The sequence below is a fragment of the Protopterus annectens genome, chromosome 11.part0 (genome assembly GCF_019279795.1).
Source record: "Protopterus annectens isolate FY-2018-M chromosome 11.part0, PAN1.0, whole genome shotgun sequence".
NCBI lineage: Eukaryota > Metazoa > Chordata > Ceratodontiformes > Protopteridae > Protopterus > Protopterus annectens.
In genome coordinates, this window is record NC_056745.1 from 727830679 (window position 1) to 727902767 (window position 72089).

Genomic DNA, 72089 nt, shown 5'->3' on the forward strand with positions numbered 1-72089 from the left:
TTTGGTGGCTTTTGCAGTTGCCCGTCCCACTGTCGATTTGATCTGGGACACTCCCCCAGTCCCATCTCTTTACCACATTCTACCTAATAAACTCTTTCTGCACTTGCTTTTAGTCCTTTTTAATTTAATTGCATTTTTTAAACTGTGTTTGGTCTAATATGGCTACATACTCAAGTGTCCTAGCTTGCACTACATGTGAATTGTTTTTACTACTGTTTTCGCTACTTTTCTGTAAAAAAAAAAAAGAAACTGTAAGCCTGTTTCCTACCTTTCCTGTAACTAGTGTTCCAGATACAGATTTGCTGTATCCAGGACTGTATGTAAGCTTCTGAGCCCCCCAAGCCTTTCTGTGTTGGAGGGAAGCCTTCTAGCTTATCAGTGGGAGTGGTGAGCACTAGGTAACTGGTCTGCCACACAAGGAGTGGTTCTGGCCCAGAAATTGTAGTTATTGGCCATTTATGCAATCTTCCATCTCTCTCTCAACTTTCTGATTTGAAAGCCTGCGTTTGCACTTGTTTCTGTCCTGTAACTCATCTAGTGCAGATACAGATTCTTAGTTTTAGCATTTAAATTTGCTTATTCATGCTCAGCACTTGTTCAGAACTTGTAAGCACTAAATAGGCTACTAATTACTATAGCACTCAGTCTTCCTCATTATCTAGAGGAAAACAGTTTTTGTACTTACTTTCCTCACTGACTTATAGAAAAACAGCTCTTGTACTCACTTTCCTCACTTATCTACAGGGAAATAGTTTTTTATTCAGGCATGTCCAAGGGTCAGCTCCCAGTCTTCTCTCCTGTCTATCTAATGAAGCTGGGCATCTTGAGGCAGTGTAGAAATTGCCTCATGTACACAGACAACCCTCTCCTCTTACCACCCAACACTACAAACTGTGAGAGATGCACTTATCTAGCCAAATTGGAGGTAAAGCTCTCTCCAACCAAGACTGAACTTGACAGTCATGAGGAGAAGGTAAACATTTGCACCACACCACACTCATCACATAGTCTCACTAAATCTACACCACCAAAATCCACAAATAGTAACACAAAAACATTTGCGGAAGTTCTCAATAATAATCTGTCTAAGCAACAGAGACGTCCAAAGCAGAAATGCAAGGAACTTCCATCCCCCAACACAACCTAATTGACACATAGCCCACAGACTCAGTGTGCCACTCAACCACAGCCAATAAGGCAAAACAATGTACCCAACACACTAGTCATAAGTGACTCTATAGTCAGGCACACTGATGTCCCACTCACCAGGCTAAACAAGAAGAAGGTTACTGTCTGCTGCCTGTCGGGTGTCAGGATCCACCACATAACCCACTCACTCAGGTCACTCCACAACAAGTACAAATATGACTCTGTCATTGTCCATGTTGGTGTGAATGACCTGAGATGTACCTCCCTGGACTACATGAAAAGAGACATGGAAGAGCTCTCCGATCTTGTAGCCCAGGCAGGTATGACCCTAGCCCTGAGTAGCATTCTGCCATCGCCCAGAATGATATCACAATACAAGGACAAAATGATTGACTTCAACAATTGGCTAAGCTTCTGGTGTCATTCTAATGGGATCCAGTATCTGTCTGCCTGGGATGACATGGTCGACAGGCCACGATGTTTTGCCAGAGATGACCTGCACCTGTTGCCCCTGGGATTCTGGATACTGGCTAAGATCTTGCTGCCCCTATAGTGCCTTTTTTAGGCAGGGTTGAAATAACAAATTCACCACCATAACAGGAACAGGCAAGCAAAAACTGAGGGTAATGCTACTCAATGCTAGAAGTCTAAATCTCAAAATGCGCTCATTCAAGGCACTCCTTAAAATGGAGAACATCGATATCTGTGCAGTGACTGAGACCTGGTTGAAGGCTCCAGAGAGCACCTCTGCACTACCTGGCTATAACTCATACCACACTTTTCGGCCATGTAACCTGGACTGAAACACCAAAGGCGGAGGTGTGTCCATATTCATTAAGGATATCCCCACCTCCAGGCTAGTTACTCAGCATAATGCATCCGAGGTTATCCAAGTGCAACTAACTCTGGGCAAAACTGCAATCAAAATTGTAGCTTGCTACAGATCCCCCACCATGCCCCAGGATTCCCACTCCTCTTTTCTTGATGTACTGGAAAATATTAGGGTTCAGCCAAACACCCTTACAATGGGCGACTTCAACTACCCCACCATTAACTGGGAAAACTACTTGTGTACCAACTCCTTAGCTCAACGCTTTCTGGAATTCATAAACTCCAATGCCCTAGATCAACTTATCCACACCCCCATCAGAGGCAACAATATCCTAGATCTAGTCATTACCAGCATGAGTGACTGGTGTTCCACACCTGAAGTCAACTCCTCGTTGGTCCGATCCGACCATAAGCTAATCACCCTTGATATCCACATCCCGCTCCCTCCTCCCATTAAGGAAACCACAGTAAAAAATGTCTCCAAAGCCAACTTCATGCTTCTTAAGACAGAAGTGGTGAACTTCATGACACCCATGCAGATGGACAATACAGTTACAACTGCTGAATCCTACACAAATGCACTCTATAAGCACTTACACAAGTGCATGGATCATGCTATCCCAAATAGAACCAAGACACTATCCTCCAAAAAAAGGAAGCCAATCTGTTGGTCCCCTGCCATAAACAAACTGTACAACAGAAGGACGAAACTGTTGCAAAAGAGAGTAAAATCCTATGAGTGGAGGAGCTCCCTGGACAGCCTCAGTAAGAAGCTGAGGTCCCTTATAAGATACTCCAAAGCTAGCTACGGAAACAAAATTGCAACTAATTCGAAGGACAACAACAAAGCATTCTATAGCTATGTCATGAATCTCAATGGCAACACCCAGATCTGCTCTGAGTTACAGCACAAAGGCACAAAAATTACAGAACCAACTGATATTGCCAACATCGTGGCAGATAGGTTCACTGCTAACTTTACTCCCCTCTCACCCCATAAAGGGCCCATATCTATATGGGAAGAATGCAGGGTCGCTGTAATCACAACTACGCAGGTAAAAGCTGCACTCTCTATAGCCAAAAACACAGCATCAATGGGACCGGACAATATCCCAGGCTGCGTTTTACATGAACTTCAGAACGAACTGGCTCCCCACTTAAGCACCATGTTCAGCAATAGCCTCGCATCAGGCTTTGTGCCCACTGAATGGTGCACAACAACAGTTATCCCACTCCACAAAGGGGGAGCCGCCACTGATCCCGGGAACTATAGACCTATTAGCCTGACGAGCCTGGTCTGCAAGGCCATGGAACGTATCATCATGGAACTCATAAACAAAGACATTGGTAACCTCCAAACTCTGGATCCCACCCAGTTCGGGTTTGTGAAAGACAGATCATGCCTCCTGAACCTGATCAACTTCTTTGACGCAGTCACCAAAGCCATAGATGAGGGTAAGGTCGTTCACACAGCCAATCTTGACCTCTCCAAGGCTTTTGACACCATCCCCCATTCTGGAATTATAGCTAAACTCACTAAACTAGGTATAAATCCCTATGTCACAAGATGGGTTGCCATCTGACTCACTGACAGAACCCACCATGTAAAAGTTGCAGACTATAAATCTGACCTCAAAGCAGTAAAAAGTGGAGTACCTCAGGGTTCCGTCCTGGGACCTCTCCTGTTTGGTATCTACAGGCTAACACAGAAGGCCTCTGGCTAACGAAGTTTGCAGATGACTACAAACTAGGAGCCATAGTCAAGTCCCCAAATGATGTGGACATCCTACAGAAGGGCATTGCTGAGACAGATGCCTGCTGTCAGAGCCATGGCCTCAAGCTCAATGCCAAAAAGTGCAGTGTCATCCCCTTTGGTAAAAACTCTGTACCCATGAACTACCACATAGGCAGCAATCTACTTAACACCAAATGCATGATAAGAAACCTTGGGACCCAGGTGGACAGTAGTCTCTCCTTTGATAGTCACATCGCCACAGTAGTCAGGAAGTCCTTCTATGTGGCACACCTCATCATAAAAGGGTTCTTATCCAGGAAAAAAGAGGTCATTGTTCCCCTCTACTCGACACTCATTAGACCCATTATAGAGTACAATGCCCCTTTTGGAATGTACCTCACAAGACATCTGCAGCAGCTGGAAAGGCCACAGAAGTACCTCACAAAGAGGATTACTGGCCTCAAACAAATGCCCTACACCAACCACCTCAAAAAACTCCAGCTTTACTCCGTAGCATATCTGAGGTGATCTTTGCCTAACATATAAAGCTATGTCAAACCCAGAGCTGTTGGACACGTTATACCTAAAGAAATCCCAATCCCTCCGTTCTTCACACTCTAGGGACCTAAACCTTGTCACCACAATAAACAGGACATGCTGGAGGGATAGATTCCTGTCCCAGTGACTTCCCATACTCTGGAACAGGCTACCCATCTATGTCAAGCAAAATTCTTCATTAGCACTCTTCAAGAAAAATCTTGATGAGTGGATGGGAAATAAGAAATACACCCCGGGGATCACTTCTGTGTCTCTGCTCGACAGTGGCACAAGAAAATAACTTTCTTGGGTGGTGTAAGCCAGGGAACCTTGTTGGCTAGTCTTACGTAGGCCCTTGGGCTGATAGCCTAGTACCTACCTATGAACCTATGAACCTATAGCCATGTGGCAGCTGTCAGAATGGAGTGAAACCGGTCACTTTAGAGGTTTTATTATCTAGCGAGTGTTCAAACCATGTAATAATAAAGGAACAGTTACATGCTCACAGACACATGGAATACTGTTTCAGAATGCAGTTGTAACTGAAAGCAGGGTATTGGAGTTGGCGAGCGTTCAGCCCACACATGGATGAATGCTCAATAATATGCTCATAGAGCATTCCATTTCCAAACTGAAAAACAGGGTCAGAAACCCATTGTAACTTGATTCTGGGGATTAAATCCACGAGCGTTCAGACCACACACAAATAAATACTCAGTAGCATGCACACAGGGCACCATCTAGCCACATAGGGATACAGTTACAAAAAGCAGTTATAACTGAAAGCAAGCACAACTACACTGCATTTGGTCAGCTATACACCATGAGACCTGGATTACTACAAATACAAACACAGCTGAGCCAGCAAGAAAACAGCTATAAAAATGGCAACAATCTATACAGGAGAGAGATAATTCACTTTAACATGAACTGGGAAATGCGAGCATTCTGAACAGAACATTAAACCACACAGAAACATGCTCACAAAGCATCCTTAACCAAACAGATGAAAATACCAAGACACAATATAAAACATGTACTATTCTGGTATTATTGAGTTGTGCCATTTTGCTTAGCATCTTAGTTCTATTGGCTAATCTATGTAGATTTTTGAAGTCATCCCATAACTGTGCAGTTTTATTTTTTCTAAAGCTATCTCCACTTTTTGAGTTAAAATTGTTTGATATTTTGACATTAATTTTAATGGCTTCAGTATTATCTAATTTATTTTTTGTTTTATGTACATCATCTGTATTTCTAACAACTCTTTATCTCATTCTTTTATTTTATTACTAGCCCATCTTCTTATTCTGACTTTAATATATGTTTTTAAGGACTCCCATAATATGACTTTACTAACCTGACCATCAGTGGCAGCTGGTGACTTCAAATCAAAGGGGGGTTGCAAGAGACAACTGAATGGGTGGGGCTGATGGGAAGGGGTGTGGACAATTAGAAAGGGGAGGAGCTATGCTAAAAACCACAAAAACTAAAACTTTAATTAAATACGCTGCCCTGGGTGCCAAACCATCATTATGAGAGCCCAATCAAGACAAAATAAAGTGTAGAAGAAGAAAAATATTTCAATGCATTGGCTGCATGACAGCTTACTTAATATCTAGATGGAAACAAAAAGGTTGTGAGGCATGAAAACATAAATTACTTTTAAATACATTACTGGAATGCCAGTCAAAGTCAAGTATAAGAAAAACAAGCAGCACTCAACTCAAACCACTTCTCCTTGCACTGCAGTTCTAATTTATATTCAGCTTTATAAAAATATCAAGTAACATGCTGAAAGTAGCAATCTCTGTGATACCTCCACTTGTAAAAATGTTTCTTTTCCAAGAAAGACCTACTGCCTGGCAACTATCTGCTTGTTTTATGGGGAAAACATGATCAAAGTAAAAAATGAACAGCAAACAAGAAACAGCTCAAGATAAATTGCTTAAAGGATTACTGCACAGGTTATGGACCACACAATAGTTTGGCATTCTTGTTTATTTTACAGGTAAAGTCTGCAAAGATGACTGCAAGTCTCCAGCAAATGTAATGAGCTTCTTAAAATAATGTAATCCTGTCCTTTATTACACATACTGTCATATGCATTTAAATACCCAAGGCCTATACGTTATCTAGTTATGTAAGTATTCTCTGCATGGCAACAACAGAAAGGGTTTCAGCATTGGTAATTCTTTAACAGTATGCTTATTAAAGCTTACTTGCATCTTCTCAGAGAAGCTTACCTGATGGTCATTAAAGCACTGCTACTTAAACACAGAGCAACAGGCACTTTCTGAATAATAAATATAAATCAACAGTGTAACAGTATGACAGAAAACCAGAACATTCTGCAAAATCAAGGACAGATGAAAAGCCATTGTAGTACATGTGCTTGCCTTGGATGGGGGATACTCTGCACACTTACACTGCATAACTGCTCCTTGCCTTGCTTGGACACATCCAGAGTCACTTCAGTGGGGTTCAACAAGTATATCACAATTTGAAATGTCTCTGGCTGACTGTGATGGCCCTGACACATTTGTCATACCTCTCAACCTCAGAGCAACAAATCTGGACAAATCCATGCATAGACATGGGACAAAGGCCCAAACATTGCAACTTTTTAAACATTGCTCTTAGAAAGATAATGGAATAGTAGTAGGTCTTGCATTAGTATGCATTTTCTGAAGGGTATTAAATCTGAAACTCAAATGCCTGCCATTATTTTCTAACTTTAATCTTTAATGATTTGCCACTAATTTGCCAGAAAAACACAATTTTATGAAAAATGGACCAAAAATGTGATGCAAAAATATATAATAGCCACACAGTACAGCTGGGAACCTGTCAAATAAGAGACACTTTTTTAATATTAGTACCGTTAACTTGAGCAGCTGACAAAATAAAAAATCTGCATTTACATACTGTTGTAGTACAACCCACAGCCTTCTGCAGCAAAAGCAAGTGAACTACCTGTTGTGCTATTAACAATGCAAGCAGACTCAGTATAAGCAGCACTAAACTTCTCTTCCCCTGCAGCTCTCAGCTCCTCGTAAAACCTAATCGACACTCAGCTGTATCTCTCAACTTTGCAACACAAGAAATATGGAAAAAGCCAAAATGTATTAGGGGGGGACAAAAGCCCAAAAACCAGGGACACATTTTAAACACTGCTTGTATAATCTTGGAAAGTTGCTAGAATAAAATGCTGTGTTACCACCATACATTTCACTGCCAAGTCTTGAACCCAGGACCCTGTGCAGAACAGTCAGAGCAACATACCACTATGCCAAATCAGCCATTTTCTGAAAGAGAGGAAGACTGAACCTTAAATGGCTACCATTTAGTGAATTCAGTTCTCACCATAGCTGTCAACCTCTTAGCACAAAACACCTGGACAAAGCCAATAATGGGGGAATGAATACAACCCTCAAACATATTCAGTGAATTCAGCTCTCACCATAGCTCTCAACCTTAGCACAAAAAACCTGGACGAAACCAATAATGGGGGAATACAGTCCCAAAAATAGGGGCACATTTCAAATATTCATCTTATAAACTTAGAAAACTGCTAGAATAAAAGGTTTTGCATTACCATGTACTTTCTAAAGAATATGAAGTCTAAAATTCAAATGCCTGTCAGTTTTATTTATTTAACATTTGTTAACCAGGAAAGACTGACTTGGAACAAAAACAAATTTTCAGCAGAGGCCCAGGGAGAAATACTGTGGGAACATGCCTTTGTAACATGGGAGGACAATGCAGCAAACCCACACAAACACAGGAAGGACACGCAGACTCCACACAGAAGGCACCCCAGCCAAGAATCAAACCAGTGAACTTCTAGCTGTGAGGCAGCAATGCTACCATCAACTATTTAAGGAATTAAAATTTCAGAAACCACAGATTTTATGCAGAATAGAACAGAACAAAAATATACCCACAGTGGTGGTGCTGCGGTAGCGTGGTCGCCTCACAGTAAGAAGCTGTCCGGTTTGATTCTCAGCTAAAGCATCTTCTGCATGGAGTCATGCATGAATGGGTGCACCTTCGTTGAAGGTTGTGCATCAGGGCTGGTAACTCGGCATGTAAAAATCAACTACCAATCATTAGCAGACCGGAGTTCCGCTGTGGCGACCCCTAACCGGGAAAAGCCGAATGACACAAACAAAGAACAGAACAAAAATATGAAGCAAAAATCTGCAAAACTTCCACAAATGGTGGTGCAGAGGGAATTCAGGCTCTTACTATCTGCACCCAAGCCACAGGATTCAAACCTGAGGTATTCTCTAACCACCACCACTCTCTAGCCACCAGTATAAATCAACTGGGGCATTACACACACACACACACACACACACACACACACACACACACACACACACACACACACACACACAAGCAATCACTTAACTGCTCATACGTAAAGATGAGTTACCTACCATTTCTCATAACATACTTCAGAAGTCTGTCTTGGAAACATTATTTCTGTCACTATTTTTCTGACCTCTGAACTCAGCACATTACAGTGATCTTGAACATAATAATGTTAATTCAAGTCATATTTACAAAAAAAATGACAACAAATGCACAAAATGTTTTTATTAATAAAATATTCTCCATTAATGGATTTACAAATTGATTAATACACTTTATTGATGCTGGCTATCCAGAAACAAAATGACACAAAGAAAAAAATGTGTCTGTTTGCCATTTCAAGGTGAAACAGGCCACCAGCTTTGTTTCATTGATAAAATGAGAACCCTTCCCTCAGCTAAAAATACAGAAAAGCATCATCCCATAATCAAATTATACATTGTGCTATAGTTTGCTCCATATCACAATGAGCAAATCCTAGAATGGCGTAGTTGAGAATTATTTGCATGTTAATATTTGCTTTACTTGCTGACATTACCCAGGAGTCCTTTGTGTGTTAAACTCTCTTCACATTTGATATAATGTCCTCTTATCCAGAGGAGTCAGTAATTTTGTAACTGGCAAGTTGCTTAACAACTGCACGTGTAATGTAAGGCATCAATTCTTAATAACTTAGTAATATTTTGTCACTAAAAGTATCAACATTAGCACAATAATATATAAAAATAATTTAACCATCACATACAATTCTCAACTTAGCTTAGTAATCTCCTACCAATATCATATATTTAGGGAGGATGTAAAATGAGCAACTTCCTTGGCTTTAGATCTTCTCATATTCATATATTTATGTGGCATAGGCACCGATTTCAGTTTAAATGAAAGCATGTACATAACTGCAAAATTGTGGTCATAACAATACTATGCAGTGCACCAAAAAAAATTTCTGTTTTTTATATAACTAATGATAAATGTCCATTGTTATATAAAACTTGAACTAAAATGATTAGCTTAAATCAGCAGTTTCAAGTCTCAGTTATAAACTCTTGCATTGTGTTCTGAAAACTGATCTTTATCGCTCCTTCTGCATGTGACAGGAAGTGTACTGCATGTAATCCACTGTAATTACTGATAAGTTTTTAGTACTCAATTGCAAATGTTTATTTGTATTTTAAACAATCTTTTTCTCTCATATGACATTTGACACATACATATTGCAGCAAAGACCTCTGTTCAGCAGTACAAATCAGAAAGCATCTGCATCTGTTTAAAAGCCATTAATTAGCTAGTGACACATATCTATGGCATTTAAAAATATTGCCTGTATTGCATGTGCCTCCCATGTGATCTATTTAGTGTTTTTGGAATAGAGAGAACAATAACATCAAGCAGAAATGCAATCTTTAATATTAGATGTACGATATTATATTAAGTAAGGTCCATCTAATGTATACCACATAGACGTATTTGCAGTCAAAATTATATTGCTACAGCTTTCATCCTGTTTACTGAGCCCTTACACCTTCAGCTCTAAAGTGTTTATCTATAGCACCATTACAGATCTTGGAAAAGTAATGCACAGTAAAGAATTTAGACATCCTTTTACACAGCCACTTCCGGACATGAAAATAATGTTTCCTAATATGCCCAAGATAAATTCTGCTCGAATTATCATCAGAATAAAAGTTTACTTTATGGTGCTACTTACACACGCAAAGGTCGGGAAAGTAGTGAGTCCTTTAAGCCAAACTGTTTAACGCTTTTTTGCTTTGGTCTAATCGGAAATTGAAAACAACTTGTCAAACAGGTCTCAGGAGATACAATACATACAATAACTTAACTACACCGTCTGAGTCCTCTGCCTAACAAATGCAGTGGCTCATTCAACAGAGATAGAATTTGCTTGGGTAAATGCAAAGAAGCAAAAACCAAGCTTGCAAGACTTTTGTCAGCGTTTGGATCAGGTGCGTTTTCTTCAATCAACGCTGTACAAAATTATAATTACCTGAGTAAAATTCCTTATCACATGAATCCTCCCCATTTCTTCTAAATAATCCTACTACTCTAGCACACTGGACAAGCAGAGTATCCTCAGCGCTTCTAACAGCATGTGCCAGAATGCACAGTTCAAGTTTCCTGGCTTTGTTTCTTCTTGTTCCCAGTCTCATTCTGAGACTGACTGCAGACCTTGCAGTCTGATCCCTTTCCAGTCTATGCGGTTAGCACCGCATAGATGTCTGGGGCATCTGCACACTGCTGCTTTCTTCCTGAATCTGGACTGGCAAGACAGCAGTCCGCATTCAAATTTCTAAGCACGTTTGTGTGCAGTTCAGGAGTTTACCATTGTGTTTCACAGCTGGGGGGGGGGGGGGGGGGCGCTGCAGTCCTGCAGTCCGATATCACAAGCCGCCACTGCTGACCATTATCATTCAAAGTTAAAAATTTTTCAATATGTTCCTTAAGGGAACTATTACATACTTTTAATCTCATTATATATACTGGGATTCTATAAATAATCTGACATTTCCTTGTATCCATTAATATATTAATAGTGCATTATCTTAAGACAAAGAACAAGGAATAATTTTAAAATAATTCACTTTATTAAGTAAATCTGTAGACACATAAATCCTATCAAATATTGTTTGTGTCCCATGCGCATAAGAATAATGAGTGAAGAACAATGACTTTTACCAATAAATCAACTAAATTATTACTACTAATCCATATGTTCAGTGCTTTAGCTGATGCTAGAATTTTAGCTTTCTTCTGTTCAGTTGTATCTTCTATACTAGATATGAATTTAAAATCACCTGCTAAAAATAAACTACCCTTCCAATGACTTTGTAATAAGTTCAAGTGCTCTTTAGCCACTCTTGTACCTATTGAATGGCTAGAGTAAACATAGGGTACATAGTTTGCCATTACATTTAATATAAATTAATTAAAATCAAGTCCTACCTTAACAATAGGCAACAGGCAGTTTTCTGGGAAAATAAGCTATCTTCCCACCTGCCCATCTCCCTTGGAGTCCATCAGGACTCCATTCTAGGACCTCTTCTTTTCTCATTGCTCATCAATGACTTACACGTAGCAATCCCTCAAGCCACCTGTATACAATATGCGGACAACTCAACACTCATTTGCTCTGCCAACTCTATAACTGAACTTCATTCTCTAACCCAAAAAGTAATCAGCACAGTTGAGGTTTGGTTCTTGAAACGCTGTCTCCTTCTGAATGCCAAAAAGACCAAGCTCTTACTCTTTACACAGCAAGTCCCCCCCTATAGATTTCTCACTCTTATCCAATAACGCCTCCCTTATATCCCCAGATTCTACCACCAAACTGCTAGGAATCACAATTGACAATAACCTCACCTTTGATAACCATATAAATAACTCCATTAAAACAGTAAATAGAAAAATGGGCTCCTTGTATAGAATAAAATCCTTCTTAACTCCTACATCCAGAACTACAATTGCCCACTCCCATTTAATCTCGACTCTTCTTTATGCTTCACCCTTATATACTAATCTAAAAAAAAGTAATCTCATCAAACTAGCTAACTCCTATAATAATATAGCCAGATTTGCTACTGGGAACCCATTTAGAACTCACCATTGTCAGAATCTTCAGCAACTAGACTGGCTCGAACTAAAAAAATATTTTGCTACTCCCCCAACTTACCATTGTTCATAAGATATTTTACCAATCAAACAACACCCCAATACTTTCCAGCCTTATTACCCCCTATAGTAATCTCAACTCCTTACACTCCTCTAGCAAACTTCTTGCTAGCATAAGCAAGTCTAATAACTTGGCTGGTGACTCCTTGTTCTCCAGTACTGCCTGAAAACACTGGAACCTTCTGCCACCTGATCTAACTTTACAACCCTCCCTGTCACTCTTTAAGCAAAGGCTCAAGAAACATTTCAGGACACACTGGTTATACCCCTGTTGCAACCCTGACTAATTCTCTGCTTTCTCTACAGCTACTTCTATACTATCTCCTCTCACCAATCAATACTGTTATACCCTTCTCAAAGTAGTACCTATCACTAGATAATTAATTAACTTATGTCCTGAATGTTAATTTGAATGTTCTGTATATTACCTCAGATTTTATACTGTAAAGTGACTTACCCTATCCTGTTAGATTAGAGATAACAAATGTTATTGTCCTCTCATTAATACTCTGTATTTAATATTTAACGTCCTTTTTTTGTATAATACTGCATGACATATTTGTGTGTCACTATTTTGCTGTGTTACTATTGGAGCTTTTCTCCCCAGGCCTGTACTGAAAATGGAAATATATCCAGCTGTACTAGCCCGGTTAACAAATGTTAAATAAAATAAATAAATAAATAAATAAATAAATAAATAATTTAATTAGTACAAATGTATACATTCCTTTTGGATCATTTATGGAGTCCATGAGTTTAGGCATTACAGTAGATTTTCTCCAAAGTATAGCCATTTCTGTACTCGTTTTGTTAAAAGAAGCAGATGATTGCATTTTGTAACCTAAGTTATTTAAATATTGTATATCTTTAGCTACCAAATGAGCTTCCTGCAAGAATATAACATCTCCTCTAATTAAGTTTTAGATATTTCATTAATGGTTTCCTTTTGTTGCCATTATTTAATTCATTCATTTATATTAATACATAACACATTAAAACTATCCATACTGTGTATTTAAAAGTTTTTTTAAGAGATAATATAATACTTTTATCCACCATATTAACGTCATTGTATAGAAGACTGTAATACATTCCGCCAACACCATCTTAACATTTCACACTTTTTTGAATTCTTCCTTTCACTAAAGTAAACTACTAAAGCTTGCAAAAAAGCAGAAGCAAATCTTTAACTGTATGTATTACTAACAAAACGCAACTTATCATGGATACCAAAGCTAGTTTGTCTATCAAATAGACAAACAGCCACACTAAAAAAGAATCATCAAAAACTAGCAAAAAGTGACCATGACTTACAAATAATTAATATAATATTACATAGCAATTGAAAATAAGAGACTTTTACTTTATATATTTTGGTAATTAAAACTATTCTCCCATTATTACATAAAAGTTTAATAATCCTCTTCTATTAGTCACACATATTAAATAATTGGACAAATAGTATATTATATACATATTTGTGTAATAGTAGTAGAAATTATCTATTAAACATCCTTAAATTATTCACTCATTCAATATTATTATAACTAACTCTCTAAATAAATAAGTAGATCTGTATGAGACCTGATGAAATAAAGATATCTATAAACTTACAGGTGACGTGACAGGTAATCTTATCTTACTAAACTATTACCCAAAAGGAAAATCAATGCATATGTAAATTTATCATGCTACAAGCTATATACACATTTTTATAGATCTAACAAAAGCTCTGAATTAATTTTAAAGGTACATATGTCTATATCTTAAAATTGTATAACACTGTATGTATGAGAATTATCAAAATATTTAAAAATCCTTTAGCTTAGTAAATTAATTCATAAAAAATATGCAAATTGCTAAGGTCAAAGAGAATGTGTTGCTATTTCTACAGAGTAAAAAAATCTCATTTTCCCTTCCAGGGTTCAAATATCTTGAAAAATCTACTTTACTTTCTATCAAACTGGATGTAGGGATTTATCAATACAATACTCAGATTTCAGCTCTGACTTGTGAAATGACTTATTTCAGGTAGTCTTATGGATCTAATAACATGCAGTATGCAAAAACCTTCAAAGTTCAAATGACTAAGATTCAAATTTCAATTTTCAGGATATTTTCAAAAATGTTTATATGAATTTCTATATAAATTATATGAGATATGCATTCACATTTCTGCTATAATGTAGGTATATGTAATATATACCCTTTTTATAAGTAGTTTGCTATTCAAATATATATTTTTCTGTCTTATTTGTTCACTGATATTCTGCCCTATTTTATATAATATCCATTTCTAAAATCTCCCATCAAAGAGCTATTTAATAATAATCTCTCTATTAGAGATTATAGAATATGTATATATTTCCTAACTTACTGATACTGCTTTTTTATTAATCTTACATAGTAGGTGATTCATTCCTTGTGCATGTGCATATTCTTCGTAACATGTTTACTCTTCTTATTAATTCTAGTATTATCAGCAATCTTGAATAGATATAAAATAATTCCTGCTTAATTTTAATGTGTGTTTATTCAGCCATTGTGATCTGCTGTTCTCATCTAAGCTTCATATCCTGACATTAGAATTTGATTACAGCACATGAAAATTACAACTCACAACACTTAGCGACTGCTAATTCCCTCTGCAAATTTTTCTTTCTTCTTAATCCTTTTAAACTGCTCTAATTAATAACAAACATCTAACTTTATTTCTTCCTATTAATATGGAAAGTTAGAGTTAATAACACTACAGCATTAGCTATTAACATTCAGTGAAATGTAATAAAATTATATGTCAGCAATAGCTCAATATAAACATTACTATGTTCTTCACTTCTAAATACATATATACATATATATATATATATATATATATATATATATATATATATATATATTTTAAATATGCTATTTTGTGTAGCTTTCTCACATATATACTTGAAAAGAAACTCACATCTTTTCTCCTCATTGTCACAGCCATAATTAAGGTACTTCCTGTTTTCACAAACATCAGTGATGAACTTTAAATTCTTCTATGGCCTGAACTTTCTTCAAAACAGCTCGAGGAGCAGGCAAGCAAGAATAAAGCATTTTTACACAATTGGAACATTTTTTTGTTGAGCATTTTTTAATTGTTAATTGCTTCATAAACCACCTGCAAAAGGAAGGTGTCATACAGAAACAATGAAAACCTTATCACCAGCACTTTAAGACTTCTAATTAGCATGTTACTTATTTATAATATTCAGTTAATCCAGCAATGCATATAGCAAATAGAATTAAAACAAATAAAATAAAACTCTTAACTTAAATAGTCTTAAAGTTTCCAATTCTATTGGTTATAATGTAATGCTATTCTTGTACAGGAAGTATTTGTTTAACATTTAGAAATATATTTATAAGTTGATTTAAATTAAATATATATGTCTCTCATTGTAAATGTAGTAAAACAGTAAAACTAGCCATTTGTGTTCCTCATCATGAAAAATGCTTTAGCTTAAAATATAAATACATGCTTTCATGTGTTTTGAAGCTTAAAGTCCAGTACAAACTTTTTACTTAAAGGGTAAATCTATTGCTTCAGAAAATAAAAGTCCTACAATAAGAGAATAAAAGTCACTTGTTTTTAAGCATTTTAATTTTAAAAGCAGTTTTCTATTAATTCAGCTCACTCTCTCTATTGTCTCTCTGTCTTCCTGTCCTAACATACAGTTTTGGAGTGATTGACTGGTCCCAAAATGTTTTGGATAGATTAGATAGGAAAACAAGAAGTATGCTTCATGCTCAACAAATGATTTATAAAAATCAGTACATACTAAGATTATATATTCCCCATCCAAAGGAGGGATGGGCCTCCTTGAAACTGATTACATGTATAGATCTGCAATCATGGGACTCCACACATATCTGCTTACCTCACAAGACCCAAATGTAGTAAAGGTTGTGAAACATGAGGAGAATAAATCTAAAATGACTTCTCTGGTTAATCTAGCAGAAGCATATCGGCATCAAGCAGGACTGGGAATCAAAACAGAAGTAAATACAAATCAGGCAGCAACTGAGTGTGCCAAAAAACAAAGAAAGAATATAAAGTGAAGGACAAGATGAGAAGGCAAAAAATGTGGAAAATGCATAAATATAGTTGCAAGTATAGAAAACTTCTGGAAGAACCTCATGTTGATCAGTATCTAATGCAGGAATAGTTAAGGAGAGGTGAATTTAAACCAAGAGATAAAAGCTTAATATTGGAGGCCCAAGATAGTGGGCTGCATACACGTTGGTTTACAAAGTCCAGTGAACATGTGGGGAGAAACAGACAAATGTAGGTTTTGTAAAACTGAATTGGAAACAGTTGTGTGCCTGGTTGCTGGTTGTGGCATGCTAATGAAAGAAGGACTGTATATTGAAAGGCATAATAGTGTGGCAAGATTGTTGCACTGGGGTTTATTCAAACATTATGTTATTGAAGTGACTGAAAAATGCTGGAAACATAAGCCACAAAGCATTATAGAAAATGATGAAGTTTACATCACATGGGATCATCCATTATCAACTGTTCAAAAGATAGATGCTAGAAAACTGGATATATTGGTCCATGATAAGAAGACAAAAGTAGTATTCATAATTGAAATCACCACATCCAGTGACTACAGTATCTTTCATACAGAGAGACACAAAGTCATAAAATATATGGATCTGCAAGCAGAAAAGAGAGCAATGTGGAAGAAAGATACCCAGACGGTTCCAATAGTAGTAGGAGCAACAGGTCTTACAAAAAAGAATCTACAATCATATTTACATATGTTACCAATATATGTAACCCCATATGAATTTGCAGAAGGAGTCATTACTGGGCACATCGCGGGTGCTGCGAGGAGCACTTTTGGCTGACATCAAAGATTAAAACAATACTAATTTCATGAACTTTAATCATACTTTGACTTAGGAATGGGGTCCATTCCCATCATAATATTAGAAACCCAAAAGACTTGGAGAAATTAAAAGATTGAAGGATATAATGTCCCAATCCATTTCTTCAGTATTATTAAGGATTTTATTTTTGTTGACAAAAGTGGACGTTTCCTCTAGCGTGCTTTAGTTCCTTCAGAAATAAATAATTTGATCTTTGCAGGAAACACCAAAGTAGCTTTAAAGTTCTTTAATCAGTGGTAAGCAGGATTTTTCTTTACTCATTACTGTACTGGAATAATCATTCTGAAATCTGAATACGTTTATCTATTTTAATAGGTGGGCTGGAGCATGCTGTTTTTAACCAGAATAAAACATGGTGTTGAGTTTTCCTTCTTTAAAGGTGCTCTCAGGGATCTATGTGACCTTTCAATTCTAAAAGATAAAGTTTCAGGTAGATTTAATGCTTTATTCAGATTGTTAAAAAGTTTATTTTATTGTCTCCCTCATACTTTCCAGGTATGCCATAAATTCTGATGTTATTTCATCTCAGTCTGTTTTCTAAATCATCTTTATCTATGAGCCAGTTACTTTATTTTAAAGTAAATTCAGTTTGAGACTCACCTTCAGTTATTCTTCTTTCATGATAATTTAAAGCATCTTCCATACTGCTGATTTGTGCACTTTGTTATTTCATAAGAATTTCTAAATGTTCCATATTCATTTTGGACTCTTATTTGAAACATTCTATTTTGGTATCCAGCTTGTCCATTTTAAGTAATATATCCTGCATACTAGATATTAGTGACCGGATGTCTTTTTAAACAGAAAAATCCTGAGTACCATTTTTTGAGTAGCTCATGTTGAATTCTCTTCTCTTTTATCAAAGCAGTTGAAATTCTAACAAGAAAATTAAAACTTTTTGAACTTGAAGTTATAAGTATTTCCTATGTTAGTGAATAAAATTAGCTATAAAGTATTTCCAAATTTTAATTTTCAAATTATATTTTCTGTCGGAGACGACTTTTCAGTCACAGAGCTTGCACCAGTTGCTGCTCTCAGCTAGCCATCTTGGTCATGCCTCCACCCATTTAGCAGTTTTAATAGTGATTTTAATATCTGTGGGGAAAATGAAGTATAATAAAAAATGGGTAGTGCCTAGGAATCATATTTGTCCAGGCATTTCTCTCTTTACTTGGCACCAGTTAATGTAATCTTCCTCCCCATCTCCTACCACAGAAATATGTTTGCCCTTAGATTGACTGTAATCAAACTTAAAGAAGCAATGACAGCAGTAGTACATTCCAAATTGATTATCTAATTCACGTGAAAGTCCCTGTCTTATAAAGCATGCTGAGTGTCATTTACCAGATGAACACATAATATCCTTCTGTTTTACAAAGTCTGCCTCCTACAACCCACCGATTTACAGAATTCTGACTGTCTGAATCTTGAATTTTTGCCTGGGATCAGTCAGAGGGAAGGAAATAGTGATCATAGCAGTGCAATAAGGCATGTCAAGTCACTGTTCTCATACACATGCACTGCTTTCCCTTGCAAGTCATGTCAATGATTCAGTATCAGTGATCATGCAGATGCCATTTTTGTTGGCATGCAGTCTGCCCCCATATTTTTTTATACTTGCTTCCCTATAAGATGATTGACTTTGACCAAAGAGAAAGAGTTTTGGGTCTTTTTTTTTTCTTCATTTGAAACATTGACTTTCAGGAAGTTGGCATTTCACAGCAGAACCATTTACCTACAACTGCCTATATTTACTAACTTAATCCTCATCTTTGTATGCAAACCTTTGAAACCTTGGTTGCATCCCTCATCAGAATGAATTAATAAGAGATAATACAATTTATTAAAATTTATATTTCATATTTTTTGGTAAGGAATGGATTCATGTTTAATATAGTACAGTAACAACACATGCATCCATTTACCCATGTTCTGTCATAATTTATTGCACAGTTTTGTTTTTACATGTAGGAGTAGTGTAGATAGTAAAGGATTTAGAAGGGCTTAGTGCAATGTGGATGACTTCTCTCAGAAGGTTTCCAAATCTAGCTATGCCTTTCCATTTCATATACTACTTTACCACTGAGCTTTTCCTCTCATGTGGCCCTCAGAGTGGACAGTGATTTTTGGTGCTAAGCCATGTGCCAAATGCAGCAGTCTGGAAGAGTGGCTAATGTTAAAACGCCATGTGTTGTCTAAATGTTAATGTCCACCAATTTGTACAGCCTAGCGAGTAAGATCTTACATTAGGAGGACAAAGTGAAAGCTGTTAGAAGACTTGCATGTTGCACAATATCATTTGATCGGGATAGTGTTATCCATCTTTATATAGGAATAGCAGCGTGGATAGTTGGAGGCACACATGTAGCTCATTTGTTTATATAAGACTTGACTTACTGATAAATCTGTTTTCCTTCACTTTATTTTATTATGTTTGGCACACACGAATTAGCAATCAGTTTCTATAAATGGAACACTGACACAGAAAACAGCTTTCCAGAGCACAGTAACTGCTGTCTGATTGCCTGGCTTTGCTTTGATGCGTGTCAGTATGCGTTGCTGTTTAAAACATTAACAGTGTTCTAACAAATAGTGAAATCTAATTCTTTATGAGTGCCTCATGACAAATCAAGTGACTCTTGAGTTACTACGGAATGGAATTTATTTTTGGTCCTAGTCATCCAAGTATTTTGCATAATTGTTTTAGCATGTACACTATCATGTTATAAATTGAATTATATGGCATTGGGTCAAATGCAGAACTTCAAGAGTTCCACAAAACTTGGTGGACTTCTCTCAAAGGAAAGATGGTACTGCTGAAGCGTGTGATTGCACTTGTGTGTATCACACACTCATTTCTGGCCCGCTCTTGTCTCTTCAGTTACTGACTGTTGTCAAAGCAACATGGCCAATAGATGGCAGTAGAACATAAATTATGGCATTTTAAATGTGCACTTCTACAGCATACTGATTTCTTTTTTTTTTTTTATTTCTTGCCTCCAGTCAAATTTAAGTTTCATAATCTATCTAAATATATGCATTTTCTTCTCCAATGAGGAAAAAAAACTTCATGTAGCATGTCTGTATGTGGGAGTGTGTGTGTGTGTGTGTGTGTGTGTGTGTGTGTGTGTGTGTGTGTGTGTGTGTGTGTTTTGGAAGACAGAAAAACTCAAAAATAGACTACTTTTCAGTCATCTGTAATACAAATGCAGAATTCTGAGAATGGAAAATGTGTGAGAATGCATTGCTGGTTTAAATGATTACCTGTAATAATCAAAAACAGTAATCATCATCATCATAAATCTGGTCTGGCTGCATATCCTGGAAATGTCTTGAACTTCTTGGACTAAACTCATGTACAGACTGCTAGAGATTGTGTATAAATGAATTTAAATCTGGCACTTATTTTCCCCGTTATAACATTGCCAACAATATCATATTGTCTTAACCATCCTAGCACTAATATTTCTTACATGTAGAGTCAATATGTATTACCAAACTACAAAATTATAAACAAAAAAAAAATCATATACATTGTGTTTTGCATATTTTGATGAGACATAGCTTCACTTGACAAGTGGAAATTCGAGTTGTAAGAAGGTATTGCTTGGGATTATATTTTCTTTTGTTTGACTGCAGGAGTGACTGCATTTATTCAGTCTTTCCTCAGATATAAAGATACAAAGAAATGAGTAGCCCTTATTCACAGTTCAGAACTGCAGTACACATCTGTTTTTTTGTAGCTTGAACGGATGGATGTTCATTGGTTTACAGCCATTCCTGTTTTATAAAGCACACCAACAGATACTATGGCCTTTCTACTGGAATTACAGTGTTACGTTAACTGAATGGCTTATGTTTTATTTATTTATTGTTTGGTGACCTGGGTCATTTCAATCACAGTCACAGGGAATACGACGTTCACAAAAATGTTAAAGTATAAAGGCCTGTTTACAAAATATAGTTTGAATATTATTTATAATTTTAGAAAAGTTAGTACACATCTGCAGAAAATATTTGGCTAGGTAACAGGCCATGCTAACTGATTATTATTAAATAATGACCTATATACAGTATTTACAGAGCTTACAGTTGCAGTTATACTACACAGGGCCTAGTAATATGCAGAACAAATGGTAACAGCAGACAGATTTTATGAACTCTGTATTCATATATTTAGTAGACAGTGAATATTAGAGAAGGATCAGAATTCTTAAGGTGGCACCTTCATTGTGAATCCACCAAGAAGGCAGGGATATACTGTCAGTCGGTGCTGAACCAGTAAACTCCTCTTTTGTAAGAACGTGTTAAATGAGTGAAGTAAAAATAAAGTAAGAGGAATTTCTGGCATTATTTTTATTTTAATTTTTTAACTTTGTTTTGCATTTGCTTTACTACTTAATGTCTACACAGAAATACTACTGTTAGTTAATTGCAAAGAATATTTCTGCTGTACTAGCTGCTAATGCTACCTAGCTAAGATTTTTATTTTTTCACCCTAAATGACATTGTATGAAATGCTTCAGTTGTTCTCCTGATGATCATTCATTTATTTTCCTCTGTTTGATTTAACTTATTTATGTTCATGAAGAGAACAGCAGCTTGCCCTGGAAAGCAATGGGTGCTAAGTCAAATAATTAGTTCATTTTAGGATTGAGTCGGACAGGCAGACATGCAGACAGGCAGAAAGACACACACACACACACACACACACACACACACACACACACACACACACACACACACACACACACACACACACACTGTCTCTCACACTTGTGCACTTGAGTGCTCAGAAACAACACGTGCGTATGAAAACACTGCAGACATGCAGACAGGCAGAAAGACACACACACACACACACACACACACACACACACACACACACACACACACACACACACACACACACACACACACACACATTCAGTCCAGCTGTGGCATATTTAAAGGATTACTAATTTACAGAATGTGCCTTAAGGCGTATACACGTGAGAGGGAAGAACAGATCCCAGAAAAAAAATGGAGGAAGTGAAGAAATATAGACCCTACAGGGAATGTATCTTGGCCAGGAACTAGTCTGAAGAAAAAAGTTCTGTGAAATAAGATGCTTACTAACTATGGCATTTCTGTGCTGCCCTTTATCTTACCAGTTGAGACAGTATATCACATTCTCTACTGTTTTTATGTTCTTATTTGCATAAATGGTTGTGTATACTGTATTGTTAGAATTCAAGACTATACCAGCATTCTTTTGTTTCTTCATCCTCTACCCACCATTGTGTCAAAGCCACACAGCCAACGTTAGGCCAATAAGCATCAGAAATCTAACACAGACGTGTGACAGGCATTGCAGATGGCTTCTTCACATCTGGCTTAGCACTAAAAGTATTTGTACTGTTGTTTAGGACATACCAGTGAGTCTGTCTGATTGTCATTTGTAAGACACATAAAGTTAACATTTTCTTCCTGCTGTCTCATAACATGCTGCAGCTTTTATGTTTTAAAAACTTACCAACAGATCAGCTTTTATTTGCTTAGTTTAAGACTATGGCTGTGAAATTGAGAGGTTTAATGTCATTACTGTTCATTATAGATCACTTACTGAGCATTATTATTGAAGTTGGCAAATGAATTTGCATTGCTGAAATACTATTCTCAAGTGCTATATAGGTTAAATAAAGGAAAATATTGCACATTCAAAACAATGTAAAAGCACAATGCAACTGCAGACTTTTCCAGCAGATAATAAAATGCATCAATGCACATTGACATTTAAGATGTGGTGCCTATCATTTATAAATATGGGATCTGGAATACAACATGCAGTTGAAAAGAGGCATCATCTGTACTAATCAAAGATAGCGAATAAAAGCTTGTATGAGATCTGCAAGTGTCACACCCGTATAGATTTATATGTGCCACAAAGCGTGATCGAGAGGACAAACTATTGGACCATATTATTCAAGCTTAATACTTCAGCTATTAAAGTATTATGCAACCTAGTGGACATATATTGGACATGAGCTAGTAAAGATGTGCAGCAGGTAAGGGTGATAAAGGATAATGAGGGAAACATACTTACAAGCGAGGAGAGTGTATTGAGGAGATGGAAAGAGTACTTTGAGGGGCTGATGAATGAAGAGAATGAGAAAGAGAGAAGGTTGGATGATGTGCAGATAGTGAATCATGAAGTGCAATGGATTAGCAAGGAGGAAGTAAGGATAGCTATGAAGAGGATGAAGAACCGAAAGGCTGTTAGTCCGGATGACATACCTGTGGAAGCATGGAGGTGTTTAGGTGAAATAGCAGTGGAGTTTTTAACTAGATTGTTTAATGAAATCTTGGAAAGTGAGAGGATGCCTGAGGAATGGAGAAAAAGTGTTTTGGTACCGATTTTTAAGAATAAGAGTGGTGTGCAGAGCTGTAGTAACTACAGAGGAATTAAATTGATCAGTCACAGCATGAAGTTATGGGAAAGAGTAGTGGAAGCTAGGTTAAGAAGGGAGGTGATGATTAGTGACCAGCAGTATGGTTTCATGCCAGGAAAGAGCGCTACAGATGCGATGTTTGCTCTGAGAGTGCTGATAGAGAAGTACAGAGAAGGTCAGAAGGAGTTGCATTATGTCTTTGTGGACTTAGAGAAAGCATATGACAGGGTGCCTAGAGAGGAGTTGTGGTATTGTATGAGGAAGTCAGGAGTGTCAGAGAAGTATGTAAGAGTGGTACAGGATATGACTGAGGGTAGTGTGACAGCGGTGAGGTCTGCGGTGGGAGTGATGGATGCGTTTAAGGTGGAGGTGGGATTACATCAAGGATCAGCTCTGAGCCCTTTCTTATTTGTAATGGTGATGGACAGGTTGACAGATGAGATCAGACAGGAGTCCCCATGGACTATGATGTTTGCAGATGACATTGTGATCTGTAGTGAGAGTAGGGAATAGGTGGAGAAGACCCTGGAGAGGTGGAGATATGCTCTACTGAGCAGAGGAATGAAGGTCAGGAGGACTAAGACAGAATATATATGTGTGAATGAGAGGGAGGATAGAGGAATGGTGAGGATGCAGGGAGTAGAGGTGGTGAAGGTGGATGAGTTTAAATACTTGGGTTCAACAGTTCAGAGTAATGGTGAGTGTGGAAGAGAGGTGAAGAAGAGAGTACAGGCAGGATGGAGTGGGTGGAGAAGAGTGCAGGAGTGATTTGTGACAGACGAGTATCAGTAAGAGTGAAAGGGAAGGTCTACAAGAGGGTAGTGAGACCAGCTATGTTATATGGGTTGGAGACAGTGGCATTGACAAAAAGGCAGGAGTCAGAGCTTGACATGGCAGAGTTGAAGATGTTAAGATTTGCACTAGGTGTGACGAGGATGGACAGGATTAGGAATAAGTATATTAGAGGGTCAGCCCAGGTTTGAAGATTTGGAGACAAAGCCAGAAAGGCAAGATTACGTTGGTTTGGACATGTGCTGAGGAGGGATGCAGAGTATATTGGGAAAAAGATGCTAAGGATGAAGCTGCCAGGTAACAGGAAAAGAGGAAGGCCTAAGATAAGGTTTATGGATGTGGTAAGAGAGGACATGCAGGAGGTTGGTGTGACAGAGCAAGATGCAGAGGACAGGAAGAAATGGAAACAGATGATCCGCTGTGGTGACCCCTGACGGGAGCAGCCGAAAGAAGAAGAAGCAACCTACTGGACATGCTGTTGGAAGGCAGGATGAGGACTTTACTAAATGAAGATCCTGGAAAAATGAGGGACGTCACTGTAAGATGTTATGGCCTGTATAACAATTAATAGGGTAACTGAAAATATTTTATACTTGTAACATTTGTGGAACATAAGTGTACATTAATTTCTTGTTATGTATAGCATCTAACACGTGTACTTGCAACATATTGTGTATTTCTATTAAAGTCACCATGAGAAAGAGGTTCACATGGAGAGGTACAGTACCAATTTAGCTGAAAGAGAGCTTTATATATACATATATTCATTTGTGCTGAATAAAACGATCATCTCAGAAAGGAGTTTGTAACAAAAAATACTAAGGACTTGTGAGCAGTGATAAGAAGGATGCATAAAAGATTTGATTTCACTGTCAGATATGTTTCCATTTTATTGATTGCTGGCTCTTCCTTGTGCCAGTATACTTAATGTATCAACCTGCTTGTGGGTTTCTCTTTGTCTGTTGATGTAGTAGTGAGATTTCAGTGGGAAGTTTTAGGCATTGACTTATATTATAAATCAAACAGCTGACAGATACTCCTAGCAAAGACCAATAAATCCCTTCCTCACTAGTGCCAAATAGATGCCTCGGCTCACCTGCCATGTATGAGATGGGAAGACAACTGTTTGATACCTATACTTGCTAGCGTGAATATTGATAAATGAGTGATCTAAATAGCTTAAGTTTGAGTACTATTGTCTCAAAGCACTGTACAAACCATTCTGTACAGGAACTTCTGAATCTTAAAATAGCACCAATTGCTAAGGGGATCTATATACTTTATGTTTTCACAGCCAGAGACATATACAGCTGCTATACCTCAGAGCAACAAAACAAATACATCACTGATGATGAGTCTAGTCCACTTCTGTTTTTTTTTTTGTCTGGGATTACATGTATGATATAATTTTTGTGTATCAAGAATTGCAGACTTGAACTTTTACTGTACCTAGATCCTCAAATTAGTATGTGCACAACTTCAGACATGCAGCTACTCAAATAAAGTATAGTGGCTGTCTATAAATGTCACAGCATTTTTAAGGCAGTCATCAGGACTCAAAAGGGAACTCTTCACACAGACAGATTAATGAACTAACTCACCAGGCATGGCAAAGACTTATATACCAGTTAGAACACGTGTCAGTCAAGTATGACCCATAGACTCACTCACACAGTAAATAATTTCTCCTGTTTTTCTGCATTTCTTTGCATCCTAACTCAGTTTCCATTTCTTTCTTTCTCTCTCTCCTCCCTGTAATTTTGTACAATAGCTTGCGTTCACTAACTGAAATAACTGAAGCTGACAGTAGTAACGTCATGCCATTTTATAATGTTTTTCTCTTGTGATCCATTGCTTTGCTTTCATTCCCTCTCCTCCCGTCTTCCATTGCTCATTCATTCCTGATCATTAATCAAAGATAGCAAATAAAAGCTTGCAGCAGATCTATAACTGTCATGCAGCTATAGATTTAAATGTGGCACAAAGCATACTTGAGAGGACAAACTACTGGACAATAATAATCAACGAGTTTAATACTTCAGTAAGTAACTTGTTATGTAACCTATTGGACATGCTGTTGGAAGGCAGGATGAGTACTATACTTATAGGTTCATAGGTAGGTATTAGGCTATCGGCCCAAGGGTCTATGTAAGTCTAGCCAACAAGGTTCCCTGGCTTACGCCACCCAAGAAAGTTATTTTCCTGTGCCACTGTCGAGTAAAGACACAGAAGTGATCCGCAGGGTGTATTTCCTATTTCCCATCCACTCATCAAGATTTTTCTTGACGAGTGCTAATGAAGAACTTTGGTTGACATAGATGGGTTGCCTGTTCCAGAGTATGGGAAGTCTCTGGGACAGGAATCTATCCCTCCAGCATGTCCTGTTTATTGTGGTGACAAGGCTTAGGTCCCTAGAGCGTGTAGCTTGGAGGGATTGGGATTTCTTTAGGTGTAGCATGTCCAACAGCTCTGGGTTTGACATAGCTTTATATGTTAGGCAGAGATCACCTCGGAGTGGGGGATATGCTACGGAGTACAGCTGGAGTTTTTTGAGATAGTCCGTGTAGGGCATTTGTTTGAGGCCAGTAATCCTCTTTGTGAAGTACTTCTGTGGCCTTTCCAGCTGCTGCAGATGTCTTGTGAGGTACATTCCAAAAGGGACGTTGTACTCTATAATGGGTCTAATGAGTGTCGAGTAGAGAGGAACAATGACTTCTTTTTTCCTGGATGAGAATCCTTTTATGATGAGGTGTGCCACGTAGAAGGACTTCCTGACTACTGTGGCGATGTGACTATCAAGGGAGAGACTACTGTCCCCCTGGGTCCCAAGGTCTCTTATCACACATTCGATGTTAAGTAGATTGCTGCCTATGTGGTAGTTCATGGGTACAGAGTTTTTACCAAAGGGGATGACACTGCACTTTTTGGCATTGAGCTTGAGGCCATGGCTCTGACACCAGGGATCTGTCTCAGTGAGGCCCTTCTGTGGAATGTCCACATCATTTGGGGACTTGACTATGGCTCCTAGTTTGCAGTCATCTGCAGACTTCCTTAGCCAGAGGCCTTCTGTGTTAGCCTGTACTTCAGAGAAGTAGATACCAAACAGGAGAGGTCCCAGAACTGAACCCTGTGGTACTCCACTTGTCACTGGTTTGAGGTCAGATTTGGAGTCTGCAACTTTTACAGTGTGGGTTCTGTCAGTGAGTAAATTGGCAACCCATCTTGTGATGTAGGGATTTATACCTAGTTTAGTGAGTTTATCTATAATTCCAGAATGGGGGATAGTGTCAAAAGCCTTGGCGAGGTCAAGATAGGCTGTTTGAACCACCTTACCCTGATCTATGGTTTTGGTGACTGCCTCAAAGAAGTCAATCAGGTTCAGGAGGCATGATCTGCCTTTCATAAACCCAAACTGGGTGGGATCCAGAGTTTGGAGGTTACCAATGTCTTTGTTTATGAGTTCCATGATGATACGTTCCATGGCCTTGCTGACAAGGCTTGTCAGGCTAATAGGGCGATAGTTCCCGGGATCAGTAGTGGCTCCCCCTTTGTGGAGTGGGATAACTGTTGCTGTGTGCCATTCAGTGTGCACAAAGCCTGATGCCAGGCTATTATTGAACATGGTGCTTGAGTGGGGAGCCAGTTCGTTCTGAAGTTTGTGTAAAACGCAGCCTGGGATGTTGTCCGGTCCCATGGATGCTGTGTTTTTGGCTTTAGAGAGTGCAGCTTTTATCTGCTTAGTTGTGATTACAGGGACTCTGCATTCTTACTGTATAGATATGGGCCCTTTAGGGGGTGAGGGGTGGGTAAAGTTAGCAGTGAACCTGTCTGTCAGGATGTTGGCAATATCAGTTGGTTCTGTAATTTTTATGCCATTGTGCTGTAACTCAGAGCAGATCTGGGTGTTGTCATTGAGATTCTTGACATAGCTATAGAATGCTTTGTGGTTGTCCTTAGAATTAGTGGCAGTTTTGCTTTCATAGCTAGTTTTGGAGGATCTTATAAGAGATCTCAGCTTCTTACTGAGGCTGACAAGGGAACTCTTCCACTCATGGGATTTTACTCTCTTTTGCAACAGTTTCTTCATTCTGTTGTACAGTTTGTTTATGGCAGGGGACCACCAGATTTGCTTCCTTTTTTTGGAGGATAGCATCTTGGTTCTGTTTGGGATAGCATGATCCATGCACTCATGTAATTGCTTATAGAGTGCATTTGTGTAAGATTCAACAGTTGTTACTGTATTGTCTGTCTTAAGAAGCATTAAGTTGACTTTGGAGACATTTTTTACCGTGGTTTCCTTAATGGGGGGTGGGGGCTGGATGTGGATATCAAGGGTGATTAGCTTATGGTTGGATCAGACCAATGAGGAGTTGACTTCAGGTGTGGAACACTGGTCACTCATGTTGGTAATGACTAGGTCTAGGATATTGTTGCCCCTGGTGGGGGTGTGGATAAGTTGATCCAGGGCACTGGAGTTTATGAATTTCAGAAAGCTTTGAGCTAAGGAGTTGGTACACGAGCAGTTTTCCCAGTTAATGGTGGGGTAGTTGAAGTCACCCATTATTAGGGTGTTTGGTTGAACCCTAATATTTTCCAGTACATCAAGAAAAGAGGAGTGGGAATCCTGGGGCATGGTGGGGAGAACTGTAGCAAGCTACAATTTGGATTGCAGTTTTGCCCATAGTTAGTTGCACATGGATAACTTGGATGCATTATGCTAAACAGCTAGCCTGGAGGTGTGGATATCCTTAATGAATATGGACACACCTTTTCTTTGGTGTTTCGGTCCAGGTTACATGGTCGAAAAGTGTGGTATGACTTAACTGCCGATCCTGAAATAATGAAGGAGGTTACTGTAGAAGAATGATTACTCACACCTACATAATAAGATCAGTCACAACCAGCTGTTAGTACCCCACAATCAGAGCAAAAATGATGCTGTAACAGGGACATGGACTTCTCTTACAGAGATTACTAGTAAGTACATACTGAGTCTGTTCTGATTTCTGCATTATGGGTGACTCAGTTTACACATTTGGGTTATCAAAAGATAGAGAAGGAAGAAAAGTACTTTGTAGACAGTTTTCCATTATTGGAGGGGCAGGTATTGTGCAAACTGCAGAGATTTCATTTTAGACATTGGTTCGCATAATGGTTATGAAATGGCCTGCAAGGGCAGCTAGCAAAGTATGTGGCTACAAACTCCAAGAGGAATGCCATATAAGTGCTCACATGCCTAGAGAGAGTAATGTAACAATAAGTGATGAGAATATTTGTAATGTAGAACTCCATACCTCTAGTCCATTCAAGAGTAGTAGCATCACATTTCAGATTAGTAGTACCAGTTTATCCGATTCTCAGTTAATGGTAAGATCTTGCAGCACTGGTTACTACTGCAATAAAGAAAGAATTAACTCCCTTCTAACTTTACTCTGTAACTTGCAAATTGGTATTGAGAAGGATTACCTAGGTGGGTAGGAGTTAAGGTTCGAGTTTGGACGTACATTATTAGACAGGAAGCAAGTGAATGGTGAGCCACAGATATCACTTGTTGCTATTCAGCTATTACATTTAGAATGGAAATAAGAACAGGTAATGTGGACTTCAAGCAACAAAAATAGTATGCATCCATTTCCAATAGTCAGTTATCTGAGCTTTCAATCTACCACTATGTAATAAACTAACTTCTGGCCTCAGTAATGAGCTAGGAAATGTTATAGCTAAAACCAGTCACCTAAGTGTCTGTATAGGTTTGATAAAATCATTAATATAAATAATATTCCCATTACTGCATCCAAAATCTCACTAATAAATGCTCATGCTAGAATCAAAGGTAAACCACAGTTAGTCTCTACAATGCCAACAAATGACTTTCTGCATAAAAAGAATTGCTACTCAAAAAGAGTAGTAATCCTTTTAATACATAGAATCATTTGCTAGCATCTCTTGTGACTTGATCTGTAACAAGTAATATCTGTTTTACCTATCTGTTAATTATCTTAATTTAGCAATACTTTTCAATCTTTGGATGGGAGTTTTACAGCCATCCCTTGGGAAATCTTAGCAAAGCATGAAAGGCAAGGTAGCAATGTATCAGTGGAGAGGGTAAATGGAAAACCATATCGGATGAGTCCCAGAGAAAATCAACAAGCAAAAAAGTAAAAAGTAAAATGTTTCAATTATGTGTTTTTGATGAATACCAGAATGAATAGAACAGTCCAATAGTGTAAGTCTCTAAGTTGGATGATTCCAAAAGTTTTTTTTATCTTTTTTAAAATCTGAATGCCATATCCATATTTGACACATATCAAGCGCACAAAGTGCATGATCTCCTACAGAAGTTAGGCAAAGCATGGTTTCTGACCATTCTAGATCTAATTATCTGGTCAGTTCTCCTTATCCCCCAAAGCCAAAGAAATTATACCTATGGTCTTTTTCATTATACTGTCTTAGCCTTTTGACTTCATGAGACTTGTGCCACTTTTCAAAGGGTTATAGATAGATTTCTGAAACCTCATGCCAGGTACCCAACAGTGTATCTTGGTAATGTATTACTTTATTCAGAAGATTGGGAGTCACATTTATCCAAAATGCAACCCATGTTGGATATGCTTTAAGACAGGCAAGACTTACAGCTAATGCTGCCAAAAGTAATCTTTGTATGACAAAATGTGTATACTTAGGGAATGTGATTAGGCATGAGATAATTAGACCCCAAACAGAAGAAGGAGAATTGCCCCTGTACTCCTTTACTTATACATGCTAACTGTAACCCTACTGCATGCAATTCTGCACATTACATTATGAGAGTTTCTTTCTCTAACAATATCACTACATAAGACTGTCTTACACACAAAGATCATGAATAAGGAAATACATTTATTTTTCTATATAATTTGCTCCTACCCTTTTCTAAAGATCCCAGTTCCAGTTGTTTTATCTCTGTTACTATATTCACTACTTCTAGTAAAGCTGGTTTAGATTTTGATTTCCATTTTCTAGTAATTGATTTTTTGGCAGCCACAATAATTAGACTTAACAAGCCCTTACTATGTCTAAACAATTACAATTCTGTATCATAGCTCAAAAAATCATTTTCTTAGTTACATTTGCTCACCCAAAAGTTGTGTCATAATAATAATAATAATAATAATTTTTATTATTAGTAGTAGTAGTAGTGTTATTAGTATTATTATTAATATTATTGTTATTAAACACTTATTTCAAGCAAGCAAAACTCAAACACTGCAGGGGAAAGCTGATGTTCCCAGCACTGGCATTTCTGTCATATGAACAAAACCATTTTTGTTGAAAAATAAACATCGGTCCACTTTGTCAATAAAAGTGAATTTGACAAAATGAATTGTAACCCTAAAATCTCTATATGCTTTAGAAAGGAAGCTAAATTTTTCAGAAATATTTTGTGATGCATTAATTTCAATATTTATACCATCTTTTTTACTGCTATATTACCCATAATCTGTCAGGACTTAGTTGTATAGATATTTATGTTTTTTTCTTAGGTATATTATAGCTTTTGCAAGCAAGCTACTACTTACATCGTACTTGAATATGAATATAACATATTAATATTTTACTTTATCTCTGACAACAGCTGTTTTTGTAGTATTATAGTCATGGTATTAAGCGGAATTTATAAAACTGACGATCAGATAATCATTTATTTTAATGGTATTTGTTTATAAATGTAGGCTTCCTTTAGTTCACATATTAAAATAATCTATTTTGTCATCTTTCTGCTGACTTGTACTACATTAAATAACTCACCCCACCTTCAGTCAAGAATTCAACACCGTATTTGTGCATCGATCACTGAAGTAATGCACAGTTAACCACAAACAAAAATAAAGAATGTACCCGACAATAACCACTGTATTGGTTATTAGGAAGGACTAGTGTTTTAAGCTCCCTAACCTAAGGTTTACATTTTCAGATAAATCTCTACAATGAAGCACATCACTTTATTCTTATTAACCTGAATTGCCCACATCATTAGAGCAATACCTCTTTGTACAAGCCCTTTGTATGAGTATGATCCATGCAGGCAAACAGCCTGTGATTGTACAGAAAACCTACCCCTATCACTCTGGTAAAAATATATAATGTTCATTGTTACTTTGTTAACCTTCACATTCTTTGCTTTATTAAAGGACTGATTACATTATTTGTTGTAATCCAAAGTGGCACTCAGCACACTATCTACCAAAGATACACTGTGGCATGTTTCTAGGCCTGTTATTCTATGCAAAGCCTTATTACAGGTTGTTACTACTGAGTGCTTGATGAAGGTGAGTGCACAATAAACAAATACATATACAACCTTGTGCTCTCTGCAACAGCAATAAGCACATTCCAGCTACTTTAAAGCCACAAGTTCTCTTGTTAAAATCAAAAATCAATCTATGAGTAAGTCATGCATAAAACGGTGACACTTCTGAATGCTGTAGACTTTAAAGTGGCTAGTTATTTAATTGTTATTGCATTAGATTGTTTCAAGCATGTATCCAACAGATCGTCTATGTTGCAAATATCCCAATCTTGCAAATGCAGTAAAGCACCCTTGTGATGCAGTCATTTATCTTCTAAACAGAATATACATTAATTGCATTTAACATTGTTATAAAAAGTTCTACTATTGTAATCATAACCTTCTCATTAAAACTAATATAGCAAACAGTGATGAAATGTACAATTACTCAATCACAGTTAAATGACTATGAGTTTAATTAACAGTGCTAGATTGCATCTTGTAAAGAATCTTCAGTTTATAGACAGAATCCCTTAATTAGTTTTAAAAAAACTTTTGAAAGACTTAACCAGTTAGTATTTATGACAAAAAATGCAACAAGCAAAGCATGCTGACGTGTAAATATGACCAGCCCTTGATGATCATGTGTTTGATGTTAACATTCATGATGAAATTACAGCAAGGAAACTATGGAAAACTACAAATGTGAAAAGTCTTTGATGCAGCTGCTGCTCTGTATATTTATCAAAATCCTGTTGCAGTAAGCATATAGTTTTTAGCTGTGAATTACCTACTCAAAATAATAAAGCAGTTAATTGCTTTAAACAGTGGTCCCCAAACATTTTCGATTCTCGGCTCCCTTGCTAAATCCAGATGTTTCCAAGCCCCCCCCTACCCTGTGGCACGCATAAAGTGCTTATTTCATTTATTTTTTTATTTGACATTTGTTTAACGAGGCTGTCCGACTGGACTAGGAGACCTGGGGAGAAAAGCTCAAAAGTACAATAAAAAGACAATTACGAAAAAAAAGTGTACATTCTGCTTAACAGCATAACACTGACCTACTATGGTTGAGAGGTAAGCAAACCTAATGGCAACCTTATTATCTTTAAGTTTATAAGAGCAATATTTAAAATCTGTCCCTATTATTTGGCTCATTCCAGCATAACTCTCAACTGTATAGATTTTTGCAGAATGTCCAGATTTTTGCCTCATATTTTTGATCTTTTTCTCAAAATTGTTGTTTTCTGGCAAATCACTGGCAGATCATTGAGGTTGAAGTCAGAACATAATAACAGACAGTTGAGTTTCATACTTCATACCCTTCAGAAAATTCATGCTAATGTAAAACCTGCACTTCTATCAACTTTCTAAGTTTGTGAGAGCAGTACTTAAAAGTGTCCCTATTTTGTGCCTTTGTACCCGCACTATTTTTGGCTTTGTCCAGATTTCTTGATCTAAGAGGGTGAGAGGTATGTATCCAGTGGTATAGTCCAGGCACAGACCTCATTGTTGCTGCTACCAGGAATCACTTTCACTCTTAACTCTATCCCACCATGACACACACACACACACACACACACACACACACACACACACACACACACACACACACACACACACACAAAATACCTGGGCAATAGGAAATACAAGTAAACAAACTTGCTCTTAGCACATTGTTTGTTTGTGTCTTTTGGCTTTTCCTGGTTAGGGGTCACCACAGCGGACCTCCGGTCTGCTAATGATTGGTAGTTGATTTTTACGTGCCGAGTTACCAGCCCTGATGCACAACCTTCAACGAAGGTATGCCCATTCGTGCATGTCTTTACGCAGAAGACGCTTTAGCTGAGAATCAAACCGGACAGCGTCTTACTGTGAGGCGACAATGCTACCGCAGCACCAGCACATATGGAATGAAATAATGCCACCACCCAAAAAAATGTAAATTTATACATCAGACACAGTTGCCTTTGGTGCAGAAGGCTGTGGGTTCTATTCTCACAATAGGTGGACAGATTACTAACCCTGCAGTGTAGCACAAGGGGGTGCTGCTCTCTTCAGTGTGTTAGCATTCGGATGAGAAGTTAGACCATGTTCCCATCTGCTTGAGTTGGTGGTAGCTCATGTGGATGTAAAACATCAAATGGCACCTATCGAAAAGAGTAGGGGAAGTTCCCCACTGCCTGGACAAATTTCCATTAGTAGTATAAATACCACCTCGGGTCTCCCCAAAAAGCAGATACTAGCCTAGTGGGCTAACTCAGACAACAAAAGATAAATAAAATATACATAAATTACACCACAACAGCAATTCAGAGATGAGCAAATAGTTCTACAAACACAAAGAATTCTTCTTTGTAAAGCAAGTTCCTTATAAGTAAAAGTCACAGGCCTACAAAAGAGTGTATATTCTGCGAGAGATATCACCTGTGCACACATACAATACACAACACATTTGCGTGTAGTTAATGAATTGGTTCCATGCAAACCCAAATTCTGCAAACCTCGACATACGTACTTGACAGACATGCAGCACACGGTTGCAACAGACCTCTCCATTCCAAATAATTAAAAATCATAGAACTGTACTTCAGAAATCATAGTAGTTAAGTCAGAGAGAGGGGCACCTTGTTTAGTTTTCAGAAGAAAAGCTCTTCAGAAGCTACCTGCATACTGTTACTATGAAAGGGAATACATAGGCTTTCAGTTACTTATCAATATGTCATGTTTAACTAGAAATAGCTTTCTAAACAAAATCATTAAATATAGAAAGAGCAAAACTAAATGTGAACTCAAAAATCCTAACATTATTCCTATACAACCGCATTTGAGACTGGATGTTAGCAAACACGTGGTAAAACACAATATCTGTCAACAGATGCACAACTCCAGACCCTCCACCACACACACACACACACACACACACACACACACACACACACACACACACACACACACACACACACACACACACACACAAATACATTTGTGGAATCCCTCTCTGCTGAAATTGCACTACCGGAATCCCTGCTGAAACAGCACTACCACACACACACACACCTACCTTTATGGAATCCCTGCTGAAATGGCACTACTGGAATCCTTGCTCTCTGCTGAAATGGCACTACTGGAATCCCTGCTGAAACGCCACTACCACACACACACCTACCTTTGTGGAATCCCTGCTGTCTGCTGAAATGGCAGTACTGGAATCTTTGCTGCTTAAATGGATGGCACTACTGGAATCCTGCTTGGACACAACATGGCATCTCTGCTGATGATGTCAGCAGAAAGTTTAAATGAAAAGCGCCAGGAAATTTGGAATGTACCATTCCCTCAAAAGTGTGTGGGAGGTGCCCCCTCTCCCTCGCTGTATGGTTCCAGTGCCCATGATCGCAGCACCCCTGTGAGTAAGCCTCGGCTCCCCAGGGCGCTGCGGAACACACTTTAGGAACCCCTGGCTTCAAACACAGATTGCCTGCATTGTAAAATTGCAGAAAATAGTTGCTAAAGTAAACGCTGGTTAGATAATATTTGGTACACTCCTACATTTGCAAGAAAATCACCTTATGGTAGAATCCCTAGTATATCTGTAAAAGCACTGATAAGATTAACAAAGCATTTTAGTTGCTTTGACATAACTAGCATTCATAAAGTGTAAACACCAAAGTATGTAAGCTCTATGCATACTCAAATATAGTGCTGCACTTGCAGTCAAGCCAGTATATGAAACAAAATGCCACATTTATTTTAGTAATTAACCCCGCATTAAACTACTTCAAATAATTTTAACACTGTAAAACAGGTAGCTTTAGGAATGATCTTCACCAGGTGCCAGCAACAAATGTCATTGGGCCCAATCTTCCTTTCAGTCCACACTGCAAGGCATACATTTAGGCCTCTTCAATGTGTTAAAAGTCATACAATACCATTCAGAGTATATCTCGCATAATAAAGATGTTTCCTCGTGAGAAACTGTTTCCATGCCATAAGACCCTTTCATACCACTGTACCTCTTGTAGCTTCCTTTCTGATGTTGATGATCAAAGAATTGGTAAATCTAAGTTTGGGGGTGTGGGGTAGGTTGCCCCCACATTAGAGGTGCAGGAAGCTTACCCCACAAAAAATACTTAAAATGTGTTTTTTAGCCATTTTTACAGGGGAGAAGGAATGGAAGTCAGGGACTCTAATCCTTCTTCTACTCAAATTGGAAGCAGTCTATTATGCTGCTACCAGTGCGTTGAAGAATCGTGATTCCTTAAACCGGACATTGTTTCAAAAATGGCACGTTACTCTCATGCTTCAACTTTAGTGTGCATAAAATGGCCCCATCTGCCTACTCATGCTTCTTTGTTTGCTATATAGGCTAGTTAGAGATCCCATCCTAATTGCCATCTTTTGTGGAAACTGGAGTATTTATTTATTCATTTCAGTTTGATGACTGGGGAAGTCCAATGGGCCTAAAAAGAGCCCGTTTTCAGTGGAGGCCCAGGGAGAAAAGCTCCAGTGACATTGACAAACATATTAGCATATACACTTTATGCAGCATTATACAGTAAAAAAATCTACATTCTACAATGATAATAAAATCTAGCAAATGTACAGTCTAAGGGTCATTAACAATGAGTTACAATTGAAATTTTAAATTCCACAATAATAGTAGTAAAAATCTAGCAGCAGAACAGTCTAAGGGTCATTAACAGTGAATTCCAACTGAGGACGAGAAGTTGTTGGAAATAAACCATTAAAAAAATTAGGAGATTAAGGAGGACTAGGAGGGCAAATGATGTGAGTGCAGAGATGATGCACAGAGCTAGAAGGTGGGTTTTGATATAAGAGGGTCCTATGTGGGGAAGGAGCAAGGGCATTCCCACTTTGAGGATAGGTAGGAATGGAGGAGGGATTTAAAGTTTATGAGTATTTCTAAGGGAGGGAGGAAGAGAGTTCCATCGTTTAACTAAGGACCAGGACAGCAGAGAGTGTCCAGGTGGCCATAAAGGTTTGTAGCTTTTGAGCAGGTTCTGAATTTCTGACCTAAGTGAGCAATTAGGAATATAGGGGTTTAAGGAGATGGAGAGAGAGAGGGACAGGAGGATGGGTTAAATATGAGCTTATGGCAAGTGGTGAGTTTAAGGAGGTTCAGATAGTAGGGAAGCTCGAGTCATTGCAGTGAGTGGAGGGAGATGCAGTGATGGGATGAGCCGCTACAGTTCCTAGAGTTGGTGGTGAATTTCCAGATTTTATTGTAGCAGGCTTCTAATTTAGTTTGAGCTGAAGATTCAAGAACAGAGTTGTGCCATACATTAGGGAGGGGAGAAGGTACGTGGAGGTGCAGGTCTTTCTGGTGGAGGGGGTGAGATAATGGTTATGCCTATATTGGAGTCCTAATGTTTGGTGTTTTTTTTATGTTAGTTTGGATGTGGATATCAAATTTTAGATGTTCGTCAATAATGATGATGAGCATTTTGGTGTGAGGGATAATTTCAATGGGGGTGTTATTCTGACTTATGATCTTGAAGGAGATTTTATCAATGAGGGAGTGTTTAGATGGGGAAAAATAATTAATTTGGTTTTATTGGCATTAAAGGCTAGGTGGTTGTTTTGCATCCAGGTTTCAGTATTTGAGAAAGCTGACTGGGTTATCTGCAGAAGGTCAGCTGAGCAGATGATTGTTGAATCATCTGCATCCTGGATTAGTGTAGAATTAGAGATGGAGTGGTGAAAGTTGTTGATACATATATTGAAAAGTAAGGGGCCAAGGACAGAGTCTTGGGGTACCCCAGTAGGGGTGTATAGAAAGGAAGATGTGGACTGTTTCCATTTAACAGCTTGTTGTCTTTTGGAGAAGTGGTTGGTGAACCAAGCTATGGTGGAAGGGGAGAGATTGCGGGAGGACAGTTGTGATAAGAGTATAGGGTGGGAGACAGTGTCAATGGCTTTGGAAAGGTCTAGGAACAGAGTTGATATGATTTTGCCAGAGTCACAAGCATGGTTAATGGACTCAAGGAAGGGGAGGAGTGCAGTGATGGTACTGTGGCCAGGATGGAATCCATGTTGTGTGGGTGTTAGGAGGTTGTTTTGTGTTAGATAAGGCATCAGTTGCGAGTGAATACATTTTTTCCAGGACTTTTGAGAGTGGGAAAAAGTATGGCAATAGGACAGAAATTAGTGGTGTCAGTGTTTTTACCACTTTTATGATGTAGGATGATGAAAGCTTGTCTCCAAAGTGGGGGAACATAAGATTCTTGGATGGGCCTATTTATTATGATGGAGATACGGAAGGCTATGCTGTTGGCAGATAGTTTGAGGTAGGCTGCAGATAAATTATCTGGTGCGTTGGAGCATGGTTTCAGTCAGAGGAGGAGGAGTCTTTTTATTATGTGTGTGGGCAGAGGATTGAGGCTGAAGGAAGGAGTATGTGATATGGGATCACAGAGGAAGGTATAAGGAAGGGGGAGGATGGGTAGGGTGGAGGATACTAGAGGGGAGCTGGGGATGCTGGGAATACGTTTGGCTATACATTCCACAAAGAAGCTGTTAAATAGAGAGGCTGTTTCTTGATCAGAGCAGTTAGGGTTTGGGCAGGGGTTGTCTTTATTGCCAGGGTGAATGAAGGAGGAAATAGTATTCCAGAATTTTCTAGGGCTGTTAGTATGTTCAGATTGAAGCTTAGAATAATATATTTTGCGGTCTCTGGTTATTAGTTTTTTTATGGAGTTGTGGAGTTGTTTAAATTCTAGTAGGGTATTAGGTTGCTTATTTCTTTGATATTGTTTCCACTTGTCTCTTAAGAGCATAATCTATTTAGTTTCCTTAGATAGCCAGGGAGAAGTTATGGCTTTAACTCTTTTGGTCCTGAGAGGAGCAAGGTTATTGCGTAGGCACAGAAGTTTCATTAAAGTAGTTGATGATGTTGTCAAGGGGCAGAGTTCTTAAAGGTGTCCAGGAATACATGGAAGAAACCCATACAGATATGTCAAGCACATTCAAACAAGAAACAAAAGCCCTGACTTAAGTCAGTGTGATTAGATGTAAAGCAGAAACTTTAACCATTAAACTGATGTGCTGATTCAGTGGTCAGTATCCATGGTTAGCAAGCATGGAATTAATGGCACACAGTGCATTCTCAGCCTCCAACAAAGCTAATGTCTTATGCATCTGGATGCATTCTGAGATGATGCTAGAATTAATGATGTACAATTAATGTAGAATTTAAGAAATTTTATTAAGTTTATAGCATTTATTTATCTTGGTTGCATACATTATTCATGTGCTTTACTTTACCTGAAAATTAAACCGAGGTTTGCTATTTGGCTATAATGTTTAATGAATTGATCTTCAGAGATACCCAATGCAGATGTGATTGATTTTATTAAGTTGGCTATTTGTATTCTCACTGGATAATGTATTCTTCTGTAAGGATATCTGCTGCAAACCAGACTGAATGTATTAAGTAGGTCAACTGGTAAACTTATTTGATTGGCAAGGCTGTGGTTAGGTTATCATATCAGCACGAGAAATTTCAAGATGCTTGCTCATTTTATAATTTTTGTTACATTTAGCAGTAAAGCCACTAATTTTATATCGTGCAAATAGCATAGGAGATTTTATTTTTACTGTTTTGCTTGTATTGTGACATAGTATGCATTTTAATGTATTGGCAACTTTATCTTCATAATATAATTTCAGGTTATTACCAGTGACTAAATTACTTCTCTGTCTTTGTATGACTTATATTTTAGTACGAGGACCTGTATACCTCAAAATAGGGATGTATCAAGCATTTAGATTCCTTAATTAACAATTTAATCAAAAAATAAAATAGGTAGATAGTCTCTGGACATGTTCACCCACATATGGTGCAGTTGTTGTTGAAGTAAAACATTATATCTTGTTCTTTATTCTGTAGTTTGATAAATGATTAAAAGAGATAATTATCTGTTAGAAAGACACTCTTCTGTTTGTTCTGAATGTGCATGAATCCCTTATTGCATTCATGTTCATATTTTTTTAGAGCTTAAGCCCTTAAACACTTTAAAAATAGCAAACCTCAAACATGATAATTGTTGGCTGCTTGACCAAAAATCAAACATAGAAGAGCAAATATGAAATGCTATTAATTTGTACTACTGGCTGATGCTAAATATAAGTGAACTATAAAATGAATTAACAACAAAAACGTACACTTGTTCCACAAGTTGATAAAGTAAAGGTAAACTTGATTAAACAGTTTTACTTGTAATAACAATTAAACTGTAATGGTAAGTTTGACTTTCCACAGTATTTTAAAGTGTCAAGCCTCTCCCTCTAATATTGAGAAACATATGTTCAAAATTAGCTATTCCAGTGTAAAGTTCATGAAATTCATAATCCATTAAATATCAGTCCTTCATTTGTTACAGCACTATTTCTTTAACGTGTGACAAAGTAACCAAACAGAACAAAACGCAATTCCAATTTTCAAGTGCTAACTTCTAATGTGCAGTAATGTAAAAAGGAACACATTCAAAAGCTGTTTCCCCAGTGATGACAACAGCACAACAAACTTCCTTGAATAGAAATGTAGACTGATCAATACGCAGGTCAAGGCACATTGGTGTTACAGCATTATATGTGAATTTACTTGAGCAGCAAGTACAACTGCTAATAAATCTATCTTTAGTGAAAAACAGGAAGTAGAAAAAGTGTGGCAAGCAAGTCAGGTCAAGAAACTCATTTCCAAAACTTCAAATATGATCATTAATGGAACAAAAAGGGAGTAATGCTGTAGAAAAAAATCCTGTTCCAGTGTTACAGTCAGTAGATCAACAACAACCAATGAAAACAAATAACAAAGTGTCAGCTGGCAGTCTATTGTTGCCTTCTTGGGTAATATACAGTACACATTCATAAACTGATAACCTGCTTATTTCTTCAGAGAGACCCTATTATACATTGGATAGTTTTTGTTATCTTCATTGTTAAGCCATTCTGATACCTTTTCATTGTAGGTCCCTACTTTCTCATGGACATGAGCAGAAAAACAATCCACTGCATCTTAAGACCTAAGACTCATTCTCCCACCACACACAGCATTCACAGAACTTATTCACTGCTTATTATTATTGATTCAACTATGATCCAAGGAAAAGGCTAATAGAGCATATTGTAAGAACAGCACACAGATTTGGGTTATTATTATTGATTTTGTTATGATTTGTGCCTAGTACCCAAACAAGGGATACATAAAAGACTTCAGCATCCCAAGGTGCTGCATGCATTCCTAAAGCAGAAAATGACATTAATTCTGCAAGAAGTGGTATTGGAGAAACAGCAGGCAGCCTCTTAATATTGATTATGTGGTCATGCATTTAATCATTCCACTAAGCAGAAGGATGTATAACTCAGTGTTACATTTGCAACACTGTAAATCTTGGGAACTTTTCACCTGTCATTATTATTATTGGGGGAGGGCATGTTATTAGGGACCCTGTTTGTGAATGCTTATTAATGGAGTCTCACTCACTGAACAGTTGGCACACACTGCTGGTGATCAGCCATCCTGACTACTGAGCAATGCTACTTCACTGGAGAACATACTAGTATGGAAAAGGGGAGGCAGGCAGTATTAAACAGAGGAGTAGCTGGCATAGCTTTTGCGCTGTACCAGTCACACAAACATGAGCTCCACCCCTCTCCATACTGCTCAACTGTCCAGATTTTTGCAAAACGTCCAGATTTTTTCCTTATATTTTTCGTCTGTTTCTCCTAAAATTTGTGTTTTTTTGGCAAATTATTGGCTAGTCATTGAGGACTTAAGTGAAAAAATAATGCTAGACATTTGAGATTCAGACTTCATATCCTTCAGAAAATTATGCTAATGCAAAACCTGTTATTCTATCAACTTAAGCCTGTAAGAGGAATATTTAAAAAGTGCCCCTATTTTTGGGCCCTCATCCCCCCTCATTATTTGTGGCTTTGTCCAGATTTCTTGCTTGAAGAGGTTGAGAGATATGCCCCCTTCAGCTCTTCATATAAAGAGCAAAATAAATAAATAAATAAAAATAAATACATAAAATAAAAAAGGAATTGATGACATTATTCCATAGTCTACTTGAACTTTGCAAATGTATTTCATAAGAAACAGAGGGTAATAAAAGATTTGGAGTAGGTAGCCCACTCAAAAACATATTTGCTACACGTATTACTGCATCTCCCAACCTGTTTGGCACAGAATATAACAGGTTAGTTTGTAAATGTTTTTTAGCCAAAAAGAAAAAGGTAGGATTGATTTGTTTTATCAGTTGCCTCTAACTGATTCTGTAGCACTGAATGGAGTGAGCACGAGTATATTAATGTATCAACATTGTTACAGTCTGCTACTGTTTGGAATTTTAATCTGAACTGAAGCCCAGAGAGTCTTATGGTACCTTATATCACACTGTCTAACAATTTTCTTTTACTTGGTAATGGTGTCAGACACAATAACATCCAGTACTAATGGTGCCCACCACAATAACATCTAGTAGTAATGGTGCCTGCCACAATAACATCCATTACTAATAGCGCCTACCCCAATAACATCCAGTACTAATGGTGTCTGCCACAATAACATCTGGTACTACTAGTGCCTACCATAATAACATCCAGCACTAATGGTACCTACCACAATAACATCCAGTACTAATGGTCCCCACCACAATAACATCCAGTATTAATTGTACCTACCACAATAACATCCGGTACTAATGGTGCCTACCACAATAACATCTAGTAGTAATGGTGCCTGCCACAATAATATCCATTACTAATAGCGCCTACCCCAATAATATCCAGTACTAATGGTGCCTACCACAATAACATCCAGTACTAATGGTGCCAACCACAATAACATCTGGTACTGATGGTGCCTACCACAATAACATGTAGTAGTAATGGTGCCTGCCACAATAACATCCATTACTAAAAGTGCCTACCCCAATAACATCTGGTACTAATGTTGTCTGCCACAATAATATCCAGTACTAATGGTGCCTACCACAGTAACATCCGGTACTAGGAATACCACCACCCTGAACTGGATTGGTAGTACCTACATGGGTAGATGTATTTCGCCCGGTATGGAATTCCAAAGTTTTATTGATATCTGTGGTGTTATTAACTACATTTTCAGCAAAGGCCAAACACATTCATTGAAAAATCATTAAAAACAGTGTTTGTGACAAGACTGTCAAGGTGGCAGCTTCCTTATATATGTGCGAGATGTAATAGTGATCCCTACAGCAAAAAAAAAAAAAAAGATTAGACCAAATGTTAAAATGCACTCTAATATCATTGGTGCATTTTACCTAAAATCTTGGGGGGAACCGTGACCCCCAAATCTCTACTTATTATGTAGACTACCTTTGAGATAAATATCTTGGAGCATTTTAAAAATCACAACTTGGCTCTGGTAGATTCTTATAACCTTGCTTGTGATTTTGTTTAGCAGTGACAAAGGAAGTTGCATTTAGTTTATCTGGGACAATGGGACAATATAGCAATAACCCATGCTTGGGTGTGGGTAATGCTGGATTTACCCACGGTTGGAGTGGTTTGGTCACGAGGGTGAAGCCCGAGTGGCCAAACAAAGCCAACCGTGGGTAAATCCAGCATTACCCACACCCAGAAGTGGGTTATTGCTATTATACAATGACATTATTTTAGAAAAAAAATAATTACTTTTCTTAAATAATGGCATTGTATAATGCCTCCTTCCTGCCCTTCCACAGCTGTCTGGTATTCTGCGGCAGTTCTGATGTACTGCGCATGCGTATGCCTACTCAGTACATCAGAGCTGTGGGCAAAAGCAATGGTGAAAACAAGATCTCCGTTGCTTTTGCCCAAGCTGTTTCGCTATGTTAAATGGGTTTAACATAGTGAGACAGCTTTAAAAAAGCAACGGAGAATCTCCGTTGCTTTTTTAAAGCTCTCTCTCTATGTTAAACCCATTTAACATAGCGAGACAGTTTTGAAAAAAAGCAGTGGAAAATGTTTCGCTATGTTAAATGGTTTTAACATAGCGAGACACCCTTAAAAAAAGCAACGGAGAATCTCCGTTGCTTTTTTAAAGCTGTCTCGCTATGTTAAACCCATTTAACATAGCGAGACAGTTTTGGAAAAAGCAACGGAGAAAGCAAGATCTCCGTTGCTTTTTACAAACTGTCTCGCTATGTTAAAGGAGTTTGACATAACGAGACAGCTTTAAAACAGCAACGGAGAATCTCTGTTGCTTTTTTTAAAGCTGTCTCGCTATGTTAAACTCGTTTAACATAGCGAGACAGTATGAAGCAACGGAGATCTTGCGTTCTCCATTGCTTAAAAAAAGAGTTATAGTAATGGAAAAAGTCCGGGCGACCGGTCCTTTTTTCCATTACTATAACTGATTTACAACATGCATGCTGACCAATCAGCGTGCAAGTTTTTGAATATTAATGGGAAGTTGTTGTATAATGTGGAATAATCCAAGTTTCTACAGCCTCAGACTTAGTATATATTCCCAGATTCTCAATTTCAGTCTCATTGTCCTAAGGGTTGTAATTGTGGTGGTCCTCAGAGTTTCAACAAGAAATCCAACAAGATATCAACAGGAGACAATGTGATGAGCTTATATATATATATATATATATATATATATATGAAAATAATCAAATAATCAACCAAATATTGACTTGAAAAGGTCAAAAACAAAATGCTGACAATGTAAACAATGACACATTAGTACACATGCATGAAGCAATAACCCTGGCCCATACAGACTAAATATTTTTTGAAGGGGTATAAACCCCCTTATATTCCCATATGGAGAGTTGTGTCCCCACACCCCCTGCTAATTATATATACTAACTCCCAGACCTTACAATGTCTGGGAAAGGACATATTCTCCAACCCCAAGAAGTGTGTGATCTTATTGCCCTGTTAAACATCTGCTTAGTCAACATTATTGAGTCAGCTAAAGAAATATTGATCAAAACCCCTTTCAATCAAATTTTTGATCTCAAATATCTATGTATATATATATATATATATATATATATATATATATATATATATATATATATATATATATATATATATATATATATATATACATATATATATATCAACAGTTCACAATGGCAAATTTCAAAAAGATCGAATTTCATATGGCTGAGACCATATGATCGAAGTTTCGGAATCCTGACATTGTGATAGAGATCTGCATATGGAGTTTTCCCTTTTCCTTGCTGTAGTGCGATCTCGTAGTTGGTATATTTAAGTGACGGGTGTGTGGGGGTGCAGGGGGGCTTGCCCTCCTGCAATAATGGTGAGAAAGTTTTTTTTTTTTTTTTTGTGGATTTATTTTACAATGTCGAAGTTCCGAAAGCCGAAAGTTCGATCATATGGACTTGGCCATATGAAATTCGATCTTTCAGAAATTCAGCATTGTGAAGTGAATCCATATCTATCTATATATCTATATATCTATATATATATATATATATATATATATATATATATATATATAAATATAAAATATATAAACACACACACACACACACACACACACACACACACACACATATATATATATATGTGTGTGTGTGTGTGTGTGTGTGTGTGTGTGTGTGTGTGTGTGTGTGCATATACATATATATATATATATATATATATATATATATATATATATATATACATATATATGTATATATATTTTTTGTCTTTGTCATGTTAGTTTGCATATCAAGTTAAACTTGATTCTCCTAAGCATGCATATTATGTGCTTCATTTTACTGTAAGTAAGTCAGGACTGGAGAAAGGCTAGTCAGTTCACATTTCTTTAAAATAATTGCATTAGTAAGTAACTGGATACCTTGCCACATGTATACATTATTATGTTTGTATTCTCTGATTTATTTCTTCTCTCACATCATAAGGCTTAGAATTTCAATGAATTCAGCTAATATTTGCAGCTAATATTTTCTTCACCTTTAGTGTAATATGTTTTGGTTTATTCACAGATATCATATGCCAGGGCAAAAAACTTGCTTTTACAAATTGCTTATTCTAACCAGAGACATTTGCTATCACTTCATCCTTGCTGAAATGAAAGTTTGCTCCTTCCAAAACAACTGAAAAAGGCACTTTATTTTTTAAAAAGGAGGGCCAGGATGAGTAAATGCTGAAGTTATAATCCAGACGTACCCTTTCCAAGATTTGTATACAAGGGGTATACTTCATTCATTCATTCATTCATTCATTCATTTGCCCTTTCATTGTTTAATACCTGCTTTACCCAGATCATGGTTGAGCTGGTACCTGTCTTTATAAGTGTAAGGCAAGTTAACAAATCCTGGATGGAATACCAACCCATTACAAGAGAGAGAGAGAGAGACACACACACACACACACACACACACACACACACACACACACACACACACACACACACACACTCCCTCCTACTCATTCACTTATACTACCAATGAACAATTATTTATCTGTTAAATTTTTCATTCATGTTACATTTACTCTTTAATGTATGTTTGGCATCCTGTTGTTATTCTGATTTAATAGATTTTAAAGATGTTTTATATTTCTGTACCCCTCTCTCTTGCTCTTTCTATTTCTCCCTATATAAAGTATACAAGCCCTCTCCTTATTAAAAGGATGAAGGGAAGGGAAGAGAATGGCTAATTCTGTGTTATGCTGTCACTCTTAACCCTGTCAGCATAGTATGTGTGTAAACAAAATCATTCTGGTTTAAGATCCAGACAGGGAAAATTATGTAAGAATGATAAAGGCATATTCTTTTCCCCCTGAATACAAATAGTTGTAGGTAAATGAGAGGAATAGTCTGCCCAGGTAACATATCATGTTAGATCACAATCATTTTAGCATCAGTACTGGAGTTGTTTTCACATGACTGATGAAAGAATTAATTCAAATGTTTGCAGGTATCATCTGGCAGGACTTTAGGCACCTAGGCTATGTCAATCATGGATTAGTTTAAAGCTTCACAAGGTTGATATAACTTTCAGAAGTTTGCCTCAGTTGGGCTTCTGAACATTTTGCCACAGTACACAGAGAATTATCTGAGGGAAAAATAGCCTCACTCTCCCATTTTATCTTTGTATCTCCATCTTTAAAGCATTTCAACTAGCCAGTTGCAACAACTGCAATAAAGAAATAATGAAACAGCCACTATAGTATGCTAAATAAACTGAGTAAAATGACTGTTGTATTTATTTACGCATTTATTTACTTACTTCTGCCACTCCTATACAGTCCTATCATGAAAAACCGAATGGCAACCATTCTGATTAGAAGAGCACAACTGCAAAAAAATACTTTGTAAAGTAAAGGGATATAGGGTGAGAGAGTGTGAGAGAGGGGGACAGAGAGCGAGAATAAGAAAGAAAAAAAGAAAGAGACTAAAAGAATAGAAGGGATAAAGAATGACAAAAAAGAAGGAAAGATAGATATATTTGAGCTGCAGTCTAATTTATGTCCGTCTTCCTTTTTCCAATAAAAACAAATCTCATTTTGAAGCTTTTGTAATTCTTGTCCCAGGGTAGTGAATGGAAATGGAGCCCTTTAACAGCTGTTATCATTGGTTAAATTCTGGAGACAAAGTACCGCCCTTCGATTGACTGACATTTGTAGAAATGCATTTGCTTACTGTTTTGTTGTGCCATACCATGAATCAAGTCTGCTCATTTATGTATGCATGCATGCATGTATGTATCATTTATGTACTGATTTACTTATTTGAAGAAGAAACTGTGTTGAACCACACTGATCTTTCTTCAGTCATATTCTAGGTAGAGCAAAATACAGAAGTTTTACCATTGAATAATACAAAATGTAACAGGCAGGGTTAAGAAAGAATCTAAGTGATCTCAATACAAAACATTATTTTAATAACAATTAATAACATCATTATGAACTTCCATTGACTCAAAATCTGCTTGCAACTAAACTACTATAATTGTGACTGTGCCTTTGTTACAGCAGCTATTCTGTTACATTCAGCTTGAAACAAGTCCTACGAATAACCTAAGGTGTGTGGTGAACACAGAGAGAACAGCTGACAAATAGATCATGGAGGGAGATCAGAGCAGATAGCCTGTGAAAGTGCTCAGACTACGCAGAAATGATGAAGTATCAGATGAAATGATTGAGGATTCTAAGTGCTCTTGAGAACTTCTTGATGGTATTCTGGTGATATAGAAATATAAAATGATTTTATCATTCTGAAGATCAGGAAATAGGATCATAACTTCATAGATACGTGTTTAGCTAGCTGCTCTTGTAGACCATTTTAAGCCTAACCAATTTTTGTTTTGGGGCTTGAATTAACCCATCCCATTTGGTGTTAGTCTGGCCTTACCCATTCCATGGTCAATAATTATATGTCACCCCTAGTGATAATAAACTGGATCGTACCCTATATAATTTAAGGAGATCCATGTGTGGGATAAAAGCATTTAGTACCTGCCTCTGTCCATTAGCAGTACAGGTGACAGTCCTGGGGTAAATGTTCTAATACCCATCCATAGATCGCAGTTGCACTTGAAAAGGGTCAAAGATAAGCTTTGCTTTATGTATGGGAATCTGTTTATAAATAAGCTAAATGGCTCAGAGGACAACAGTCAGCCATCCAAAGTGACATGGTAAAATTATCTGTTATCAGCACCAGTAATGAAATGACAACTGTATTTTCAGCAGTCCGCAGTTGTTGAAGTTTGAGTATGGGGCTGAGCTCATATTTGGCAGGGTACATTTAAGTGAGGTAAGTAAACCTCCTTTACCAAATCAGTATCGGCCTTGTTAGTCAGTAAGCCCCTTACTTTCTCACATGAGCTAAACATTACCGAAATTAACCTACACATTTAGGACTATGAAGGCAAAATGAGTGAGGAGTCTGCCAGGGCATCAAGATATTTGCATTGCTACAAATTTTGAAGCAAATACCCACCCAGTCCAGATACTTTATGGCTTTTGGTTTGTATTCTGTCATTTGTGCATATCAAAAAACATTGCTTTTGTTTTACAAAGGTTTATTTTAAGGCCTGAGTGTGAAAAGAACTAGCAAAGCTGAGTAAACATATAACTTAATGACCTTCTAATCTAGGGTAAAGACCTTCCATGCTCCTATATAATTATATTAACCACACAAGGGAACATGCTTTCATTCCTAAGTATGTGATGTTGGAGTTTATGTAAATGGAAAATTTCAGGGATTTGAGGACTGAGCGAAGAGATACCCTACAGAACACTGACTAAAATTATGATTATATCAGCTAAGAGGTTATTTTGAAGTATCTGTGTTATGAACATTTTGTGAGCCAGTAAAGTGAGACAGGGTTAAGACCATGTAATAAACAAGCAATAATGTTTGACAAGGTGATCTTTATTGGGGAAATAATGAACTGCTCAAGGGTGTTGTGAGGCCTGACATGAAATGGTGGGAGTACCTGTCCACCCCGGCATTGTCGGTTGTTTTGCCTATCACACCCATACTTGATGGTATTGTTGCATTTAAATAATGTGCTAGCTGCTAAATAATTTCATGTTTTTATTAGTATATACACTTTATTTTTTGATGTAAAATAATTCCTCTTCCTATTGGTTCAGAGATGCTGCATCATATGCGAGTGTTGTTGGCGAAAGTGTTTTGCATCCAAAGTATAAGTTATGCAGTAATTTAATGTCCACACACACACACACACACACACACATGCACACACACACACACACACACACACACACACACACACACACACACACACACACACACACACACACACACACACACACACACAGTCACACATGCACATGCAAAGGCATGGATAGATAGACTCAGACACATATACTTATAGACACTTACATACACACACACACACACACACACACACACACACACACACACACACACACACACACACACACACACACACACACACACACACACACACACACACACACACACACACACACACACACACAATTCCATTATTTTTTCTTTATTTTTTTTTACCCCACGAAATAAGGCTTTTTTAAGATGTTCTTAACTGCTGCATTTAGTTTTGCTTGTTAATTTATTTATTTATTTAATTTTACATTCTCTAAACAGCAAAGCCTTGTGTAAAGAATATAAAATATGGATGCCAATTGAATTTTTTTCAGTGGTACACACAGACATTAGTTTTCATATGACAACAAAAATTCCTCTGAGTGCATGCTTATTGAGATACTTAGAGTAATATTAAACATATACTTAAAGGTGTAATTAGCAATATAAATAACACTGAATATCTGTAAACATGTGTAACTTACAGTGCAAATATTAACGACAGTTTTCTTCAGGAACATCTAAAGTTTCAATAGATGTCATGCAACAGTTTGTATGCCACTTCTTTTTGAAGTATTAGGAACACAATATTGTTTAATTTCATAATTGCTAACAAATAACTACCAACGATAATGGAAAACACTAGGCTGTGGTAATATGTTTGCTTAGTAAGATAGTTTGACTTCTGGCTGCTGTCAACCTAACATTTTAAATATTATTTCATACAGTTAAAAAAATAACTGATCCATCACCTGAAATATCCAGTGTTGCAGAATGAGGAGGATTTGCTTGCTGCATTCCTTATAAACAGGACCGGCCTTTGATCAACTGGTGCTCTAGGCAAAAGAGGTCTACAGCACCCCCCACCCCTACACACATACCACCCGGTGTTCCATCCTGGTCTACCTATATCATCCAGATTACTGGAAAAGTGCCTCTGCTAGAGACTGTGCTAGAGCGGTGCCCTACTTGGCCTATGCCTAAGGCTGGCTATGCTCATATAATGTTTGTTTTTATGGAAATCAACTGAAATTTGCAGTCTCTCAACATTGTTAGACTGAGTTTTATACTTACTGTTGATTTTATTTCAGAAAGTGCATGTTGATTCAGAACTGTTGTCCTATAAACTGTTTAACATATTTGATTTTTCCCCTATGCCTCCAAATTATACTTCTTACTGTTCAGAAAATGCATGTTGTCATAAAACCTGTTGTTCTGTTTAACTATATAATAGCCTTGATTGTGTTACTTCATACTTTTGCCCCATCCCAAGCAAGTTTTGATTTTTCTGATAAGGCTCAGAGGATTGCAGTCAGTACATAGTGATGTAAAAAAACCTGTTCTTATAAGTGAATTAAAAAGTAAAAATAAATAAAGTTTCACACATCTCAAAGACCAGTGTTTGTACTGATGTAAAAGAATGCAGCACTGCATTCATGACTGCAACTTATGCATGGTCCAGTGTTCTCATTATCCCCCACCTAGTTGTATCTTGGGTATAATGTGATATAAATGGACATTGGCAATGAGTTTTCTTGCCTCCCAAAATGTCATTGTACACCGTACATCTCAATAATATGTATGCTATCAGTTATGAAAATATGAATATAAATATGAAAATATGAATACGTGACAAATTAATTGGCTAATTTCTGTGCTGCATGATATCTTAGATTAACAATCGTAATATCATTTTGTTAATAATTCTATGTACTTTCTAATTCTCATTATTATTATCTTCTAAAGTAAAGAAGACAGGCCCCCAAAAATGTCTAGGTGCCATAAGGAGCTAGGGGTGTGAATTGGAAGCATACAGAAATGGTGTTATGCTGTCATGAAGTGGCAGACTTGTTTTTTACTGGGCAGTTTATCCTCCAGTAGGATATTGATGTACATTTCAGTCATTATCTAAGAGCTCTTTAATCATGATTAAATTTGTGCTGTTCTTAGTGACTTCTTTTATTTTAAAACAGTTTTATTTAATTGAACTGGATAAAAAAACATTATCTTGACTTATGTACAGTTTTGAATATGTGTAATAGTGGCAATGAAGGAAAAAAAAAACACATTTAAACTATTTACAATGACACTTTCCACAAATACAAGTTAACATATTCATAGGTTCATAGGTTCATAGGTAGGTACTAGGCTATCGGCCCTAGGGCCAATATAAGCCTAGCCAAAAAGATACCCTGGCTTTCACCACCCAAGAAAATTATTTTCCTGTGCCCCTGTCGAGCAGAGCCACAGAAGTGATCCTTGGGGTGAATTTCCTATTTCCCATCCAATCATCAAGATTTTTCTTGAATAGTGCTAATGAGGAGCTTTGTTTGATATAGATAGGTAGTTTGTTCCAGAGTATGTGAAGTATCTGGGACAGGAATCTATCCCTCCAGCATGTTCTGTTTATTGTGGTGACAAGGTTTAGGTCTCTAGAGTGTGTAGCTTGGAGGGATTGGGATTTCTTTAAGTGGAGCATGTCCAACAGCTCTGGGTTTGGCATAGCTTTGTATGTTAGGCAGAAATCGCCTCTGAGTAGGCGAAATGCGACAGAGTAAAGCTGAAGTTTTTTGAGACGGTCTGCATAGGGCATCTGTTTGAGGCCAGTAATCCTCTTTGTGAGGTATTTCTGCGGCCTTTCCAGTTGTTGTAGATGTCTTGTGAGGTACATACCAAAAGGGACATTGTACTCTATAATGGGTCTAATGAGTGATGAGTAGAGGGGAACAATGACCTCCTTTTTCCTGGATGAGAAACCTTTTGTGATGAGGTGTGCCACGTAGAAGGATTTCCTGACTACTGTGGCGATGTGATTATCAAAGGAGAGACTACTATCCACCTGTGTCCCAAGGTCTCTTATCACACTTTTGGTGTTAAGTAGACTACCACCTATGTGGTAGCTCATGGGTACAGTGTTTTTATCAAAGGGGATGACAATGCACTTTTTAGCATTGAGCTTGAGGCCATGGCTTTGGCACCAGGCATCTGTCTCAGTGAGGCCCTTTTGTAGGATGTCCACATTGTTAGGAGTTTCAATTATGGCTCCTAGTTTGCAGTCATCTGCAAACTTCATTAGCCAAAGTGCTTCTGTGTTAGCCTGTACTTCAGAAAAGTAGATACCAAACAGGAGAGGACCCAGGACTGAACCCTGTGGTACTCCACTTGTCACTGGTCTGAAGTTGGATTTGGAGTCTGCTACTTTCACAGTGTGGATTCTGTCAGTGAGCCATTTGGCAGCCCATCTTGTGACATAGAGATTTATACCTAGTTTAGTGAGTTTATTTATAATTCCAGAGTGGGGGATGGTGTCAAAAGCCTTGGCAAGATCTAGGTAGGCTGTGTGAACCACCTTACCCTCGTCTACAGCTTTGCTGACTGCTTCAAAGAAGTCAATCAGGGTTAGGAGACACAATCTGCCTTTTACAAACCTGAACTGGGTGGGGTCCAGAGTTTGGAGATTACCAATGTCTTTATTTATAAGTTCCATGATGATACTTTCCATGGTCTTGCAGACCAGGCTCATTAGACTAATGGGGCAGTAGTTCCCAGGGTACGTGGTGGCTTCCCCTTTGTGCAGTGGAATAACCATCACTCTGCGCCATTCAGTGGGCACAAAGCCTGAGGTGAGGCTATGATTGAATATGGTGCTTAGGTGGGGTGCCAGTTCATTCTGTAGTTCATGTAGAACGCAGCCTGGGATGTTGTCAGGTCCCATGGATGCTGTGTTCTTGGCTTTGGAGAGTGTGGTTTCTACTTGTGCAGCCTTGATTACAGGAACTTTGCATTCTTCCAGTATAGAGATGGGCCCTTTAGGGGGTGGGGGGGTGGGGGTAAAGTGAGCACTGAACCTATCTGCCAGGATGTTGGCAATATCAGTTGGTTCTGTATATTTAGTGCTATTGTGCTGTAACTCAGAGCAGATCTGAGTGCTGCCATTGAGATTCTTGACATAGCTATAGAATGCTTTGTGGTTGTCTTTAGAATCAGTGGTGATTTTATTTTCATAACTAGCTTTGGAGGATTTTATGAGGGATCTCAACTTCTTACTGAGGTTGACCAGGGAGTTCTTCCATTCATGGGATTTTACTCTTTTTTGCAACAGTTTCTTTCTTCTGTTGTAGAGTTTGTTTATGGCAGGGGACCACCAGATTGGCTTCCTTTTTTTGGAGGATAGCATCTTGGTTCTGTTATTGATAGCGCGATACATGCACCTGTGTAAGTGCTTATAAAGTGCATTGGCGTAGGTTTCAGCAGTCGTACCTCTATTGTCCTTCTGCATGGTTGTCGTGAAGTTTGTCACTTCTTTCTTTTAAAATGTGAAGTTGGCTTTGGAGAAATTTTTTACTGTGGTTTCCCTAATGGGGAGTGGGGGCAGGATGTGGATGTCTAGGCTGATTAGCTTGTGGTCGGATCTGACCAATGAGGAATTAACCTCTGGTGTGGAACACCGGTCTCCCATGTTGGTAATGACCAGGTCTAGGATATTGCTGCCCCTGGTGGGGGTGTGGATAAGTTGATCCAAGATGTTGGAATTTATGAATTCCAGAAAACGTTCAGCAAAAGAGTTTGTACATGAGTAGTTTTCCCACTTAATGGTAGGGTAGTTGAAATCACCCATTATTAGGGTGTTGGGTTGTACCCTAATCATTTCCACTGTATCAACAAATGAGGAGTGGGAATCCTGGGGCATGGTGGGGGATCTGTAGCAAGTTACAATTTGGATTGCGGTCTTCCCCAGAGTTCGTTGCACTTGGATAATCTCGGTTGCATAATGCTGAGCAACTGGCTTGGAGGTGTGGATATCCTTAATGAATATGGACACGCCTCCACCTTTAGTGTTTCGGTCCAGGTTAGGTGGCCGAAAGCTGTGGTATGAATTATAGCCTGGTAATGCAGGGGTGCTCTCTGGAGCCTTGAACCAGGTCTCTGTCACTGCACAGATGTTGATGTTCTCCATTTTAAGGAGTGCCTCGAGTGAATGCATTTTGAGGTTTAGACTTCTAGCATTGAGTAGCATTACCCTCAGATATTGCTTGCTTGTACCTGTTATGGTGGTGAATTCATCATTTGAATCTTGCCTAAAAAAGGCACTATAAAAGTGGCAAGAGCCTTAGCCTGTTTCTGGAATCCCAAGGGCGATAGGTGCAGGCCATCTCTGGCAAAGCATCGTGGTCTGTCGATCATGTCATCCCAGGCAGACAGATACTGGATCCCCTTAGAATGACACCAGAAGCTTAGCCAATTGCTGAGGTCAATCATTTTGTCCTTGTACTGTGGTATCATTATGGGTGATGGCAGGATGCTACTCAGGGCTAGGGTCATACCTGCCTGGGCTACAAATCAGAGAGCTCCTCCATGTCTCTTTTCATGTAGTCCAGGGAGGTATGTCTCAGGTCATTCACACCAACATGGACAATGGCAGAGTCATATTTGTACTTGTTGTAGAGTGACCTGAGTGCGTGCATTATATGGCGGATCCTGGCACCCGGCATGCAGCTGACAGTAACTTTCTCCTTGTTTAGCCTGGTGAGTGGAACATCAGTGTGCCTGACTATAGAGTCACTTATGACTAGAGTGTCGGGTACATTGCTATGCCTTATAGGCTGTGGTTGAGTGCCACACTGAGTTTGTGTGCTATGTGTCATTTGGGTTGTGTTGGGGGTGGAGGTTGCATGCGGTTTTGCTTTGAAGGTGTCTGTTGCTTGAGCAGATTTTTATTGAGAGCCTCCGCAAATGTAGGTGTGTGTTTTGTGTTGCTATGTGTGTGTTTTGGTGGTGTAGGTTTTGAGGGACGATGTGATGAGTGTGGTGTGGTGCAAGTGTTTACCTTCTCCTCTTGACTGTCTAGTCCAGTCTTGGGTGAAGAGTGCTTTGCTTCCAGTTTGGCTATATAAGTGCATCTCTCACAGGTTGTAGTGTTGGGTGGTAGGAGGAGAGGGTTGTCTGTGTACATGAGGCAATTATTGCATTGCACCAAGATGCCCAGATTCATCAGGTAGACAGGAGAAAACACCGGGAGTTGACCCTTAGACATGCCTGGATAAGTGCTTATTTATTAAGTGCTAAAAACTGTTTTCCTCTAGACAAGTGAGGAAAACTGATTGCTATAGTAATTTATAGCTTATTTAGAAATTCTTATAAATATTGTTACATTACTATTAAATTATTTGTCTAACAAATCATGTACTTTCTTCCACATATTGCTTACAATGGTATTCTTAGAGGATCTTGCTCTTTTGGTCAATATCTCAATTACATATTTCAAAAAGTAAATTTTTGAATTCATTCACTGAGGGAGAAGATTTAGACTTCCAGTTTCTTGTAACAGTTTTCCTGACTACTGATAAAATAGACCAGAGCAGAGGCTGATTAATTTCTGTAATACAGTTTGGAACAGGAGTGTTAAACAATATTAGTGATTTTGAGAGTAAGAAATTGTCTGTAAATATTGCTTGTAAAAAGTGATTAATGTCTTTCTAGAAAGGATTTAATTCTGTACAATCATATACTATATGGGCCCAATCAGCATTAACTTCTTTATTACACCTCCAGCAGTTAACATTTTTTTCTTATTAAATTTACTTAAGGAAAGTGGGGTGATAAAAGATCTATGCAAATACCTCCATGTGAAAATTTTCCATCTTAGTGAGGAAGTGGTTACACTAGCTGATTTTAATATATGTGATTTGTCTTTATCAGTTGGGGAATGATTATTAATTAAGGAAAAATAATTCCAATAATTATCTGATATATTACCTAGATCTAGTTTAATTGCTTTATATAGGTGAGATAAAAATTTCTTAGTTGGTGATTTATGATTTATAAACAACACCATATACTGAATTAATTTAGGTACTGAACTTTTAGTTGTTAAAGTCATAGATTCAGTTTATTTGAAACATATTTCATACTTTCATCTAGATCCAACCAGGATGATGTGTCAAACTGTTCTTAATGGCTTCTGATGGCTGTGGAAAAAACGGTGCCCACAAATATACTTTTACCAAAAATCCAGCTACCAGAAAAGTATCACTATAGTTAAAACATATCATCGCATATCATTTGTAAGCTGGTTGTTTCTATAATTTTGTAACAATATATTGGATATGAATTTCATCTGCCACTTAGTAATGATACATGACAGTAGCAAAAACAGCATGAGACCAGCTGTTTAACAAATAAAAAATATTTAGTGTTTTGAAGTGGTTGAATAAAATATTTAAAACAAATGACACTTTTTAATTTACAGAACTTATAAATGTATAGACTGTACAAAATATAAAATATTCATTGAATCTGACCACATATTGTGCTGAAACTATATGAAGATAACGGTTTTAATAAGGCTGTAAAGTACACTTTTTCAATGTGTTTGTAGACTGATGCAGGCTTTTTATACTAGTAGGCCTTACTTCTGGCATTTTTGTACTTAGATTTATATATATATATATATATATATATATATATATTTATTTATTATTCCTGTTTTGGCTCTCCTCAGGGGCACCACTGTTTCTATATTCTGCTGGTTCTCATCAAAACTCCACCTCCAAGTGAAAAAGTACAGAGCAAGTACATCACAGCAAACAGTATAATTCTGGAAGAAATTAAAATATATAGCCAAAGGAAAATTCAGCTACACATTTAAGAAATATGCAATTAAGCTACAAGGAACATCAAGCATACATAGCATAAAGCTGTTTATATATAATTACTGTTGTTAGCAGTACTGAAGATACCACAAAAAGAAGCACTTTACACATGATATGAACAAAATGTTCAGAATGTTCAGTATGATGTAACTGACATTAACCATCACTGTAACTTGAAAAACTAGAACGATTACCTTTTCCAAATGAACTTTTGTTTCTTTTCTTTTTGTGTTGCTTTCCTAAACACTATGGCCACCCAGAATATAACACATATGTAAACTAAAAGGTCACTAGAAATCAGGTCATTGATGTGGTCAATAGCTTGTCTAAGGTTGTGAAAAGATCAACATATATCCATGTGATTAATTTATCCATATTGTGTAATACTGTAAAACTCATTAGTATACAAACTCAGATTCCTTTAAGATGAAGCAAAGTAGCAAATGGACATGCTTGGTCTTTATTTTTTTATGTTACTTTAGATTTTGCATATTGGAAATTTACAGTTGTCAGCTTTTCTGTCTTCGGTAAGTTAAAACAAATTAAACAGTGAGTGTGATGAACTCCTACACAGATGTATATATTTAAAAAAAAATCTCTGTCTCTCTACACTTGCGCGCATGAACATACACACACTCACACACACATACGCACATGCTGCTAAAACCCTGTGTGTCAAGAATAAACTCCCACCCAAGTTTAATAGAAAATATGTGTCAGCAGGTTTGTGCAACACAAACAAATTAGAAAATGTAATCAGTTACTGGCTAGTTAAGAGCTTATATTGCCAGTCTACATGACTGAAAGAAAAGTAGCAAACTATTGATGTACATACAGATTAATATGTGGGCAGTGAAAGTTAACAAGGCATACATACTTTTCTGACTTTCAGAGCTGTCATTCCTGATGATGATATGGATGCTTTAACTGTAGTTTTTAGTGTTCGATAATTTCATTTTTGTAATGTGCTGATACTTATCATCACTGTTTTTCATTATGACCTCAGGCTGGTATGGTGTTTCAGTCCTTATTAGTTCATTTACAGGAAGTGTCTGGTTATGCTTCAAGAAATATTGTCCAAAATTTTAAAAATGGACATGTACTGCAGGCAAAAAAAGAAAATTATGAAGTATATTTGAGAGAATTATTTCAAGTTACCATGACAATATTGTTTAATATGGAATGATATATTTTGTCATTTATTTTTCAGGCATTATTCAGCAGAAGTTTAGAAATAAGTGCCATATGTTTCATTTACACACACACACACACACACACACACACACACACACACACACACACACACACACACACACACACAAGGAAAACATGTTTTTTCTAAGAAATTGGCACAGTGACCTGTACACTCATTTTACTTTCTTTAATTTTTTTAAATGAATATGTGTTTAAAAATATATATATTTAATAGACAGGTTGGGTTCAGTACCCCTACATACTAAGCAGGAATCACAGAGAATATATTTTTTTTCAAAATGAATACTAATGTATTAAAGCAACTGTATAAATCTGCTTTGAACATCATTCCATATATGCTAAACATTATGCATATAGTTTACATAGCAGAACAAATATTTCTTTCATGACAGAGGAAACAAAACAATGAGGTGGGGCTTGCTTGTGTTGAATTGTATAATAAAAATAAGAGTCTATTATGCATTATGATTTTTATGTTCCCAATACTATGGCTTCTTTATTTTTTATGTTTATAAATCCCAGTGTGCGTCATATGTGGTATTCCAACAGTTGGAAAGAGAGAAAGATTTGTTTTGCATCCCTTTCCTCTGTGCTAATTCACTTCTTTGGTATACATTCTTGAATATTTTTGTCATTTTTTTCTTGAATTCTAAAAACTGCATGCATATATTTGCCAAGATTCAAACTATCCCACCACCCTTGTTCTGTTAAAGATGATTGTTTAGTTGTATTAACATTAGAATTTGACTTGTCTAAATGTATGTGATATGAAATTACTATGGTGCTTCACCCCCAAGAAAGGGAAACCAGATACTATATGCTTACCTGACTGTAGTATGAGCAAGTGTTTGTACATGTGTGTGTGTGTGTGTGTGTGTGTGTGTGTGTGTGTGTGTGTGTGTGTGTGTGTGTGTGTGTGTGTGGGTGTGTGTGCACAAGCACATGATGTACATATGTATTTGTGTGCATATGTCTGAACAAGTGCATACATCTGTGTGCCTGAGTGAGTGTGTGTTTGTTTAGTGCAACGTCTATCTGAGTACAACACAGAAACTTGTTGCTGCAAAAATAAATCATGGAAACATAGCAGATGACAAATGTGCAACTTTTCTGGTTTCTTTTCCTTTGACAGTTTGTTCATGTTTATGCTATTTTTCTTGTATATTCCTTATTATGCATTGTAGTAAAATTTCATTATGATTGGCCACCTTATTTTTTAATCCATGCCTTAATATTCATCCTAAGCCAACACCAAAACATGACTGCAAGCATTCCCCCGTCTTTCAGTTAACCACACTTACCTTATGTTTCTTAATTTTGGCTCATTTTCTTTGCATATCATCTTAAATATTGCAAGTTTTAATCTGACATATCGTTGCACTCACTTATCTACCCAACTCTCCTCAGAGTAATTTATAGCTATATGTAACACACCTACTTACCTCCTCCTCCTCTGTATTGTCTTCAAGTTAAACTCCTTCAGCCACCCTTAACTGGCATCTAAAACCTACAGCGGTGGTGAGAAAAATGCAAGCTACTGAATGCAAGTCAGAATGAATAAATATGATATCGGCAATAAATATGCTACTAAAAATGTACTCATAACAGTGGGTATTTTTACTGTAGTGATATATTTTTATAATACTGAAAGTTTGAAGATTTGCGTTTTACACCTCGCCAGTGGTGAAGAGGGATCAAGTCCTGACTGTGGCTGGATGACTTGACTTCAATTAGCAATTTGGGCACATGACAAGGAGGATAGGCAAGTCTATCTAGAGAGAGAGAGAGAGCTTACACTTGGGCCCATCTGCATGGCTGATCCCTGGTGAAGATGCCTGAATGTGCTGTCTGTAAGGGGGGGGGGGCTTTAGCTGAGTCCCAGTTGGAGGTCGGAACAATATGTTGCAAGACCATTCATGTCACTTCCTCAGGCATCATGAGTACATAGGGAATAGGCCTTAATTAAAAAAAAAAAAAACCTCAACAGCAGTGTGGTGCTACCTTAAGAAAGCATCAGTATCCTCACTGGTCCTGAACATTAGTCAGAGTCAATGAGTCATCCAGGGATGGTAAGTAGGGTTCTCTAGACCCAGTGAGCAAGGAGAGGCCTGGGGACCAGCTTGTGGCTAGCCGAAGGGAGGGAAAAAGAAGAAAAATAATGTAGGACGATTTGTATTTTCTGCTAAGATAGTTACTGTTGTATGGATATGTTAATTGCTTGACACCTGCATTCTTGGCTCCATTTTGCTGTTCTGTTGTTAATCTTCCCAGTTTACATGGTCTTTGTGAAGTTAGTTCTCTTAAAGCAGCTATGCTTCTGATTGTAATTTGGATTCTACTAGCTGTGGCAATGTTTCTGTACTTACTTACAATAGTTATTAATATGTACTAAAGTATCACAGAAGCCTTGTAAACTTAAAACTTCTTCCTTGAATTCTTCAGATAATATTATGCTTAATCCTTTGTTGACATCTCAGTTTCCTGTCCTGCTTTGTACTCTATCAATGTGCTGTTGAATTTAGGTGACTTGTTTTAAAACTTACCCCAAGCTTACCTCTAATGTCTCCAAACCTTTTCATTAAACTCTGAGTAAATTACATATATTCTAAAGAGTTTAGCCAACTAAACAGAGTGATAACATCAAAATAATTATGTGCACATATCTGTATTCCATATACACTGTTATTTGTATGTTATGTATTTAGTTAGCTACAATTCGATAATCAGTTAATTAACCTAAACTTTTTAGCCCTGAAACAGGCCATAAAATGTAAAATAGCATCAAAAAGTAGAAGGGTTAGAATGCCAGGTTTAAAATTTACAGTAGCACAATCAAGTACCAAATATGTTCAATAAGTTAAAAAAAAATAGATAGCATGAAAGTTGTCAAGTAGAATGTAAGGCTGAAATAGTACAAGCAAATAGGAAAATACATATGTTTAGCCAATGAAACAGATTTTCTACTGGCAATTGTTGTGAAATTCACACTATTTCTAGTGGGGATTATATCACACTTGCCAGGATTCAGCAAAAGTTTATGGTTCATAGGTGCTTACTAGGCTCTTGATCTGTTAGGATGTTTTGGTAACCAGGTAACTTTATTACAAACAGCATAGCTTCACAGCATAAACAATGTTAATACTTCTGCTTTTCATACCTAAATGCCTAATTTACTCACAATGCATTATGCTAATTACTCTTAAATAAGCAATACCATACATGTGTGTGCAATACATAGGCACACACACACACGCGCGCGCGCACACACACGCGCGTGTGTGTAATTTAGCAGTTTCAATATTTTTTCACCACATTTAAAATGTACTCAAAATATGGAGAGAGTTACTTGAGTTGCACAGTTAATGACTTCTCTAGACAGAACCTGCAAATGAGAAAAATTGAATAAGAGCAGTACAATGTACACAGTTTTGTAAAAAAGTACAGTTACAGTTACTTGAATGTCTTGGTGACTCCATTCATGCCTGGCAATATTGAGGAACATGGATTGGTCTCCCTTTGAACAATACTCACAGATCATCTGTACTCTGTCTGGGACCACTCAGGAAACCTACAAAATAAAACCTTGAGACACATTGTTTTAGGATGCATCAGAACTTTTACAGTCACTAGGCAAAATAAATCTACTGGCTCAGGAACACTAAATTATGAAGGATGTTTTAAAGACTGGACAGCACTCAGTCTGTCGTCACAAGGAAGGGAACTTGAACTTCCACTCTTGACGTAGATACATAATTGAGATAGATTAGCATTTGGCAAACTGACATTTTAGACATTGATATGGTTATTATTGGCTCAGTTTAAAGTCTTTTGTTTATTGAAACACTATGCTCAGGTTGACACTCATCAGAAACTAACTGCATGTATAATTTGCTACACCAAATTATGGTATTATGTTTAGCTTACACCATGTATAAACAGTCTTTTGCCCTGTTTTTCATGCAGCATTCCACATCTTCTTATCCTGTAACTTTAAATGGACAGCTTGTCCAGGTCATAGGATGTTTAGAGGGTATGCAGCATGACATTGTTCATAAACCTTTTTGCATGGAATTTAACTTATTTATCATTGTTGTTAACTGTATGCCACAGTAATATTTTTGGTTTGGGTTTGTATTTGTCTTCTGAGCATTAGACCCGAAGTCCTTAACTCTTGTGACACCACAATGAGTAGTCTGATATGCTATTAGAACTATATGTGGATTCATTTGCCTTATTATTTTGGGCAGTTTGCATTGCTCTTTCAACTTCACCAATAGATTATAGTTAGTGATGTCTTGACCATGTATAAATAAAGCTATAATCAGCTAAATACATAAATACTTACATACATACATACATACATACATACATACATACACATCTTTCAAGTACAGGCATCAGTGCCCTTCTGGCCTGCCAAGATACCAAAACAGCTGTTCTCATAATAAATATCCGGAATGTTCTTAAAATTCTCTAAACTAGTGCTTGCTTTTATATAATTTGGAAGTCTTTTCATGTGTCATCTGCTCTGTCAGAGAATCAGTTAGTGCACATCTTATTCGTATAGAATCTTCTAGAATCTGGTTTGTCACATACAGGATATCAGCAAGAGTGAGTTATCTGTCATATGCATTGCTTTGGCATTGACTCTTCTTAAACACACTAGCTGTTTCTGGCACCTTGATGGTACTTTGCCAAGAACATTTGATATGACCAATGAAACCATTGGTTTATGATCACTCTGGAGATTGCAACTTCCAAGCCGTGATACCTACTCTAGATGACATCTTTCAGTACCTACTTGGAGAAATTCTCACATGCTGATACACTTGCAAAACATTCTTTTTCAACTTGATAATCTTACTGTTCATCATCTGTTAACATGCAGGAGCAATAGACTGTAAGATGTAACAGTTGTTCATTATCCTGGAATAACAATGCACATCAGCTGATGCTACTAGCATGTGTATATACATTGTTTGCTCTATGGCATCATAGTTAACTGCTGAAAGCAATTCTTTGACTTTGTTAAAAAACTTGGGCTTAAGCATGTTCCTTAAAATCATGGAGCATTTTTCTTTAACAAGTCTGTTAATGGTCAAAATATAGTTAAAAGGTCTGATACAAACTTGCACAAATAGTTGCTCATGCCTAGAGATTACCTTCATTCAGCTATATAGGATGGATCTTCCAATGTAGGTATTGCTTGGACTTTGCTCTGTATCTAGCTGGATACCACTAGCACATGTATGGTGCTCAGATTAGTGTAACTCTGTTTTACTGCATTTCCCTGAATTAAGCTTAAGACTGAATCTCAGATTGTTTACAGCACGGCCTCTAATTTCAAATCATGTATTCGCTTGTCTGGACCAAATACCAGGATGTCATCTATAACATCAACAGTACCAGCTAGACTCTTAAGTGTGTCCGTCATTTTATATTTGAAAATCTTAGATGCTGAAGTTATATTAAAAGGCAGGCCTCTGAAAAAGAATCTTCCCTAGGGATGATGAAAGCAGACATTTGAAATAGACTCTTTTCATATGGATAATAAAAGTTGCCAGCATTTGGCTTCTTTGTGTAATGGCACTTGTTAGAAAGCACTGGAGTCATCTAATATAGGAAACCCTTTCACATTTACTAGCTCAGGTGCTATGCCTCTTAATGTAGACATAGTAAACCTTTTATACATAATAGCAGCCTTGAGCCTTTTCTTACTATACCAGTATGTTTGATAACTGGGACTATAGAAGGACACCACTCAGTTCATTCACACTTTGGGCATGATACCCTTCAAGGTGTACTGAAGGAATATGGAACAGCATTTGGATTTACTTATTTTAGTTTTATTTTTACTGGTTCATATTCAAGTAGGCCAACTTCACAAAACAGTTCTACCCCACCTTCATTTATTCATGTGATTAAACCCATTTCACATTCCACAGCTCTTCTGAGCAGATTATTTATTGCAGGACCATCCAGCACATATATTCAAAATTCAAATTTGTGCCCCTTTCATTCAGACATCACTAGAAATGAGCTTGCCTGCAGGCCTATGAATTTCAGTCTCTACCTCATGGAATTGTGAATACTTTTTCAAACCTGCATATGTAGCACTTGATATCCCAGTAATACCAGCCCCTGTATCCATTTTAAAACTCACCACATTTCCATGTATTGGTATCTGTAAAATTTTTTTAAAGACGGGGTTTTGAGAGGATCCAACCCATTTGGTTTTTGCGGAAATCCAAATTTGGTTTTTTTTAAAATCACCAACCTTAAAAGGGAAACCCATACAGCCTACCTAGACCTGGCGAAGGCTTTCGATACAATACCCCACTCGGGTATCATTGAAAAACTCATCAACTTAAATGTAAACCCATACATTACAAGATGGGTTGCAAACTGGCTGAGTGACAGAACCCACAGGGTCAGAGTTGCTGGCGCCATGTCAGACTCAAAGCTTGTCACAAGTGGTGTCCCACAGGGCTCAGTCCTGGGCCCACTCTTGTTTGGCATCTACTTTCTGAAGTACAAGCAACCACAGGAGGGTTATGGCTGACAAAGTTTGCAGATGACTGCAAACTGGGTGCCGAAGTTGAAAACACATCCCGCCACAGATATCCTTCAGAAGGGTCTCACAGAAACGGATAACTGGTACCAGAGCCATGGCCTAAAGTTAAATGCCAAGAAATGCATAGTCATACCTTCGGGAAAAATAAGGTTACCCCTAGCTACCATATAGGTGGCAATCCCCTGATCACAGAAGAAGTTATCAGGACCTGGGAACCCAGGTTGACAGTAGCCTTTCATTCGACACTCATATTGCTAAAGTAGTTAGGAAGACCTTCTACATTGCCCACCTTATCATGAAGGGATTCACATCTAGATCAAGGGAAGTCATAGTCTCCCTGTACTCATCACTCATCAGACCAATGATCGAGTACAATGCCCCATTCGAATGTATCTGACCCGACACTTGCAGCAGCTGGAGAGGCCACAAAGTTCCTCACCAAAAGGATAAAGGGTCTCAAAATCTGTCTTATGCTGCCCGACTGAAAGAACTCCAGCTATATTCAGTTGCTTACTGCTTGCTCAGAGGTGACCTATGCCTGACATACAAGGCCATGTCAAACCCAGAGTTGATGAACATGCTTCATCTCAAAAATCTAGATCCCTCAGAGCCACAAGGGCGGAGACTTAAACCTTGACACGGTTATTAATAGGACGTGGCTGGAGGGATAGATTCATCACCCAAAGACTCCCTATGCTATGGAACAAAATCCCGGTTTATGTGAGGCAGAGCACCTCGCTGGCCTTGTTCAAGAGGAATCTTGACCAATGGATGGGAGACCGCAGATACACCCCAGGGGTTACCTCAGTGTCACTGCTCGACAGAGGCACAGTAAAATAATGGGCATAGTTTCTCCAAACTAAAGGGGTGGCATAAGCCACAAAACTATGGGCTAGGCTTATAAATGCCCTCGGGCAGATAGCCTAGTATGAACCTATGAACCTATGAACCTAAATAGGAAAATACATATGTTTAGCCAATGAAACAGATTTTCTACTGGCAATTGTTGTGAAATTCACACTATTTCTAGTGGGGATTATATCACACTTGCCAGGATTCAGCAAAAGTTTATGGTTCATAGGTGCTTACTAGGCTCTTGATCTGTTAGGATGTTTTGGTAACCAGGTAACTTTATTACAAACAGCATAGCTTCACAGCATAAACAATGTTAATACTTCTGCTTTTCATACCTAAATGCCTAATTTACTCACAATGCATTATGCTAATTACTCTTAAATAAGCAATACCATACATGTGTGTGCAATACACAGGCACACACACACACATGCGCGCACGCGCGTGTGTATGTGTAATTTAGCAGTTTTGATATTTTTTCACCACATTTAAAATGTACTCAAAATATGGAGAGAGTTACTTGAGTTGCACAGTTAATGATTTCTCTAGACAGAACCTGCAAATGAGAAAAATTGAATAAGAGCAGTACAATGTACACAGTTTTGTAAAAAAAAGTACAGTTACAGTTACTTGAATGTCTTGGTGACTCCATTCATGCCTGGCAATATTGAGGAACATGGATTGGTCTCCCTTTGAACAATACTCACAGATCATCTGTACTCTGTCTGGGACCACTCAGGAAACCTACAAAATAAAACCTTGAGACACATTGTTTTAGGATGCATCAGAACTTTTACAGTCACTAGGCAAAATAAATCTACTGGCTCAGGAACACTAAATTATGAAGGCTGTTTTAAAGACTGGACAGCACTCAGTCTGTCGTCACAGGGAAGGGAACTTGAACTTCCACTCTTGACGTAGATACATAATTGAGATAGATTAGCATTTGGCAAACTGACATTTTAGACATTGATATGGTTATTATTGGCTCAGTTTAAAGTCTTTTGTTTATTGAAACACTATGCTCAGGTTGACACTCATCAGAAACTAACTGCATGTATCATTTGCTACACCAAATTATGGTATTATCTTTAGCTTACACCATGTATAAACAGTCTTTTGCCCTGTTTTTCATGCAGCATTGCACATCTTCTTATCCTGTAACTTTAAATGGACAGCTTGTCCAGGTCATAGGATGTTTAGAGGGTATGCAGCATGACATTGTTCATAAACCTTTTTGCATGAAATTTAACTTATTTATCATTGTTGTTAACTATATGCTACAGTAATATTTTTGGTTTGGGTTTGTATTTGTCTTCTGAGCATTAGACCCGAAGGCCTTAACTCTTGTGACACTACAATGAGTAGTCTGATATGCTATTAGAACTATATGTGGATTAATTTGCCTTATTATTTTGGGCAGTTTGCATTGCTCTTTCAACTTCACCAATAGATTGTAGTTAGTGATGTCTTGACCATGTATAAATAAAGCTATAATCAGCTAAATACATAAATACTTACATACATACATACATACATACATACATACATACACATCTTTCAAGTACAGGCATCAGTGCCCTTCTGGCCTGCCAAGATACCAAAACAGCTGTTCTCATAATAAATATCCGGAATGTTCTTAAAATTCTCTAAACTAGTGCTTGCTTTTATATAATTTGGAAGACTTTTCATGTGTCATCTACTCTGTCAGAGAATCAGTTATATCAGGATATCAGCAAGAGTGAGTTATCTGTCATATGCATTGCTTTGGCATTGACTCTTCTTAAACACACTAGCTGTTTCTAGCACCTTGATGGTACTTTGCCAAGAACATTTGATATGACCAATGAAACCATTGGTTTATGATCACTCTGGAGATTGCAACTTCCAAGCCGTGATACCTACTCTAGATGATATCTTTCAGTACCTACTTGGAGAAATTCTCACATGCTGATACACTTGCAAAACATTCTTTTTCAACTTGATAATCTTACTGTTCATCATCTGTTAACATGCAGGAGCAATAGACTGTAAGATGTAACAGTTGTTCATTATCCTGGAATAACAATGCACATAAGCTGATGCTACTAGCATGTGTATATACATTGTTTGCTCTATGGCATCATAGTTAAGTGCTGAAAGTAATTCTTTGACTTTGTTAAAAAACTTGGGTTTAAGCATGTTCCTTAAAATCATGGAGCATTTTTCTTTAACAAGTCTATTAATGGTCAAAATATAGTTAAAAGGTCTGATACAAACTTGCACAAATAGTTGCTCATGCCTAGAGATTACCTTCATTCAGCTATATAGGATGGATCTTCCAATGTAGGTATTGCTTGGACTTTGCTCTGTATCTAGCTGGATACCACTAGCACATGTATGGTGCTCAGATTAGTGTAACTCTGTTTTACTGCATTTCCCTGAATTAAGCTTAAGACTGAATCTCAGATTGTTTACAGCACGGCCTCTAATTTCAAATCATGTATTCGCTTGTCTGGACCAAATACCAGGATGTCATCTATAACATCAACAGTACCAGCTAGACTCTTAAGTGTGTCCGTCATTTTTATATTTGAAAATCTTAGATGCTGAAGTTATATTAAAAGGCAGGCCTCTGAAAAAGAATCTTCCCTAGGGATGATGAAAGCAGACATTTGAAATAGACTCTTTTCATATGGATAATAAAAGTTGCCAGCTTTTGGCTTCTTTGTGTAATGGCACTTGTTAGAAAGCACTGGAGTCATCTAATATAGGAAACCCTTTCACATTTACTAGCTCAGGTGCTATGCCTCTTAATGTAGACATAGTAAACCTTTTATACATAATAGCAGCCTTGAGCCTTTTCTTACTATACCAGTCTGTTTGATAACTGGGACTATAGAAGGACACCACTCAGTTCATTCACACTTTGGGCATGATACCCTTCAAGGTGTACTGAAGGAATATGGAACAGCATTTGGATTTACTTATTTTAGTTTTATTTTTACTGGTTCATATTCAAGTAGGCCAACTTCACAAAACAGTTCTACCCCACCTTCATTTATTCATGTGATTAAACCCATTTCACATTCCACAGCTCTTCTGAGCAGATTATTTATTGCAGGACCATCCAGCACATATATTCAAAATTCAAATTTGTGCCCCTTTCATTCAGACATCACTAGAAATGAGCTTGCCTGCAGGCCTATGAATTTCAGTCTCTACCTCATGGAATTGTGAATACTTTTTCAAACCTGCATATGTAGCACTTGATATCCCAGTAATACCAGCCCCTGTATCCATTTTAAAACTCACCACATTTCCATGTATTGGTATCTGTACTTGTAAGACAGTTTCTACATCTGCCTTAGTAGTTACTTAACCCAAAAAAAATGCTTTCTGTACATTAGTTTTAGTTTAATCAAAATTTTCAGTACTAATCCTACAGTCCTTAACTTGCTCTATTTTTCAAATGACATCAGAATGGCCCAATCACATGCATGCTCTCTCTCAATTAAAACATTTCATCTTGGCACAAAATTTTCATTGAGTTTTCTAATTACTGTCTTGAATAACAGTATGACCCTCTGTAAATACAAATGAGCAATATATTTCAGATAGATTTTGACTGTGTTGTGATCTTGAAAATAATCTTTGAGAGTTTATAGCAAAGAAAATAACAGAGGGAACACTGTACTGGATCATAATCGAATGTCTTGTTGGCCTCAACCTGTCTGTCCATAGTGTAAAAAGGTGTGTTTACCATGATTTCTTCTGATTCCTATAATTTTGTGTCTATAAAAAAATTGTGTGAATCTCAGTTTCAAAACAGACCAATAGAAATGTTTTCAGAAGGCAAATGACTCTGATACGTTAAACATTTTCATAGGAGAAGAAATTTGGTATTTTAACAGTGGTCATTGTAATTTTAATAAAACGAGGACTTCTAGAGATAATATTCTGGTTTTCAGTAATGGCAACAATCTCTGAATAAATTTGATCAGTCAGTGTGGTATGGTGGAGTATTTTAACTTGTGAAAGGGCTTTCAGTTTTCTTCCATTGGGAATATCCTGGTTCTGGTACCATGTTAAATGCTGCTATGAAATACAAACTGCTTTTAGTGAGGATCTTCTCAGAAATGTTAGGATTTAGTGTTGGCGTTAGTAAACAGGTATCTTTATTACAAATGATATGGCAGTACAGCAAAACAATGTTAGAACGTCAACATCTTACACACAGCTGCCTAACAGCTCGATACAATCTAATATGGTGCTGAATTATTCTTAAATTAATAATGCCATTTATATTAAAAAGAGAATATTGTTATGTACATTCACACATGCATATTAACAGAGTTAATCTACTTCTCACTATATCTATATAGCCCAGAAAATGGGCATAATAAGACATGTCATCACAAAATAAAAGTTATAAGTACACATGCTTAAATGGACATTTGATGAACTTGGAGGAGTCATGATACAAAATGTCTCAAAATATAAGAAAGTATGCCAGTCATTGGTGATGATGAAAGTCAGTAAGTTTTACAGGAAGGCAATAAGTTGGTGTTTGGGCCAATAAAGCACTTACGTTCAGGATGAAGTAATAATATTCCAGATGGATTTTGAATGTGCTGTTTGAAAGCTTATAGCAAAGAAAATAGCTAATAAAACACTGTGCTTACTTTTTTACTTGGGAAGGCCTGAAAGTTTAAGTGGAGTAAGCATCCCCAAGGGTACAAAATATGAAGAGATGGGGGAATGTCTTTTTGGCAAATGTAAGGGAGGAGGGGCAATGTATGTGTTTATTAATACATTAAGTATGTGATGTGTTCTTTCTGTGACTGGAATGCATGCCATCTTACCTGGTGAAGTACAGCAATGTTCTTTTATAGATAGCAAGGTGATAAATTTGCACAACTCTATAAATGTAAATTGCTGTTATTTGATATTCAAAGCTATACAAGTTGCTACCAGAAATACTCCCTCTATGTACAGTCTGCTGGTTTTCCAGATACTCCAATTTCTTCCCATCCTGTGGTGTCCTGATCCCATCATCTTACATATCACATTGTCAGTAAACATCATACGTTCACACCACCACTACTGAAATCAAACATTAAAACTAGGTCCACATATGATGAAGTACACAAAAAATCCCTTCCTAATCCTCCCAGGCAACTGCTTTGAAATTCTGTTCTTTATTATAAAAAT